The following is a 56,193-nucleotide window of genomic DNA, read 5'->3' as shown; positions in this document are numbered from 1 at the left end:
CCAAACTAGCTATTAAATCAGGGCTTCCCACTGTTCCCTTGTTTCCTTTGAGATCAGATAGTATGTTAGACCAGCTCATGAAAACACATTGCAGATTCATTATAAAGGATACAACTCAAGAACAGTTTAACAGAAGAGATGTGAATCTCATTGTTCAAGATTTTCCATGGAGTCCAATCTCATGGAGCACAAACTCCCTGAGATTGGTGGGTCAGGCAGTTCTAATTAATTGGTTCTCCTGGTGATCGACTGTACTCAGAAACCATCACCCTAAGTAATCTCATCAATATTTACCCAAGAGTAGTCAAAGGAACCTATCATGAATGGCAAAAGACATACCTAGCAGTCAAGAAGATCCCAGATTTAGGAGTTCCCTAACAAAAATTAGATCAAAAACCAAATGCACTCTTTGCATTATACCACACATATAAAAATCTTGATAAGAGAAGCTGCTAGGAGTTAATAACCACACAATTCACCTATAAATCTAAGACCGGGGACTCCATCTTTGGGATGAGTATCTTGGAGGACCTAGTGCAGATGACCCAGAAAACGAAGTCACCGCAGCTAAGTCTCTGGAATTTCCCCTCCAGGTAGAGAGTGAAATGCTTTCATGTTTTTGTTTTAAACATTTATTTGAGAAAAAGAGACCAATTCATCATGAGCTAAAGGGGTGGGACTGGAGGTGTTAAATATGTAAATCTTGCACTGGACCAGCAGCTCCCCAAAACCAGAAATATTTTTTTAATATTGACATTTTAAAGGTTTGGCTGTTTTTATTTCATGTAGAACAGTGAGGTGAAATTTCATTGTGTTGCTGCATATCTCTTGCGGCTGGTGTGGGAAAGTAGCACTTCGGCAATTTTAGAGTTGTACTTTACTTGTTATAATGAAGACTGGAACACCATTTGTTTTTCTTTTTAGCTGTTATGTCTGGATAGGCTGGCTTTTTATTTCTTTTTTATTTATTTACTACTGGATAGAGACAGAGAGAAATTGAGAGGGGAGGGGAAGATAGCAAGGGAGAGAGACAGACAGACACCTGCAGCCCTCATTCACCACTTGTGAAGTTTCCCTCCTGCTGGTGGGGACCAGGGGCTTGAACCTGGGTCCTTGTGCATTGTGATGTGAGCACTTAACCCGGTGTGCCACCACCTGGCCCTGCCCAATAGGTTGGATTTTTCTATCTCAAATAAAACAAATCAAACTGCAAATGGTCCTTTTTTTTTTTTTAAGGCAGCAAAAAGCAGTGTGCAGTGGGCAGCATTAAATTCGGTACTGTATTGTAGGGTGTTCTTTGTAAAATCTCTCATTTAAAAAAATTAAGTTTTCAGGCAGATATTTTGTCCTTTTATACGTATATACATGTAAATATATATATGTATATATATATATACATATACATTACAGAATTACATGTCGGCAGGGGTTTGAATCCACACTATTCCCACCACCAGAGTTCTGAATCTTCACTCTCCCACTGCAATCCACCACAGTTCCCCTAAAGTTGTAGACATGGGCCAGCCACCTCCTCTACAACTATCTATCCACATTTATACATAGTTGCCCTTTTTTTTCTGATTCACTCCTCTTTTTCCTTGTAAGCCACTCATGACATCAAAGCTACCGCCATATGTCCCTCTCCTTTTCTCTCTCTGGGTGCTGATGGAGCTGGAGTGCAGAGCCCTCTTATCTTCATCCTATCACTTCTCCCCCGCTGGAAGTATGGATCAAGGTTGTTTATGGGGAGCAGAAGGTAGGAGTTCTGGCTTCTGTAGCTGCTTCTCTGCTGAGCATGGGCATTAACAGGTCAATCCATACCCCCAGCCTGTTTCTATCTTTCCCTGGTGGACCAGAGCTCTGGAGATGTGAGGCTCCAGGACACATTGGTGAGGTCCAGAGAAGTCGGGATGAAGTCATGATAACATCTGTAACTTGGTGTCTGGAAGGTGGCATGACCTAAATTGAGACAAGATGGTTAATGAACCAGAATCAAAAAGTAGGATCAGAACAGATGAGATTAGGGATTTTAGGGTAGAAGAAAAGGAGAACCATTTTAGGCATGTTCCTGGGGGCATACAACTATAGTAGTTTTGCTTGAATTTGGTAGCTAGCCTGAGGTTAGCTATATAAGAATATTGTCTGAGAGGATTGTGTTAGAGAAGAGAAAAGGTTTAGAAAGTTGGATTAGGGCAGGGAGCAGCTCCCATTCTTACTAAAAAAAAAAAATTCTGTGGCTAAAATTAACTATTTACCTCCATCCACTTGCTCCAGTTTTTAAACCTTTCTGAATAAACTGTCTCAACTACCAACTGAAGTAGTAGCTTCACATCAGATTTTTTTTGTCTAGATTGCCTGCTTCAATGCCTGGTGTTCCATGTACTGGTTCAATGCTCTGACTTGTCTCTCCTCTCTGCCTCATGTGAAACTCTAATGTTATAAATAAACAAGACACACACACACACACACACAGAACCAGAGCATCACATGCAATGCCCATGATCAAACTCATGACCTCATGTTTGAGTCCAATGTCTTTCTACTACTGTGCCACTATAAATTATCCTGATACTTGACTGGGTAGCATCTTGCCTTCTGACAAGGATGGTGGGATAACAGATTGTTCTGGCAAATACTATATTTAACTTTTACTCTAAAACAGGTTTTGTAAGCTTGAAAGCAAATCCTTAATGAAGTTGAAAGCCTAGCTGTTCAGAAATCATTTTTTAAATTTTATTTTTAGTATGCAGTTGAAGGGACAAGGTGGGAAGGAGTATTTTAATGAGTTTCATCCAGAATCATTACTAATTTCCCAACTACTCTTTCATAATATCATGCACTTGACTTATAAGGGTAAATGTACTATGCTCATTTTTCTCTCAGTGCTGTCTACTTCTTAGCTCCCCACCTGCTCTATCTGGGGTGACACCACACTTGTCTTTACAAGTGCCTCTGGAGAAACAGCACCACCTTCTGGACAAGAGTTGCTGTGCATCTATCTTGGCAACAGGCCACAGGCTAACAGGCATAACAGGTTATGCGCTCTCAACCTTTCCTGGTGCAACTCAAAACTTGACATCTTAGATTTAGCAACTAAAGCTAGCCTTCTAGGTCAAATGGGAAACTCAGCTACCCTAGAATGGCTAGGATTGGAAATCCCCTTTGTTTGAGGCATCTTGTCTATGAAATTAAGTTGGGCCTTGACCCAATATGGGAAATCACTGCCAGGGCTATCTAACAGAAATAACATGTTAGAAGGCCATAGCTTTAGAAGTCCTTTGTCCTGGGAGTCAGGCGGTAGTGTAGGTTAAGTGTATGTGGCACAAAGCACAAGGACTGTGTAAGGATCCTGGTTCGAGCCCCCAGCTCCCCACATGCAGGGGAGTCCTTTCACAGGCGGTGAAGCAGGTCTGCAGGTGTCTTTTTTTTGTCTCCAGGGTTATTGCCGGGGCTCGGTGCCTGCACCACTAATCCACTGCTCCTGGAGGCCATTTTTTTCCCATTACCCTGGTTGTTTTTACTATTGTTGTAGTTACTATTATCGTTGTTGTTAGATAGAGAAATGGAAAGAGGAGGGGAAGACAGAGAGGAAGAGATAAAGACAGATACCTGCAGACCTGCTTCACCACCTGTGAAGAGACTCCCCTGCAGGTGGGGGGCCAGTGGCTCGAACCGGGATCCTTCCGCTGGTGCCCACGCTTTGCGCCACGTGTGCTTAATCCACTGCACTACCGCCCGACGCCCTGCAAGTGTCTTTCTTTTTATATTTTATTTATTAATGAGGATAGGAGGGGAGAACCAGACATCACTCCGGTACATGTGCTGCCAGGGATTGAACTCAGGACCTCATGCTTGAGAGTCCAACACTTTATCCACTGCACCACTTCCCGGATCACTGCAGGTGTCTTTCTCTCCATTTCTCTCTGACCTATCCAACAATGATGACATCAATAACAACAATAAGAAAACAAGGGCAACAAAAGGGAAAATAAATATTAAAAAAATTTAAGTTCTTTTGTACTGTGTTCTCTGCAAATGAGATACTAAAAAAAATTAGTACCTTTGTTCTTTTAGAAAATTTAGGCATCTAAGCGAGGGTGGGGAGGGATAGCATAATGGTTATGCAAACAGACTGTAGTAATTCCTGAGGCTCCAGGTCCCAGGTTCAGTCCTTCACACTGTAAGCCAGAGCTAAGCAGTGCTCTGGTAAGAAAAAAAAAGAAAAAAAAATTCAGGTGAGATATCCCCCCCGCCTTTTCAGGATCATGAATTTACTTTTTAACCAACCTCCATTTTCTAGACATTTTTCTTCCATGACGAGTCTAATGTAAATCTCAAGTTCTAGGAGTTGGGCGGTAGCACAGCTGGTTAAACACACTTGGCATGGCGTAAGGATCCGAATTCCAGTCCCCAGCTCCCCACCTGCAGTGGGGTCGATTCACAGGCAGTGAAGCAGGTCTACAGGTGTCTTTCTCTCCCCCTCCATCTCCCCTCCTCTCTCCATTTCTCTCTGTCCTATCCAACAATGATGACATCAATAACAACAATAAAAACAAGGGCAACAAAAGAGAAATAAAATATATATAAAAATATTTTAAAAATTAAGTGAATCTCAAGTCCCTAATCACATTAACTGGAGGCTTTTTGTTTGTTTTAGGATATCTCTTTTCTCCTTCCTTTCACATCCTCCTTTGACAAACTGTGTCTGATAATGAAATCTCTTCTTAATTATTGTATCTATTCCTGTCTTCCTTTATTCCATATACACTATCTTTCTCTTACTACCCTTTCTACTATAGTGAATGTCTCTTATCTGTACCCTTCCCCCTCCCCCAAATGTCTAAACTGAAATCTAACACACAAAGTGATGGCATGTGGAGCTGGGACCTTTGGCAAAGGCCTCTTAAAGAGGATCAGAGGCTTCAGAAAACTCCCACACTGTGTGACAAAGACTGAACAAACAGGTCCCTTACCAGATTCATGAACCTTCATCTTAGGCTCAAAACCCAGAGAAACAAAATGTTGCTATAGAGGAGATAGCCTAATGGCTATGCAAAGACTTTCATGCTTCAGATTCCAAAATCCCAGGTTCAAACCCCATCACCATAAGCCAGAGCCGAGCAGTGCTCTGGTGTCTTATTTTTACCTCTATCTCTCTCACTAAAATAAACTAAAAGTATTTTTTAAAATGTTGCTGGATGAGAAATAGCATAGTGGTTATGCATGGACTTTCACGCCCCAAGGCTTCAATGTCCCAAGTTCAGTACCCCGTGTATCACCAGCCACAGCTGAGTAGTGCTCCAGTAAAAAAATAAATTGCTGTTTCTAAGCCACCCAGTCAGAGATTTTGTAGTAACAGCCAAAATGGATGCGGACCCATCCCTAATTCAGTCTCTGCTGACTAGATACCAAGCACCCTCTTTTCCTTAAACTCCTTTGTAATCTAGACCCTGGAGAACCACTTTTCTCTCTCTTCCAATTAGTCCTATATTAGGTTTAGGAAACACCTGTTTTTGTTATCTTTTCATGAGGTTTTTCTAGAAATTACATGATGTTCATCCCTCTACTACCCTTGTGGTTTTATCATCACTTACAAATTATTCCCATTTCAAAGATTTACCCAAATTCATTTCCTTCTTCCAGACTTTACATAGTTTGCAGTCCCCAGATTTCTTAGTTACTAGCAGATAAATATTAACACAAAACGTTTACATTCCCTGTCTTTGCATATTTACAGGGTTACTTCCATCCCTTGTTCAAAGAAATTCCCAAATTGTCTCTCCAGGGTTCATTACAATCTTTCCTGATTAGTTATAATAATTGCCTCCTTTAAGCATGTTCTTATATATCTCAAATATGAGTCTCAAAATACTAAGTAACCCCACTCATATTCTAAATGTTTACTATCCAAATGAAACAATAAGCAATGATTTCCTACTAATATGTGAATTATTTTAAGGGACCAACATAAAACTGAGGGAGGAAAATGTTTTTATTAATCACAGCATAAATTGACATGACATCTTGTTAGAACTGAAGAACAAATAATGTTATAAATATGTGCATTTCTCACATCTACTTCAGAGGGAGATATTACATAAGTGTTCTAGGTCTTAAGGATTCAATTCAGTAAACTCTTGTTTCTAAAAAAGCAAATTGTAATAAACATACAGTCTTACTCTGTGCCTAGTAGTTCAAAAGGCAACTATCAATACACCAAGTGACAGGGTCAGGGCTGTGCTGCTACATCAGTGCATCTTTTCATCACCAAGACAACTGCCAACTAGACATGCCACAATGATCACTGAGTCCCTTAAGTAACAGATACTTGAATGATCAAGACTCAAATGTGTTTTCTTCCCCATTTTTTCTCTTTTGCAGCAGAAACAACTATCTTTAGATAGTTCTAATCTTTAGATTAGAAACAATTAGCCTGATACTCTGAAATGAAGTTACTATACTGTAACTTTAAAATTATCGTAGTGAAGAAATTATTATTATATGAAACAAAATTTTGAAATATGCCCAATTTTTCAGGTAACAAGGCTCCTGAATGATCTTTAGATTTTGGTGTAACATTTGATAAACATAACATTTAAACTATAAGGTATTATTTTTTTCTATCAACTACTTTTTTTATCTTAATAAGCACATTGTGGTTTCCAATAATTTCTACATATAAAGCATCTTTAAATAAGTTTCTCTTTGACTGAACTGAGAGGTATTTTTTGTTTGTTTGTTTTTTTTTACCAGAACACTGCTCAGCTCTGGTTTATGGTGGTGCAGGGGATTGAACCTGGGACTTTGGAGCCTCAGGCATGGGAGTCTGTTTGCATAACCATTATGCTATCTAACCCCTGCCTGAACATACACATATATACACTCGTATGCATACATGTGTATGTCATTTTTAAGTAAGTTACTTTTACCATTAGAATGACAGTAGACTATAGGGAGAACTCTGAGGACCCACTGGCCTTGCTTAGAAACCTCTAAGCTGAGGAAGGCAGGCATAGTTCGCTGAAGGATGTGATGAGGCTGTAGTATGTCTTCTCATCGTCTGTTAACCCTGCATTGCCTGGTCTCACCACCACAGCCACGTGCATGTCTGCTTCCTCAGCAGCACTGGCCTCTGGGAAAAACAAAATAAAGATCAGGAATGTCAAAATCTGATGCCTATAATTTGCCCAAAGTAACTTGGAGGGTGCAGGAGTGCAATAATCAGGTCTGGCCCACTGAAGCCAGAAAACCGGTCCTGGGGGTTGACTATACTATTCTCTTTCCATAATGCATAATGAAAAAAATTTTCATAGTAAAGGAAATTTAAACTTAAAATGCCTAACTATACATGACTGACTCATCAGCTATTAGGACTTACAAACTCAGAAGAATAGTTTCAGGTTCTGTCTACAACACTCCTATGTCCACCCCTCATCAGTCTTACAGGGAACTGTGTCATTTGCCAAAGGGCTTTAATACTGAAACTCTGTGGATATAGGATAAGTGAAATCCTAATGTCTAACTGGACCGAAATATTTGAACTCACCAAGACACTCACAAGAACACAGACACATCATACTTGACTGGGCTGTCCATCTTTTTTTGGGAGGTAAGGGGTGGGGGAGCGGAAGAGGGCTGGCTGGTAAATTCCTACCCTGCAGATTCAAGCTGATAGTACAAGTGCTTCCAGAACAAGTGCCATCTATATTAGCACATCAGGCAAGCTTCTTTACTGCCCTGTGTTCAGGTCTGTCACAACACTATGACTTGATATTCAAGACAAATGAGTAGAAGTGAGAAGAGGAAACCAGGTGAGTTATGTATTTCAGGGGAGATCACCAATGTGCTTTGGATGGCACTGCTGCCACCTTCTTTCCATTTTATAGATAATTTGACACTCTGGTCCGCTTCAGAACAAATTTGCCAACTACTATCCTAAAGCATTTTTATTCCAGGTGTCTTCTGTGGGCCAGCAGTGTGAGAATCACCTGGATGATTAAGCTAGCTGACGTCACCAAAAGAAAGCTCATCTTCTATAAAGAGCAAAACAAAGTAAAAAGAGGGGGAACAAAGTCTTTAAATTATCAGTCTTCAAACTGCTGGTATAATCCTAATCTACACAGACAACAAAGCATATCTCTGAACCCACCACTGTAAGCTCCATAAATCAAAGAAAGAAGCACAGTGTAGCTTTTATTTATTGTTTTCAGTGTGTGTGTGTGTGTGTGTGTGTGTGTGTGTGTGTGTGTGTGTGTGTGTGTGTGTGTAGAGAGAGAGAGAAGCTGGGGCCTCATACATGTGTGATCTTACCACTCCAGCCACTCCTTTATTCAGATAGAGCACTTGAAAGAAAGACACCAGAGCAATGGAGCTTCATCTAGTACCACAGCACCTCAGTCCTAGAGATTCACACAATATGACTTATCAATTCCTCACCACGAGTAACATCTGTCAAAAACAAGATGTTGTTGGTTGAACATCCAATGCTGTTGGCAATCTTTCGGTAACTCTCACTCTCCACTTTGTGTCCAATCTTGGTGTCAAAGTGACCATCAACAAGCTAAAGAGAAAAAAAAGTTACATATACACTTGACCTTGGGATCCTTGGTCTCTTACTGCTCACACCTGAAATGCATGGTAATCACACTAACTTAACCCACTCAATAAACATCTACTGAAAATCTACCTAGTTGAGAACCTTATCAGTGCTACAAAAATTAAGATTTTTAAAGCAATAAATACTAGAAGAAAACTACCAGTTCAATACATATGAGACCACTGTATAATTGATTTGGTTTTCTTTCATAGCATTGATTTTACATCAATGTTATTTTAATAAGTGTCCTACTTCCTACTTTTAAAACCTATTCCCATTCAAATTATTAGACTGGGTTTCACTCTTGAAGGATCTAAACACCTCAATAAACTGATTTCTCTGTCTTGCCTCATTAAAGAGCTATTCTTTGTTGTATGGATTTTCATTTTCTTTATTAATCTTTTTTCCCTTTTGTTGCCCTTGTTTATTGTTAGTTATTATTATTGTTAATATTATTGTTGTTGGATAGGACAGAGAAATAGAGAGAGGAGGGGAAGACAGAGAGTAGGAGAGAAAGATAGACACCTGCAGATCTGCTTCACCACCTGTGAAGCGACTCCCCTGCAGGTGGGAAGCTGACGCTGGTCCTTGCACTTTGCGCCATGTGCGCTTAACCCACTGTGCTACCGCCCAGTGCCTGAATTTTCAATTTCTAATTAAAATATTTTGAAATTCTGTCCACCCTAGTTTGGGCCAAATGTGTAGCTTACTAATTTAACTGAAAGCAATTAGAAAAAGTTCACTTAAATTTAGGGTCAGTTACTATGTGATCTTTTGAATAGTTTAAGAACTCACCACAGAAACTAAAAACAACTCTGATAACCACTTCAAAGACAAATTAAGGTAGTACTATAATTTTTACTCTTTAAAAAAATATATTAATGAGAGAGAGGGAGAATCAGGTATCAAGGGGCCAGGTGGTGGCGCACCTGGTTGAGCATACATGTTACAATGCTCAAGGATCCGGGTTGGCAAACGCTAGAAGAAGGGCCCAGGTTCAAGTCCCCAGTCCCCACCTGCAAAGGGAAAGCTTTGCAAGTGGTGAAGCAGGGCTGCAGGTGTCTCTCTCCTATCACCTCTTTCCCTCTCAATTTCAGGCGGTCTCTATCCAATAAATAATAAATAAAGATAAAAACAACAACAAACCAGACATAATTCTAGCACATGCACTGCTAGGGATTGAACTCAGGGTCCACGGCACCACCTCCCAGGCCATGATATTTAATCTCTGAAAAGTTTAAGATTAAGTTTGCATATTTCCTTTTTCTCTCAATTCTGCCTCAGTTGTCACAGATACTCAGGTACTCATTACTAACACAGCAGGTAGCCCTTATCTATTGTTTATTACCATACTGTCTATTTGATCAGAAAGAAGGAAGTATACATTTGTATTCAGAGAACAATTAGCAATAAATAATTAAAGAGTTTTCCTGTTTACTATTTGATTTAGAACTAAGATAAAAACTAGAAGTTACTAAACTAAGAATATGAAATCTATAAAACCAAAGTATTCACCACGTAAGACAATAGTTCAGTGTTTTTATTTTTTAAGTCAGCTTGAACTTGTTAAATATGAAATCTGGATGGTATTAAAGTATATCATCTTCCAATGAACAACCTATATACCAGGGGGTGTAGAGATAGGGGGAGAAAGTAGCTAGTAGGAATTTTCACATGTACAAAAAAACCTAGCAGGCAACCTTAATTTATCAGTATTTAATAGCAGGCTTTATTCTCTCACATAAAGCTATTTCTGCTGAGTTGAAATCTGTATCTCTCTAAAGTACTACAAACAAATGAATCCACATTATATTTTGCTGCATACAAGCAAATATAAAATGGGTTGGATTTTTTTGGAGGGGTGGGGGAGAATATAGGTTTTGCTTATTATTATTTAAACAGAGCACAACTCACCTCTGGCTTAGAGTAGTGCCAGAGATTGAACCTAGGACCCTGAAGCCTCAGGAATGCAAGTATTTTTTACAATAACCACTATATCTCCTCAGTCTGGTGATTTTACATCCTATCTGCTATTATAAACTACCAAGAGAAGCATGCCATTTTTTCCCTTTGGGGCGACTGGAAAAACAGCTGATTTAGTATAAACTAACTCATGTCTTATTAACGTAGATGTTTAAAAACAGCTGATTCTACTTTCTGATGCTAAAGTCATAAGAATCATTAGGCTGAATGTCTAATAAAAATGAAAATTCTGGACCTCACCTCCACCCCAAAACTGTTAATTCAAGCCTTCTAGGAAGCAGGGCCCAGAGGGTTGTAGCTATAAACAACTGTCCCTGTGATTCTTGTGCAAAAGCAGTTTAAATCTTTTGCAGCAAAGATTGGTTAACACACATGGTCTAGGAGGTGGTGCAGTGGATAAAGTATTGGGTTCTCAAACATGTGGCTGAGTTTGATCCCTGGCAGGACATGTACCAGGGTGATGTCTGGTGTCCTCTCTTTCTCTCCCTATCCCTTTCATTAATAAATAAATTATATATAAAAAAAATATATATATATAATGTACCAGGGTGATGTCTGGTGTCCCCTCTCTCCCTATCCCTTTCATTAATAAATAAATTATATATACATTATATATATATATTAAAAGACTGGTACCATAAAAACATTTCGGCCTTCAAGACTGGTACCATAGAAACATTTCAGTCTTTCCTAGAATGTATTCCTCTGCTATTCTGCTTCTGTTTACGGTCTGCTTAGCACATACAAATGCAATTATCAGGAATAAGGGCTAGTTCACCCAGCAGAGCTCACATGTGCAAGCATCTATAGTCCAAGCCCCTGGTTCTAACCCGCAGGGAACAAACTATGAGTAGTGGAAGAGTGCTACAGTGTCTTTCTCTCTCCCTCCCTCCATCAGAAAGAAAAAAAAGGGGGGGGGGGTCTGGCCACCAAGAATGTTAGAACTATGCAAACACTGGTAGTTTTAAATAAACAATAAAATGTGACTACTTGCATGAACAATGACTGAGCTTATAACTGCAGCAAATTCTATTCTTAGTATTTCATACTTTGATAGTATTGAAACAAAGTTATCGAGGAACCTACCTCAAGAATATCTCCTTCTGTAGAATGCCCAAATAATAACTTCTGGGCCTCCACACTCCCTGAAGAATAGATATATACCTTTATTCCAGCCTCTCTCCATTTCCTGACTGCTGGAACTACATCTTCAAAGAACCTAAAAGAAAAGATCAGTAAGTTAAAATACAGGAACACATTATTTAACCAGAGGAAAACCAGTCAGAGTAGTGGCTACATGTGAATTTTTTGTTTTGTTTTGTTTTGAATGAGATGTAGAAAGGAAGATAAGAGACTAGAGCACTGCTCAGTATGGTGGTGCTGGAAATTGAACCTGGGACCTCAGAGCCTCAGGCATGAAAAGTCTTTTGCATAACAATTATGCTATAACCCCAACCCAAATTTTTTTAATCTGTGCTCAGTGGTCACCATGAGACCATGAATGCCTGTAGTTTTAATGAGCATGCCATCAAAAATCACAGCAGATAAGAAGCAACACTTAAGCTGTGTAAGAATCATCACACTAGTCACAATAAAAAGTGATTACAGGATGGGGGAGACAGCATAATGGTTATGCAAAGATTTTCATGCTTGAGGCTCCAAAGCCTCAGGTTCAGTCCTCTGGGGGAATGGGGGGTGGTGAGGGGAAGATTACAAAGAGATTTAATCCCCAGGATTTTCATAAAAGCAAGGAATAACAGTATCACAATGCTGTAGTCTGGGTGGTGGTGCAGTGGATAAAGTGCGGTTATAAGGTTGATCCATGGCAGCACATGTACCAGTGATGTATGGTTCTTCCTCTCCTTTCTATCTCTAATAAGTAAAATCCTGAGAAAAACAACAGTAGCATGCTATTACATAATTTTTGAAATAACTCATGACAACAAGAGTATATTATATCCAGTGAGCTTTAAGAAAGGAAGATGTGAGGGCTAGGTGGGGGGGGGCTCACTGAGTTGAGTTACAGTACACAAGGACCCAGGTTCAAGCCCCTGGTCCCCTCCTGCAGGGGGAAAATCTCACAAGTGGTGAAGCAGGTCTGTAGGTACTCTCTTTCTCTTTCCATTTTAGTTTCTCTCTGTCTCTATCCAATAAACGGATAAATAAAATAAAATATTTAGAAAGATCTGCAATCCCCCACAGAAGGGAAGAAAACTAAAAGAAAAAAGTTAAGGGGTTCAGGTCTATTAATCTTTGCTTAGCTAGCAAACAGAACTTTCATTTCCTAAGAAGTAAAAACACCTAATTTAATACACGGGAATAAATTATATAACAAATCAGTTAGTTAAGAGGCAGTATTCTAGGGCAGTGGAGACAGCCCTAGAATAGTGGTTTATGCCTGAGGCTCTAAAGTCCCAGGTTCAACTACCAGAAGCTAGAGCTGTTCAGTGCTCAAGTATAAGTTAACTAATTAATTAAGTAAATCTAGTGACAAGATAGAGGAGTGGGAAGGCAAGCAATATTCCATAGCACATTAGCTAGTCAGCAGTGTCTGGTATGTAATTGCTGACACTCAGCTTTATTTACCAAGTCTACCATATTGTGTCTTCCATGTTCAGTCTATAAATGGTATTACAGGATATGAGTAAAAAGAAAAGCACAAGGAGCCTGGGACCTGGAGCCATTCATCTCTGGAAAATTAACTGAAAAAAAATACCTTAAGTCTTTTCTTGAATAAAACAGCTTATTACTTTCAAGTCATTAAGACATAATACTTTCTTTTTTTAAAATATTTTTTAAGTATTTATTTATTTTCCCTTTTGTTGCCCTTGTTTTTCATTGTTGTTGTAATCATTATTGTTGTCGTCGTTGCTAGATAGGACAGAGAGAAATGGAGAGAGGAGGGGAAGACAGAGAGGGGGAGAGACAAACGGACACCTGCAGACCTGCTTTGCTGCCTGTGAAGTGACTCCCCTACAGTGGGGAGCTGGGGGCTAGACCCAGGATCCTTACAATGGTCCTTGAGCTTCGAGCCATGTGTGCTTAACCCGCTGCGCTACCACCCGACTCCCAAGACATGATACTTTCATGTTGAATTTGTCCAGCCTGTTACTCTAAAAAGTGGAAGTAATAATTCCAAACCCCCAATTTTATATTTTAGGGACCAGGATCGATAACAGAAAGGGCAGGCTAACTGGTTCCGTGCTTTTGAATGTTTCACAAAGTGAGCTGATGGGCTTGGCATCCTATCTGAATTCTCCGTAAGGTGGAAGCTGATCTTATAAAGCACACAAATTGAAGAATGGCATCTTATTGGATAGAAGGACCAAAGCAGCTGGGTCTTGGGATTTACATTAGGCAAGTTCTGAAGTTTAGTAGCTAAAAAATTTCTTTTTTTTTTTAATCTTTATTTATTTATTGGATAGAGACAGCCAGAAATCAAGAGGGAAGGAAATGATAGGGAGAGAGACAGACAGACACCTGCAACACTGCTTCACCGCTTGCAAAGCATTGCCCTTACAGGTGGGGACTGGAAGCTCAAACCTGGGTCCTTCTGCACTGTAATGTACGCTCAACCAGGTATGCTACCACCCGGCCCTGCTAAAAAAAATTCTTAGCAGTACAGGATTTCTTTTTTTGTTTGTTAATTGATTTTCTCCAATCATTTTATTTGGCAGTTAGTATTATAGTACAGTTGCTGACACAACTTCTCAAATTCCTCATCTCCCTGTGACAGGTGCTGTACAGTATTTCTAAATCTCCATGAGCGTAAATGCTCTCAAGAGTGTTACACTCAAGACTCAACAAAAGTTTATGAAGTTGCTCAAAAGAGCACAGTGCTGACAGTCTGAGTAACTCCATCAAGTTGCATAATTTCATAGCATTATGCCTCGCTAACAGAAAACAGGTTATCTTACAGTCTGGAAAGCAACCCAAGTATGCTGAGGATTAGATATGATTTAGCTCAAGGAAGTTGCCATTTTCTAGGAAGCTGTTTTAAACTGGAATTCAAAGTCTTTCATCCCACAAAGGCAGGCATGCAGGGCTGAGAAAGTTAGCTGGGTGAAAAATTTCGAGAAAACTAACAAGCAAAAACTCTGGCTTGTAACAACATGAAGAATCTTGGCTATATCTATATGGTGAATCACAAAGCTAGCTAACACACTAGAGGGATCTACGCACTCTGCTTTTATGCACCCAGCTGTGAACGCTGCCCTCCACATGTGGCCCTGCAGCTGTTTCAGAGCTGTGGTCTTCCGGTCCAGGGACATCTGCCAGTGGACATTATCCACCACAGCCTGGATGGTCTGCTGCAGGTCTTCGGCACTATTCCCACGAGCCACTGGGATGGGGACAGCGCCGTCCAGGTGAGAGTCCTCTTCAGCCTGCAAATAAAAAATAATAGAAAGCTCATGTCTTAACTGTTTGCGGAAGATCACATCAAATGAGACCTGAAAACTAAGCACACCAACTTCCTTTTTTTTTTTTTATTGGAAGTCTTTAAAAAAAATTTATTTATTATTGGATAGAGACAGAAATTGAGAGGGTAAGGGGAGATATTGAGGGAAGAGACAGAGAGACACCCTGCAGCCCTGCTTCACCACTCATGAAGCTTCCCCCCTGCAGGTGGGGACCAGAGGGCTTGAACCTGGGTCCTTGCACACTATAATGTAAGCACTTAACCAGATGCACCACCACCTGGCCCCCACACCAGCTTTCTTTAGCACCTAGTACTGTTATGAATAAAAAGTACCCTATACTTTGATATGATACCTAAAAGAAACTAAATCTTATTTTTAGTAAATTTACCTCTTTTCAAATATTGCTAGCTGAGATATAAGCAAAGAGGCATGTTGCATGTGAAAAGTGATAGTAGATATGAAATAAAGGTGAAGTAAGGTTCAGTTTTTTTAACTCACTTATTAGGACCAAACCAGGACTTTATAATTAAATATGATCATTTTAAAAGGACAATACAGGGAAAATTCGCAATGGACTGTAGTCTATTGCAGAAGATTTGGGGACTCAGAAAGGGGAAAGAAGCATCACTAAGGGGAAGTTGGGGACATAAGTCCATAGGTGGAAGGAGCTGAAGATGATGGTTTGGTGGAAGGCAAAATGTACTGATACCTATCTTAGGGAAATGTGCAAATATACTCTTATAACAACAGTTCTGCAAATCAACACTTCCTAAATAAAGTGATGCTGGAATTTTGGGGGAGAGGAGATACATACATACATATATATATATGTATATATGTATGTATGTATGTGTGATCCTTTTCTATGCATTATAATTGAGAAAAGAAAATCTCAATGTAATTAGTGTAAGAAATTCAACAAAAACAAAATAGCAAAGTAGTGTTTGATTCACATTATTTCTATCTTCTCCCAAAAACCTTAATAGCTATTTAGAAAAATAACTGATGGGGTCAGACATTGGTACACCTGGTTGACCACACATATTACCATGCACAAAGTCCCAGGTTTGAATCCCCATCTGCAGTAGGGAAGCTTCATGAGTGAGTGGTTGAAGCAGTGTTGTAAGAGGTCTGTCTCTCTTACTCTATCTCCCCTTCCCCTCTCAATTTCTGTCCTTTCAAAAAAAAAAAAAAAAAATGTAAATATATTTTTAAAAAAGAAAGAAAAGCTATTTATAATGTGTATATCCAGCCTCTAAAGCCCCAATACTTTTTATTTACTACAATGAGGGAACAAGTGAAGTAAGGGAGGGAGACAATGCAGACTAACTCTGAATGATCTAGAAAATTCAACAAACAAAAATACCCCATACCCCAAAGGATGACACTATTTCTAACCCTGGAGTTACCTTTACAGAATATTCTAAATGTCCAAAACACAAAACTAAAACTAACTTGAAAATAATGCCAGAGAGTGGTGTTGTAGACTAAGCTTTGGAGCCTCAAGCTGAGATCCTGAGTTCTATCTCTGATATAACACAAGCTACAATGAATTTCTGATGTTCTCTCTCTCTAAAAAATAACATATATATGTGTATGTATTTCTTTTAAAAAAATACTAATGTGATTCGACTTCCGGAGGCGGAGCTACAAGCAGCAGATCGCTTTCTCTCCTCTCCTCTCCTCTCCTCTCCTCTCCCGGATCAACTAGGAATACCAAAGGAGACCACCCGGACCGAAAACAAGACAGGACTATAATGACCACAGGAACCCAGTAAATCACCCGTTGAGTACAAACACGCGTGGCTGGTGATAGAGAGGAGAGAGGGGCCTAAGGAGAGATTAAGTGACTGCTAACAGTTCGACAGTTTGTCAGTGGAGACACCACCTCCAGTCTGCTCCACCAACAAGGGGACAGCTGAAGGGAGGAAAGGACTCCCCAGAGACTCACCAAGTACAACTCTGAGTCTCCATTGCTACTACCCTCAGAATCTGGAGCAGCAACAGGGAGGGACACCAGGGCACAGAGATCTAACCGGGAAACTCAGGAGAAGACCTATACCTCGGTGGCATAGCTGAAGGGCTGTGAAAGTCTCTTTGCATAACCACTGGATTATCTCTGCCACACCCTGCTTTATCTCTTGGTCAGGAGTCATTGATTAAGCCAAGAAGCCTATTGATAGTTTAAAAGCCCTCAGGCTACCATAGCCTACAGGGGAAAAAAAAAAAAAGGCTTTTACACCACTGAACTCCAACTCAGGGATTGAAAAAACTGTTAACTTATATAAAATGGTTAAAACAACAAGAAAAAATAATGGAGACTCGAACCAGGACAAGAGTCCAGCTAAAAGTCCTCCAGAGGGCGAAGCACAAAACAACGAGTTCAACATCCAAACATTAGCTAAGGAAATAATAACAGGAGTGAGTAAAGAATTTGAAAAAATTGTAATCAGAACTGCAGGAACAACAAATGAGAATATGGAAGAAAATTCTAATAATCTCATGGTTATTAGAGAGCTGAAAGCTGAAATTGCTGAGCTAAGAAGGCAACTAGCTGAACAAGCTAAAACAGTATCAGAGCAGGGTAACAAAATAGATGAACTCCAGAAAGCAGTAGAGGGCAGAGAGAATAGAATCAATGAGGCTGAAGACAGAATTAGCAAGATTGAGGATGAATTAGAGACAACTAAAGAAGAAGTAAGAGATCTCAAAAAGAGATTAAGAGATGCTGAAAACAACAACAGAGTCCTATGGGATGACTTCAAAAGAAACAATATACGCATTATTGGCTTACCAGAGGAAGAAAGAGAAGGGGAGGAAGAAAGCGTTCTCCAGGCCATAATAGCTGAAAATTTCTCTAGTCTAGACAACACCAAAGACATAAAGATTCAAGAAGCCCAGAGGGTCCCAAACAGAATTAACCCAGACCTAAAGACACCAAGACATGTCATACTTAGATTGGAAAGGAATAAGGATAAAGAAAGGATCCTGAAGGCTGCAAGAGAAAAACAAAGAGTCACCTACAAAGGAAAACCCATAAGATTAGCAGCAGACTTCTCCATACAAACACTACAGGCCAGAAGAGAATGGCAAGATATCTATCGAGTGCTCAATGAGAAAGGCTTTCAGCCAAGAATACTATATCCTGCTAGATTGTCATTCAGACTAGATGGAAGCATCAAAACCTTCTCAGACAAGCAACAGTTGAAGGAAGCAACCATCACCAAGCCTGCCTTGAAAGAAGTTCTGAAAGGTTTCCTATAAACAACCAGACCACCACAAATAGAACATATATCAAAACACTCTAAAACTCTACAAGAATGGCGTTAAAATATCTTCAATCTTTGATATCAATAAATGTGAATGGCCTGAATTCACCTATTAAAAGACACAGAGTAGGAAGATGGATCAGAAAACACAACCCAACAATATGTTGTCTACAGGAAACTCACCTAACGCAACAAGACAAACACAGACTTAAAGTGAAAGGATGGAAAACTATCATTCAAGCCAATGGCCCACAAAAAAGGGCAGGAACAGCTATTCTCATATCTGACATGATAGACTTTAAAATAGATAAGATTAAAAAAGATAGGAATGGACACTACTTAATGCTCAGAGGATCAGTCAATCAAGAGGACTTAACAATTATTAATATCTATGCACCCAATGAGAAGCCATCTAAATACATCAAACTTCTACTGAAAGAGCTACAGCAATATATTAACAGTAACACAATCATAGTAGGGGACTTCAACACCCCACTATCTCAACTTGACAGATCATCCAGGAAGAAAATCAGTAAAGACATAAGGGAGCTAAATGAAGAGATAGATAAACTAGAACTATTGGACATTTTCAGAGTCATTCATCCCAAGAAACTGGAATACACATTTTACTCAAATCCACATGGATCATTCTCAAGGATAGACCATATGTTAGGCCACAAAGACAACATCAGCCTATTCAAGAGCACTGAAATCATCCCAAGCATCTTCTCAGACCACAGTGGAATTAAACTAACACTTAACAATCAACAAAAGATTAGTAACAGTGCCAAAATGTGGAAGCTCAACAGTACACTTCTTAACAACTTCTGGGTCAAAGAGGAAATCAAAGAAGAAATCAAAATGTTTCGAGAGTTCAATGAAAATGAAGACACAAGCTATCAAAATATTTGGGACACAGCTAAAGCAGTCCTAAGAGGGAAGTTCATAGCTATACAAGCACACATTAGGAAACAAGAAAAGGCACAAATAAACAGCCTGATTGCACATCTTAAAGACCTAGAAGAAGAACAACAAAGGAACCCTAAAGCAACCAGAAGGACAGAAATTACTAAAGTTAGGGCAGAAATAAATAACATTGAGAATAGGAAAACCATACAAAAGATCAATGAAAGTAAATGTTGGTTCTTCGAAAGAGTAAACAAAATCGACAAACCTTTAGCCAGACTCACAAAACAAAAAAGGGAGAAGACCCAAATAAATTGGATAGTAAATGAAAGAGGAGATATCACAACAGACACTGCAGAAATTCAACATATCATGCGAGGCTTCTATGAACAACTATATGCCACCAAGTTAGAGAATCTGGAAGAAATGAATGATTTCCTAGATATCTACCAACTTCCAAAACTAAGTAAAGAGGAAGTGGATAATATGAACAGGCCCATCACAGCTAATGAAATTGAAACAGTTATCAAAAATCTCCCCAAAAATAAAAGTCCTGGACCAGATGGTTTTACAAATGAATTCTACAAAACTTTCAAAGAAGAACTAATACCTCTACTTTTAAAAGTCTTCCAGAAGATTGAAGACACTGGAATACTCCCTGCCAGCTTCTATGAAGCCAACATCACCCTGATACCAAAAGCAGACAGGGACACAACCAAAAAAGAAAACTACAGACCAATATCTCTGATGAACATAGATGCGAAAATATTGAACAAAATTCTAGCCAACCGGATACAGCAGTATATCAAAAAGATTGTTCATCATGACCAAGTGGGGTTTATCCCAGGCATGCAAGGTTGGTTTAATATACGTAAATCAATCAATGTGATCCACCACATCAACAAAAGCAAGACCAAAAACCACATGGTCATATCAATAGATGCAGAGAAAGCCTTTGACAAAATACAACATCCCTTTATGATCAAAACACTACAAAAAATAGGAATAGATGGAAAATTCCTGAAGATAGTGGAGTCTATATATAGCAAACCTACAGCCAACATCATACTCAATGGTGAAAAACTGGAAGTATTTCCCCTCAGATCAGATACTAGACAGGGCTGCCCACTATCACCATTACTATTCAACATAGTGTTGGAAGTTCTTGCCATAGCAATCAGGCAGGAGCAAGGAATTAAAGGAATACAGATTGGAAGAGAAGAAGTCAAACTCTCCTTATTTGCAGATGACATGATAGTATACATGGAAAAACCTAAGGAATCTAGCAAGAAGCTTTTGGAAATCATCAGGCAATACAGTAATGTGTCAGACTATAAAATTAACATTCAAAAGTCAGTGGCATTCCTCTATGCAAACACTAAGTTAGAAGAAATTGAAATCCAGAAATCAGTTCCTTTTTCTATAGCAACAAAAACAATAAAATATCTAGGAATAAACCTAACCAAAGAAGTGAAAGACTTGTATACTGAAAATTATGAGTCACTACTCAAAGAAATTGAAAAAGACACAAAGAAGTGGAAAGATACTCCATGCTCATGGGTTGGAAGAATTAACATCATCAAAATGAATATATTACCCAGAGCCATCTACAAATTTAATGCTATCCCCATCAAGATCCCAAGAACATTTTTTAGGAGAATAGAACAAATGCTACAAATGTTTATCTGGAACCAGAAAAGACCTAGAATTGCCAAAACAATCTTGAGAAAAAAGAACAGAACCGGAGGCATCACACTGCCAGATCTCAAACTATATTATAGGGCCATTGTCATCAAAACTGCTTGGTACTGGAACATGAACAGGCACACTGACCAGTGGAATAGAATTGAGAGCCCAGAAATGAGGCCCCACACCTATGGACATCTAATCTTTGACAAAGGGGCCCAGACTATTACATGGGGAAAGCAGAGTCTCTTCAACAAATGGTGTTGGAAACAATGGGTTGAAGCATGCAGAAGAATGAAGCTGAATCACTGTATTTCACCAAATACAAAAGTAAATTCCAAGTGGATCAAGGACTTGGATGTTAGACCAGAAACTATCAGATACTTAGAGGAAAATATTGGCAGAACTTTTTTCCGCATAAATTTTAAAGACATTTTCAATGAAACGAATCCAATTACAAGGAAGACTAAGGCAAGTATAAACCTATGGGACTACATCAAATTAAAAAGCTTTTTCACAGCAAAAGAAACCACTACCCAAATCAAGAGACCCCTCACAGAATGGGAGAAGATCTTTACATGCCATACATCAGATAAGAGTTTAATAACCAACATATATAAAGAGCTTACCAGACTCAACAACAAGACAACAAATAACCCCATCCAAAAATGGGGGGAGGACATGGACAGAATATTCACCACAGAAGAGATCCAAAAGGCCGAGAAACACATGAAAAAATGCTCCAAGTCTCTGATTGTCAGAGAAATGCAAATCAAGACAACAATGAGATATCACTTCACTCCTGTGAGAATGTCACACATCAGAAAAGGTAACAGCAGCAAATGCTGGAGAGGGTATGGGGTCAAAGGAACCCTCCTGCACTGCTGGTGGGAATGTCAATTGGTCCAACCTCTGTGGAGAACAGTCTGGAGAACTCTCAGAAGGCTAGAAATGGACCTACCCTATGACCCTGCAATTCCCCTCCTGGGGATATATCCTAAGGAACCCAACACATCCATCCAAAAAGATCTGTGTACACATATGTTCTTGGCAGCACAATTTGTAATAGCCAAAACCTGGAATCAACCCAGGTGTCCAACAACAGATGAGTGGCTGAGCAAGTTGTGGTATATATACACAATGGAATACTACTCAGCTGTAAAAAATGGTGACTTCACCGTTTTCAGCCGATCTTGGATGGACCTTGAAAAAATCATGTTGAGTGAAATAAGTCAGAAACAGAAGGATGAATATGGGATGATCTCACTCTCAGGCCGAAGTTGAAAAACAAGATTAGAAAAGAAAACACAAGTCGAACCTGAAATGGAATTGGAGTATTACACCAAAGTAAAAGACTCTGGGGTGGGTGGGTGGGGAGAATACAGGTCCATGAAAAATGATGAATGAAATAGTGGGGGTTGTATTGCTAAATGGGAATCTGGGGAATGTTATGCATGTAAAAAAAAAAAAAAAGAAGTAGAAACGCAAAGCAGAAATTGACTGAGTTTGGAGTATGGCACCAAAGTAAGAAAGCAGAAGTATACTAGAGTTTGCAGTGAGTACCTCCCTAATACTTCCTCTCCACTTTTCCAAGCTTTGGGTCCATGATTGCTCAACAATTTGTTTGGCTTTGTATGTTAACTCTCTTTTCAGTCACCAGGTTCCAGGTGTCATCAGGATGCCGGCCAGACTTCCCTGGATTGAAGACACCACCAATGTGTCCTGGAGCTCAGCTTCCCCAGAGACCCATCCTACTAGGGAAAGAGAGAGGCAGACTGGGAGTATGGACCGACCAGTCAACGCCCCATGTTCAGCGAGGAAGCAATTACAGAAGCCAGACCTTCTACCTTCTGCAACCCTCAATGACCCTAGGTCCATGCTCTCAGAGGGATAGAGAATGGGAAAGCTATCGGGGGGTGGGATATGGAGATTGGGCGGTGGGAATTGTGTGGAGTTGTACCCCTCCTACCCTATGGTTTTGTTAATTAATCCTTTCTTAAAAAAAAAAAAAAGAAAGAAAGAAAGAAAGAAAGAAAGAAAGAAAAACTTGTAAAATGTGGAAGTTAGCAATTTCTTAGCTTCTAAGTAACCACTGACTAAACAGAGAATTAAAGTAGAAATTTAAAAAAAAAAAAAAATACTAATGTAATGCCAGAGAGCTATGCACACATGTGAGATCTCTGCCACTGAAGCAATTCTAAGAAGAAACACAAAAATAGGTCACTTGGACAGTGCAATGCTTTGCCATGTGTAAGACAAGGTTTGAGCCAGGTCCCAACCACGATGGAGAAAACTTCAATAGTGTGCTTTCCTTCCCTCCCACCCCACCCTCATTCTATTTGAAATAATCGGTCCAGAGTGGTAAAACTCTAGTGACAACAACAAAAAGTAATGGATAAGAGGGGAGAAGGGAAAAGGGGGAATAGTGTGGGTGAGATAGGAGGAAAAGAGAGGGGAAGGGAGGGTAGGGTAAGGAGCAAAACAGAAGTTCCAGAGTACACAACATGAAAGGAGAAAGCATAATGAAAATGGGAAGGGAGCGTGCAGAGCAGCACAAAGCACACGAGACCAGGTGATTATGAAGGCTGAGCCTCAGGTAAGCCAAGGTGAGAGGACTAGACTGGAGAGGGGAGTACAGGTGAGAGGACTGTGAAGAAGTGATCAGGGCTTTATGCCAGAAGCAGCAGAGAGTGCAAATGGAGGTGACAAGACACTGTCAGGTGGAAACATGAGTGAAAAATATGACATGATATGAAACCTTTTGTATTCTACCCAGAAAGGATTAGTTTAATAAGTGCATATTCCTATACAACTGAAATAGCTCCAGAAGGAGACAGCTCTAGAGACAATAACATGCAGCCATTTAATTATGTGCTGTGAATTCCTAAGCAGGCAAGTCACAGCAACTTCTCTGCCCCAAGAATCCGGAGCACTTGTTCTACAATATGCTCAGAGCCTATTCTGAGATTTAGGCATCTTCAGTTCTCATTTGGGAATGTGAAATGTCCCAACCTGTTTCCTCAGAAGATTGACATCCTGCTGGCACTCCTCTTCCTCCCAATGTGTCTGCAGATACTCTTCAACATTTTCCTTGATGTAAGGAAATAAAATATCCTAGAGAAAAGAATGAAAGAAAAAAGCCAAGAATGAGCTTCAGTTATTTGCCTGAGATAAAGTTGCTCACCTGTGTCACCAAAGCATAATATGTAACTGAAAATAAAAATAAAATAAAATAAAATAAAATAAACGACTGTGGGTGGATCTGTGAGTGAGCTAGAGAAGGAGACACCAAGCAACAAATGACCAGATCAAGAAGAGCCAGCACACTTTGGTCCTGGGTCAGATCTGCTCTACCTCCTGCATTTGTGAATGAAGTTATTGGAAAGACTCATAGTAGCTTCAAACAAGACCATATGGGACATAAACCCTGATTATTAACCATTTGACGCCTTACAGAAAAGCTACTGACTCACGATCTAGAATGCTAGAGTACATCTTACACATATCCCACAGGACATGGCACGTGGATAAAATCTCGTGTCTGCTAAATAATGTGCATATATGAAAAATGTTTAATATAAAGCAAACCTGAATTTCAAGACTTTTTCTTGGTAATGATACCACCTATAGAATATCCAAAAAGAAAGAGATGTGTAATACAACTGAGAAATACCCAAGCATCAAAAAAATCCATTTTATATCAAGAGTTCTGTTTACTTGCAAAGGTATCAAATATGGCACATTCAACAATTTTTTTGTTTTGACTGACCACTCCCGGTGACTTTTCCAGACAGACAGACTAAAATGGGGGTGAGGAAAACACCACAGTATTTAAGTTCCCAGTGTGGTGGGGGCCAAGCTCAAGTCTAGGTCATGCGCGTAACAATGCAGACGCATTATCCATGTAAGTCATTTTGCTGGCCTCATATTCAACAACTTTTTTTAAAGCATCTTTAGATACCAAGACATGCTTGGCTCTGAGTGGTGTATGGAGAAGGGAGCTGAAAGGATAAGCCACAGCCCCTTTTTTGAATAAGTTTAAGAATCTGACAGTGTGAGAGGCATGGCAGGTGGGACAAGAAAAGCATGCAAATGTAACAGGCTTAATGGCTCTAAATTTTAGGAATAGTCAATTTGAAAAACAGCACATGAATATATGCTCTGAGTGTATACCCCAAGTATACAATTCAGAAAAGGCCTTTCTTTCATTTTCAGGGAAACCATTATCAAGTTGAATTCAACAAATCTACTTAGTGCTTTGGAAGTTATCTTAGCAGCAGGATATGAGGTCCTGAGTTAGAATCCCTGCACAACATAAAATAGCAGAGTGATGTTTTGGTGTGTCTCTGTCTTTCTAAAATAAAATTAAAATTAGTAGCCAGGGAAATAGCTTAGCTGGTAGAGCAAAGGACTTGCAGGCCTTAGGCTCCCAGTTTAATCGAGTCATATATACCTGATTGGTCTGACTTCTCCCTCATTCTCTCTTTCATATGAAATTCTATTTTGTATTAAAAAAAAGAAAATGGGGGAGGTAGCATAATGATTATGTAGAAAGATTTTCATGCCTGAGGCACCAAAGATCTCAGGTTTAATTCTCAGTGCTAGCAGAAGCTGGAGTTTAGCAGAGCTCAGTTTAAAATAAAATTTAAACATGTTTATTAAAATAATACACTTATTCCACTCAGGAAGTAGAGCTGCTCTACAGAGCAAGGAAGTCAGAGGTGTAAGGCTGAAAGTGTTCAGATGTTTCCCTACTGATCCAAGGTGTGCAAAAGACCCTGAAAAGAAGCATCCCATTTCCTCACTAAATGTGGCAGGGGTCCAGTTTGTAAGATCCCAGGATGTGTTGTCTAGACATCTGTGCCAAACATCACCTTTCTCTTCTGAGGAGCACTAACCAAAATCAGCCTACCGCTCCACTTTATGGGGTGTAAGGAATCTCTGAAAACCACTGACCTATGCTTTCTCCCTCTCTCCTCTTTCTTACAAATGTGGGACTATTACATTTTTATAAGTACTATTATAAGAGAGTAAAAAAAGCTAGAGAGACAGCTAATGTTCAAGCACAGGACTTGCACACATGGGAATCCAAGGCTCAATCCCAGGCACTGCTACATGCCAGAACTGAGTGGTGCTTTAGTTTCTCATGTTCACACATTTTCTCTCTCTCATAAAAATAAAGTCATTTAAATTTGTTTAAGGTGAACAAAAAGCAAGGAAATTGGCAAAAAAGTATTTTATTTCTCAGCAGTCCTGAGGGATAACACAAGCAGAATAGATAAACAAAATATGAGCAAAATTATGGTTTTATTAGTATGCAGTGTTTGACTGAAAATACTGTTCAATCTTTCAGATGACCCATCTTAAATTTACTTTAAAAAGTACTGCCAAATGGAAACACACTAACAAAAAAGTTACTATGACTTTTATAAATGACAGGGTTGAAGTGTTTACTACTCTTCAAAATATAATATTCAAATTTCACCTGCCCTGGTACAAATAAAGAAGTCATTTAGTGTTTGTGGCTTTTCAGTAAGGAGCAGATCATTCAGCAGATTCTGAAGCAAGCAAAGGCTGTGACCAGGTAAATTTTGCAAATACTTGACAGAAAGGTCTTGTTTAATCTCACAATAGCCCATTCATGATCTAAAAGGAGGAAAATAAAGAGCCTAGATTGACAGGTTCCCTTTATTCTGATAACTTATATTTTTCTTTAAACACTTAGGTTTTCCCATCATGTCCACACTTATTATTTCATTCCCCCACTAGCATCTGCCCTCTACTCATGCACCACTTGTCTTCAACTGATAACCTACTTGGGAATAAAGCTGGGGATAGCACCCACATACCCATGCCTACCTAGGCACATGCTAGAGAAATTTTAACACATGGCACAAAGAAATAAAGAAAACGTTTATTCTAGCATTGAGTATAACAGCAAAACAACTGGAAGCCTAAACCATTATTTGCTAGAAAATAAATTGGCATACTGATACTCTAAAGCATTATATAGCAGTTTAAGTGAATTTACTAGGGGGACCAGATGGTGGTGCACTTGGTTAAGCACACACATTAAAGTGCACAAGGATGAAGGTTCAAGCCTCTAGTGCCTGTAGGGGGAAGCTTCACAAGTGGTGAAGCAAGGCTGCAGGTGTCTGTCTTTTTTTCGCTCTCCCTTCAACTTCTCTGTCTCTGTTCAAATAATAATAAAAAAGATGAATTTAAGGAGTCAGGCAGTAGCACAGTGAGTTAAGTGCACGTGGCGTGAAGCGCAAAGACCAGCGTAAGGATCTTGGTTCGAGCCCCTGGCTCCCCACCTGCAGGGGGGTTGCTTCACAGGCGGTAAAGCAGGTCTGCAGGTGTTCATCTTTCTTTCCCCCTCTGTCTTCCCCTCCTCTCTCCATTTCTCTCTGTCCTATCCAACAACATCAATGACAACAAGGGCAAAACAACAAGGGCAACCAAAGGGAATACATAAATAAATGTTAAATTTTTTTTAAAAGATGAATTTACTAGGGCCATAAAGTATAGTACGGTGGTTTACATAACAGACTGAAACACCGGAGGTCGCAGGTTCAGTCCTTAGCACTAATATAAGCCTAAGCTGAGCAATGTTCTAGTTTAAAAATAAAGAGAATAAAAGAAATAAAATTTAAATGAGGCAGTTTTCAACTTTCAGGAAAAGCTTAATCTCTAATCGTCCAATTTGTCCTTTTTCTGAGTACATAAAACTCTCCTCTGTATTGTGTAAATACACAAAGCAACAACTTTACTACAATGTTGTGTAACACCTAGTAAGTTATATGTACTTATATGTGGATATAAATTACAACTTAGTATAACACCTGGAATATCTCTATTACCTGAGGTTCGTGTGTCGCATCTGCAGATTATTCTAATTTAGAAAGTGATACTGTATAGCACTAAGGTATAATGTTTTTTTTTTTGTTTGTTTGTTTGTTTTTCCTCCTCCAGGGTTATTGCTGGGCTCGGTGCCTGCACCATGAATCCACCGCTCCTGGAGGCCATTTTTGCCCTTGTTGTAGCTTCGTTGTGGTTATTATTATTGCCCTTGTTGATGCAATTCGTTGTTGGATAGGACAGAGAGAAATGGAGAGAGGAAGGGAAGACAGAGAAGGGGAGAGAAAGATAGACACCTGCAGACAAGCTTCACCGCCTGTGAAGCGACTCCCCTGCAGGTGGGGAGCCGGGGGCTCGAACCGGGATCCTTACGCCGGTCCCTGCGCTTTGCGCCACATGCACTTAACCCACTGCGCCACCGCCCGACCCCCTCAACATATGTTTTAAGCTCCTATTGAGTAAGATATACGTGGTGCAGTGGACTCTCAAGCATGAGGTCCCAAATTCAATCCCTATCACTGCATATGCCAGAGGGATGTTCTAGTTCTCTGCCCCCACCCACACCTCTCAATAGATAAGGTGTTTGTTTTAAGTCAGTAATTAAATTGGAGCCTGATATGAGGCTATATAAGGATACTCTAAAATAGACTTTTTTTTTGGGGGGGGAAGTGTATAAATAGAAGGCTTCATCCTGGTACAATACCGCTGCGCTGCCTGCCTCCCCAGCCCAGCTTTTCCTCTAGGCTTTTATATAGGAAGAGAGAGAGGGCTAGACGACAAAACACCAGTCCATCTTCATCGAATCCTGACCCCACATCCCCCAGCCCTGTGATGCTCCCATGTAGTCCTGGGGATTGAACCCAGGGTCTCACAAATGATACAGCACATTCTCTATCTTCCAGTCCTAAAACAGGTTTCTTAAAGCTCATACTTGGGGCTGGCAAAACTCCTCAAATGCAAGTGACCCAGATTACAAAGTGCCCCCCACAGGAGGAAGTTTTGAAAATGTGGTGTCTACTCCACCACGAGATGTAGATTTAGATATAGATATAGACATCTTAAAAAAAAAAATCAGCCTGGATTAGTGAAGCCCCAGTAATGGGTGGGCGGGGGGGAATCCTGGACCAACCATCTGATCTGAAAATTCTCAGATTTTAAAATCCCAGAAATAATTGTAATAATGTTTTAACTTTATTTATGATCTATTTATAATTTTAAAACTCTGTAGTGCAAAAACAAACAAAAAAACCTGTTACAATACACCCAGGACTGTATAGCTATGCTGACAGATACGTTCGTAGTCTAGCAGGCGTCTAGGGCTCTTATAGTTTGGCAGTGCCTGCAGCAAAGGCTACTGAACTAAAGGACAGCATTTGTCTTTCAGGGCCCTATGACTAGACCACTCACAGAATGCTGCAGGGAATACTATTTATATTTTCATTACTCTATACAGCCATGGTTGCTTTCTGAAAGAGCTCCATTAGGGGGCACAGAACTTCTAAAGATCTAATTAAAGAAGTTGCTTCATAAATGATAAGAAGTCCAAATGTAGATTGCTTTATAGTCAAGTGGTTGCTTTAATGAAAAGGTCAAAGAATCAATAAAAATAAAGTGGTTGCTATAATACTTACTCAAGTCTCCTTTGAAAATGGGTAATAAAAATAAACAGTAGTAGAGTGCAGCTATTTGAAGTAGCTATTCTAAACGTCTTCCAAAGGAACCATATAGTATAACTGATTTATAGTGTTTGAGATCTTAAATTTTTTCAGTCAGAAAATTAACCATGGGGGCTAGGCAATGGCATACCTGGTTGAACACACATGCTACAATACACAAGTACCAGGGTTCAAAGTCTTGGTCCCTGCCCATAGAGAAAGCTTCATGAGTAGTGAAGCAGGGCTGTGGGGGAGGGGGAGTGGTGTGTATGTATGTGTCCCTTCCCTGTCTATTTCTCTATTGAAGTAGTGTGTAAAAATAATGGCAGGCGCAGGGTGGTGGCGCACCTGGTTGAGTGCATACATTACAGTGCACCAAGGACCCAGGTTCAAGCCTCCAGCCCCCACCTGTAGGGGGAAAGCTTTTCAAGTGGTAAAGCAGTGTTGCAGGCATCTCTCTTCTCCCCCTCCCTCCCCTCTCAATTTCTGGCTGTCTCTAGCCAATAAAGATAATAATAATTAAAAAAAACGATTGCAAATATTTGTACCAGATTTTTAGGACATCTCTAAATTCACACCCCATCTTCTTTCTGGTGTTTGTATGTACTACCTCTGCCCATCTCCTAGTCCTCGAATACCCAACTGTGAAGCATTAGCCAACCTTTCTTTGTGTGCTGTTTTACTCTACAGAAGAAACTCTGCTCAGATTAAGGGCCCAGAAATTAGAGTGTGAGCTAATTCTGGGTTGGCACCAATAAACTGTTTTCTTGCACTCCAGGTGTCATGGCTCTTGTTCACTGATTCTCTGTTTACAGTCAGTAACCAATAAATAAAATATTTGCGGGGCTAGGTGGTGGTGTACCCAGTGAAGTGCAAGGACCCAGGTCGAGTTTCTGCTCCCTACCCGCAGGGAAGATGCTTCATGAGCAGTGAAGCAGGTCTGCAGGTGTCTCTTTCTCTCTCCCCTCTCCTCTCAATTTCTCTCTGCCCTGTCAAATAAACAGGGGGTTGGAAAGAGGAAAAAATGGCTGCCAGGAGTGGTGGTTCTGTACTGCTGGCACTGGGTTATCCCAGTGATAACCCTAGTGGCAAAAAGGAAGGAAGGAAGGGAGGGAGGGAGGGAGGGAGGGAGGGAGGGAGGGAGGGAGGAAGGAAGGAAGGAAGGAAGGAAGGAAGGAAGGAAGGAAGGAAGGAAGGAAGGAAGGAAAAAAGTGCTCCTGAAGCTTTGAGCTATTCCAACCTTCTGGGAGATACTACCCCAACAACCTCCACTGTGCTGTAGTGTGCTCTGGATAGTCTCATAGACCCAGATTCACTAGAAACTAAGAAGTGTTTTTCTTAAGTGAGGCTAGAAGCTTCCTTTGCAGGAATAAAAAAGCAAGACATACTTTGTCCTTTTAGGGTCAGTCCATGCAATATCCAGAAGTTGGAAAATTTCTTTTTTTGTTGTCATTGTTTTTAATAAGTGAGAGAGTTTATCAGTTCTGCCATTTCTAAACACAAAGAGGCTATCTTATAAAGCAGTCAAAATAGACAACAGCCACATATGTGTAAGGCACTCCCTTTCAAAACAACAACCCTACTTTTTCATAGAGTAATTCATATTTTGCCCTCTCTTGGTAGTAATTCAACTCAGGTTAGACTCAGTGTACTCATTTATAATACGCAGGCAGCTTGAGGATTAAATTAGGTAATTTACATCACAGTGAACTGAATCTTCAGCACCTACAACAGTTTGGAGACTGTCCCTGTTAGTGTATGGTCACCTACCACTGAAAACATATCCAGTCAGTGGGCATGAGCTAGTCAGTGTGGAATGCAGTAGACCTGTCACCCCACTGTACCTGGAACTTCACCTCCACTAGTGGGAGTCTAACACAAGAGGCTCAAAAACCACCTACTTCATCTACTGTTATTACTGTTTGCTTCTATTATTTCTGTTCTTTTATTAGAAGAGCAGCCTTAAGTGTTGAGATATAATTGACATGACATTTTTGTTTCAAGTGTCCAATATATTTATTATTTGAATATATTGCAAAATGATCACCTAAGTAAGCTTAGTTTTAACATCACCACACACTTAACTGTTTTTTCTTTTAGAAGTTAAGTGGCTGTGATTGTTTAAGAATTTATTTATTTATTAATGAGAAAGATAGGAGGAGACAGTTAGAACCAGACATCACTCTGGTACATGTGCTGCTGGGGACTGAACTTGGGACCTCATGTTTGAGAATCCAATGCTTTATCCACTGCAACACCTCCCGGACCACACACTTAACTTTTTTTTAGGGGCGTATATATGGCAGAAGTTAATAACATGATAGTTATGCAGAGACTCTCATGCCTGAGGCTCCATAGTCCCAGGTTCAGTCCCCCCACACCATCATAAACTAGAGCTGAGCAGTGCTCTGGTAAAAAAACAAAAAAGTTGAAAACATAGTAGAGTGTAGTCTCGTTGCACACGACATCTCCAGGACCTATTTGCTCTGTTTTTATACAAAAAAAAAAAAAAAAAGGCTTCTGGAAGCAGTAGGCTCACCGTGCAGGCACTGAGCCCCAATGATAATGCCTATCGTCAGTAAATGAATGATGAACTAACTGGCCTGCTGAACTTACAATAGCTTGGACCTATATAAGGCTCGGCCTAGCCATCAGAAAGCTCTTACAGTGTACCAAGTGCACAGAGTGATCTGACTAGAACTCCTAGCCAAATCCCACCAAGGTCCCATTGCAGGGGTCAGCACTATTTTCCAAACCACATGTCTCACTTTCTATAAAGGGTGTTGACTCCACACTTAAGAACTTAAGAAGAGGAATCTGTGAGGTCACATAATAATGAATCACTGGAAAGAAAACCAAGAAATGAATGCCTCGTGTACATACCTAGAAGACAAAGAGGCCCTGTCTTGAGATGCCTTTCTTTGAAAAGAAACCCATGTTTCTGAAATAGAGTCCCCTGGGAAGGGTGCAGAGGTTCCAGAAGGGCCTCTGAGGACACAGCTACTAGCTCTCCAGCTCTTTGGAGAGGTGACAGAAGAGAGTGCAATCAGACTAGGTAGGCTGGCCTCCACATACTCCCTTCTGACTCTTACTGCCACCAAGCCAATTCCAAAATGTTGAGTTAGTAAATGTGAAAATCAAAAGCCATATTAAAAACACACTTACATCCTCACCTACAGGAGTGGGGTTCCCTTCACAGGCGGTGAAGCAGGTCTGCAGGTGTCTGTCTTTTCTCCCCCCCTCCCTGTCTCTCTCGATTTCTCTCTGTCCTATCCAGCAACAACAGCAATGACAACAACAATAATGACAACAACAAGGACAACAAAATGGGAAAAATGGCCTCCAGGAGCAGTGGATTCGTAGTGTAGGCACGTAGTGCAGACACCAGCAATAACCCAGGAGACAAAAAAAAAAAAAAAATGTGTGGCCCAGGAGGTGGCGCAGTGATAAAGCGTTGGACTCTCAAGCATGAGGTCCTGAGTTTGATCCCTAGCAGCACATGTGCCAGAGTGATGTCTGGTTCTTTCTCCTCCTATCTTCCTCATCAATCAATAAATAAAATCTTTAAAAAAACACCACCACCACATTGTATGAATATTTTTCTTTAATGGAGAGGCATGGTATAAACTGTAAGGATGGAGTATTTTGAGAAACATTAGTCAGTTTGGGAGGTGGTGCAGTGGATAAGGCATTAAACTCTCAAGCATGAGGTCCTAACTTCAGTCCCCAGCAGCACATGTACCAGAATGATGATCTGGTTCTCTTTCTCTCCTCCTGTCTCGCTCATTAAGAAATGAGAGGAAGAAAAGGGGGTGGGGAGGAAGACAGACAAGTAAGGACTTATCCAAAAGGAACACATGTTTATCCTTAAAAAGTTGATCCCAGCCATGTAAGGTAGGGGTCCATATGTAAAAACTCATGCCTCCTCTTTTTTAGGGAAGGGAAGGGAAAAACGGAAAGCCCAACCTAACTTTCTAGTAAGTGTTTACATAAACCCTGGTGACTTAGAGCATATGGGGGATTTCATCCTCTATAGTAGACTCCCCTAACGTTTACAATTTGTATTTAGTGTGAATTAACCTTTGAGGGAAAATTGGGAGGGAATTTTGCTATACAGTCACACTAACAGATATTAGTATCCACAGAATACTGTATTGATATTTGACATGCTAACTTAGCTAACTTAACTGTTCAATGAAATTGATATCTTCTGTGATTTTGAATTTTCACTATTAGTTTATTTCTCCCTCTCAAATTTAGGTCTTAAGAAATATTAGGTCAATGAATTTTTTAAAAGATTGTATTTATTTATTTATGAGAAATGATAAGAAAGAGAAAGAACCAGACATCACTCTGGTACTATGCTGCCGGGGATTGAACTCAAGACCTCACGCTTGAGAGACCACTGCCTTATCCACTGCACCACCTCCCGGGGCACGCCAATGAAACTTTTAATGCCTATCTGGAAACACTTTAGCTAAATTACATACTTATCAAATAAAAACAAGAACTTGAGGCTTTGAGGGAATTTGAAATAGCCAGGATAGCACAGACTGGGAGAAACCTAATCTTTGCCCCTGCCAGGCCTTTTCTGGAACACATCACACCACCAGCTCCAAGCATTTGCTGAATGTGTCACGGAAAGCACCATGTGGACTCTGGGCTCTGCCTCGAGAAGCTCTCAGCACTGCTTAGGACACACATAAAGCACAAGGCAACAGCTCCCAAAGAGATAAACACTTGATCCCACAGAGGATGGGGAGAGAGGACTCAAGATTCCTGTTAAAATAAAAGTCTTCTGAGAACAGAAGTAGGTAGGACTTGCCTGTGACTTCCTACAGTCCAACCCAGTAAACATTAAGCTGAGTTACGCGCAGGGCCAGTCTACACTTGGGAATGGAAAAAGCATTACATAAATGCAAAAGCATAACTCCAATGGGCATGCTCAACTGTAAAATATACAAAAGGATGTGAGGGCTTAGAGAGACAGCTCAGCAGGTAGAAAGCATGTCTGGCCATGCTCATGTCCCAGAGTACTGACACTACTTGGGATACCCTATGGTACTAGATGAAGCTCTGCTGTTGTGTTGTCTCTCCCCACTCCCTACTCCCTGTAACTTTATCTGAATAAAAAAGTGGCCTGGGGCCGGGTGGTGGAGCACCTGGTTGGATGCACATGGTAAAATGCTCAAGGACCAAGGTTCAAGCACCCAGTCCCCATCTGCAGGGGGAAAACTGCACAAATGGTGAAGCAGTGACACAGTTATCTGTCTCTCTTCCTTGTTATCTTCCCTGTCCCTCTCAATTTCTGTCTCTGTCCATTGAATTAATTAACTAATTTACATAGTAGCCTAAAGGGGACTGGACAGGACAGTGGCACACAGGGTAGAACACACACATTACCATGTGCAAGGACCAGGGTTCAAGCCCCTATGTCTCCACCTCAAGGGTGAAGCTTCACAATCGATGAAGCAGTGCTGCAGGATCTCTCTCTCCCTCCCTCTCAATTTCTTTATCAAAAAGGAGAAAAAGAAGAGGAGAGGAAGCAGTAAGGATAACCCTGAAGATGGGAGAAAGTGGACTGAAGTAGTAAAACCATGTATATGTAAAGTTCTGGTCATCCCAAAAAGGAATACAGTGGCAGAACATTGGAAAATATGATTTACTGAAGTGCTGGAACTGAAAATTTATCTCTTAGCCTATGAGGAACCACAAAGGATCTAGATGCTACAGAAACAACTATGTATGTATGTATGTATCAAAGTGTCTCCTTATAGGTTCCAGGAAATAGATCACTTGAATAGTGTGGCACTTTGCAATGTGCACAACCCAAGTTCGAGCCCAGCCTTCACCATACTGAAGTCTCTCTCTCTCTCTCTCTCTCTGCCTCTGTCTCTATATTAAAAAGAAATGAAATAGACACACATTTAAAAATTAAGTAAAATAATAAGATTTCAGATTGCTGGCAAAGCTTTTCATATGATAGGTAATCACAGAGATGTGAGAGGAAGGAAGGACTGGTTAAGCTAAAAAAAAAGAGCAGGTAATTGCCATGGTACTGAAGATTCGAGCAGGACAAGAGACCAGATATTAAGGTCAGATGTGCTTTCTAGCCAACTTATGATAGTCACACAGTCAGTGATTCTCCAAAGTCTGCTCCCCATAGTTTAAGATGAATTGATAAAAATCCCCTCACACACAGCCCTGGTTGTCTCTTTCTTTGAAAAAAAGGCCACCCTAAGCCCTGGGGAACGTTTGTGGGTATCTTGCTTGCCCATCAAACATCAATTATCAAGCTATTTTTAATATATATATTAAAAAGTAGAAGCTTCCAATGAAGGGGAGGGACATGGGACTCTGGTAGTGTGGGAACTGTACCAGTTATATTACAAATTTGTTAATCATTAATAAATCTTTAATGAAAATAAATAAATAAAAGTAAACTACAGGGGCTGGGTGGTAGCACATTTGGTTCAGGCCCCTGGTATCCACCTGTAGAGGAAGCTTCAGGAGCAACGGGGCAGTGTTGTAGGTGTCTCTCCTCTCTTGTCTCGCCCTCTATCAAAATCAAAATAAGAAATTTTAATTACAGCCATGGTGATATCACAAGTACATTAGCAAGCCAGAGACATAGCAAAAAATGTTCTGAGGTTCCACGGTTACAGGTCCAATCCTAGGCACCACCATAGGCCAAAGTTGAATAGTACTTTGGTAAAAAATAAATAAAAATAAAAAATTTAACAATAATAGTAACTGAGGACCACACACTTTGGAATTGCCATTCTGGTTCCTCTCCCTAAGCAATCTATGGCGAGTCTAGTAAATGACATAGTTTCTGCTAACACTGTGGTTTGCAGGAATTGCACAGAACAGAACTATTGCAACTGCTGTTACACATCCTGCTCAACAAGCAAGAACATGAAAAACACCAAATTAAAGAATGTTTCCAGGAGTAAGAGATCATTTTCCTCAAACACAGAAATAACAATTGAAGACTACTGACATCATAACCATGTAGTAGGGTAATGTTTTATTATATAGGCTTATTAACTAAAAACATACAGTACGTAAAGCCAGAGAATGAGTATTACACCACCCCACCAGACATCAAATGGAGGCTCCATGGGGACATAGCCTAGGGCCAGGCAGGACTCAACAGGAATGAAAAAAGAAAAAAACAAAAAAACACAGCACTGATTTATACATTATTTGGAGCTTATCTAAATTCTAATTTATAACTTATGAGTACAACAAAAGTAATACTATAGTACAATAATATGGTCACACAATTTTTTATTGCCACTGTTGTTATTGCTGGGGCTTGGAGCCTTAAAGATGAATCCATTACTCCCAGTGGCCCTTCCGTTAGTCAGTCCTTTCTCCCTTTTTCCTTAATTTTATTTGATAGGACAGGGTGAAATTGAGATGAGACAAAAGGTAGAGGGAAGGCAAAAGACACCTGCAGACACCTGTCTTATCACTTGTGAAGCTTCCACACTCCAAGTGGGGACCAGAGCTTGAACCCAGGTCCTTGTGCATGGTAACATGGTATACACCACTTGGCCCATAAATCATATTGGTAAGTGCCTGCTCCAATTCTACTACTGGTACACATGACTAAAAAGTGTTGGGTTAGCACCACTGTACAGGATCAGAGTCAGAGCTGAAAAGAAAACTGGAACATGTCCTGTAGTGAGGGACAGAGCTGGGTGCTCAGAGGACTCAGATGCATAGGAACATCTCAGGAAAACTGGTTTCTAACGCTGCTCTGGGCCCCATCAATCATCCTCAGAAAGGATATCCCTCCAGGTATCAATGAACTCATCAGAGAAGTCAATTAGCTGGTCTCAGCCTTCACTAGATAATCCGAGCCAGAAAGATACAGTGTTTTAGAAACTTAACTATTTCAGGACTCAGGGAAAATGAGGCATGATAGCTAGCAAGCAGGGTCACTGTTGTTGCCAGCAGTCTACTGAGCACACCCTGACACAGAACTTGCTGCCATGGTAGAGCAGCCAGCAAGCTGTCCAGAACATCCTTCTCACACTGGCAAGAGTCTAAGGAATCTCCTAAGATAAACTACATCAAGTATATACTCAATTATAAGTGTTCAACAAGACAGAGGAAAAGGAAAGGGGAAAAAAACAACTACAAACATGGTCAGTGGAGTGTTGCGTTCCTAGGGACAGGCTTCATTCTCAGGTCTCTTAAGTGTGGGAACTCAGGCGGTAGTACAGCGAATTAAGTGCACGTGGCGCAAAGCTCAAGGACTGGCATAAGGCTCCCAGTTCAACACCATCAGGGGAGTCGCTTCACAAGTGGTGAAGCAGGTCTGCAGGTGTCTGTCTTTCTCTCCCCCTCTGTCTTCCCCTCCCTTCTTCATTTCTCTTTGTCCTATCCAACAATGACGACATCAATAACAACAATAAAACAAGGGCAACAAAATAAATAAATATTTAAAAAAATCACTTTCCAAAGAGGGCCGACTTCCTAAGAGTGTTATAATGGCATATATATATATATTTTTTTTCACAGTATTCACTGACTGTTGAAGCAGCCCCCCAGAAAAAAAGTACTTAACTATGGTTATCATGGCCCAAGGGTTCCCACTCCTAAAGTTATCATCAAAGGCAGGAAAAATGGAAATTTGTTACCATGTAGTGTTACATACTTCATATTGACTTCAATTTGACTTATGTGCTCATATATTAAATAGTTGTACTATTTAATGAAAACAGCAGCCAAGCAAATAAGACCAACAAGGACTGTGGCTCCCATTTCAGAGGTTCAGTGCATTAAGAACTTTTGAGTTGTGGTCCAGGAGATGGGATAGTGGAGAAAGGGTTGGACTCACAAGTGTGCAGTCTGGATTCCCAGCACTGTCCCAGTGGTGCTCTGGTTCCCCATTCTCTCCCCACTTCTCTTTCATGAAGAAGGAGAAAGAGGAGGAGGAGGAGGAAGAAGAAGAAGAAGAAAAAGCCTTTGAGTTAGAAAAGCTGGATTCAGATGCCAAGCAAAATTGTTCAGTTTTTCAGTAAAATGCATATACATCACAGTTTTTGAGGATGGGCCAAGTATAGGAGTCACATGTATAGTGTTCATCAATCTGTTGTAGGGTGACAAATTCACACACATAGTGACAACAATAAAGCCCAAAGCAGATTATGTCCTAATTCACGGCTCCATGATCAGAAGTTTAAGAAGGATATGTCTTAGCATAAGTCTCTTTAAATAATGTGTTCAAAAATGTAGTCCTTGAAATATTTTTGGCTAAATTTTATTGCTAAAACAAATTTGTATTTCTTGCTGGCAAAGCATACATGTGTGTATAAAAGACCTTGAAAAGTGCAATAAACATAATTGGACCTGTATAGCCTAACATTTCTCAAAAGCTTACTTAGTAATGAATTCTGAGTTATTTTAAAATTTTTTTATTATTTTTATTTACTTGATAGAGACAGATAGCCAGATATCGAGAGGGAAGGAGAGATAGACACACACCTGCAGACCTGCTTCATCACTCATGAAGCTTCTCCCCTTCAGGTGGGAACTGGGGACTTGAACCTTGGTCTTTAGGCATAGTAACATGTGCTCTCAACCAGGTGTGCCACAGTCCAGCCTAGCCCCTAATAATGAATTTTGCATAATTCCAATCATCAGCCACACAGGCCTTCTGAATATACTTTTAGAAACAATGGTTTCAATAAATTAATGTGTACCTAAATAAATTACATCATAGTAATGTCAACATTAAAACAATAGATTGGAGCTGGCCAGTTGTGCACCCAATAGAGTGCACATGTTACTATGCACGGAACCTTGCTTCAAGCCCCTGGCCCCTACCTGCAGGGGAGTAGCTTCACGAGTGGTGAAGTAGTGCTGCATGTATCTCTCTATCTCCCCCTTCCCTCTCAACTTCTCAGTCTCTATCGAAAAGAAAAAAAGGGAGGAGAAATGGTTGTGGCGAGCTGTGCATTTGCCATGCAGGCACCGAGCCCCCAGTGATAAAGCTGGTAGCAATAAATGGTAACTAGTTTTAAAAATCAGCGCTGGCAGCCGGGAGGTGGCGCAGTGACTCGAGCCTTAGCCTTACAACCTAAGGTCTTGAGTTTATAATCTCCACCGTCTGTGTCAGCGTGAAGCTCTGGCTCTGTCTTTCCTCTCCAGTATTAATAAGAAAGGAAAGGAACAAATCAGCGCTGAGCCCCAGAGAGCCGCGTCCAATAATGCGGTGTGCAGCTCGGCCACACTGCCACAACCATGATCACCCAAGATACCAGGGCTACCTGAATGTCATCTTGCCACGCGAGCCTTTCCAGTTTGGGAGGACTTGAAGCGTCAAGGATAACTAAATCGCCGGCCGGCCCGAACGGTCAGCAAGCACCAAGAGGGCCCTCACCCGCCCGGCGGCGGGGTGCACACCTGCCCGGCAGGGGGCGCGCTCAGCACCCGATGGTGCCCAGGCCACCTGCTCTTCCTGTCTCTTTCCCCACCCCACCTACCTCAGCCCCAGCCCTTTCTGCACCTGAGCAAGGGCAGGCTGCGGGAAGGGGGAATAGGGTGCCGCCGGGAGGGAGCAACCCGAAAGCCACCGCACCCTTCCCACTTCCTCCCGTCCACTGATGGGCTCGGTCGCACAGCCTCGTGTCTCCAGCACAAGCTCCGGAATACTTTTCACCAGACATATTTCAAATCGCGTTTAAGCATTAGGTCACTTCCCCGCTCCCTTCCGCCCCTCACCTTCACGAAAGCAATCGGGGTTGTGGTACCTTCGATATCTAACAGGATGACAGTGACTTCGGCGGGCACTGAAAGCACGACCATCTTCCCCCACCGGATGCGCCCGCGGGGCTCAGTCTGCAGCTAGGGAAGGCGGAGGAAGCGCGCCCCGCGATCACAGCCCCGCAGGCACCCGGGCCCGGCGCCGGCTCACAGCTCACAGCTCTCAGACCGCAGCGCGACGGGGAGAGGCCGCTGTGCGCGCCTGGAGAAGCAGGAGGCCGCCGCACCCGACCCCGAAGCTCGCAGACTGGGGGGTGGGGGGACCCGGAGGCCGCGACCACATGGGCAGGGCGAGGGGGCGGTGCTCGCCAGGCTCCGAGGGGGCGGGGGCGGCCGAGGCGCGGGCTCCGATTGGCTGCGGGCGGGTCTCGAACCCGCGGCTTGCAAAGGAGCCTGGCGTGGGTGGGAACAAAGGAGGGAACGCAGTAACTGGGAGTGCGGGCGAGCGCTCTCCGCAGACTGGCTGAGCGAGCCGGAGCGGTGCAGGCGGAGCCCTGCAAGGGGTGCTTCGGGGACGGGAAAGCCTCCGCTCCACGGCACCCGGCGCCTCCCGCCCAGCGGCCAAGCTGCCAGCCTGCGGGCCGACCCGCTCCCGGCCCTACCAGCCTGCTCGCGGACAAAGCACGCTGGCGCGCCCTGCTTCTGGCCTGGCAGCTGCCGCTCTGGGAGGCAGGGGGACCGAGGGCGGCCCCGCGGACTTAAAAAAGGCGGGGCTGATGGCTCATCGCGGAGAGGGCACCGGCCGGAAGCCAGAGACAAAGGAGGGGCTGGGGGCGCGTGCCCGCGCTGCTCGCGACAGGTGGTCCCCAGGAATTTGCTCCACACACACCCCACACCCCCTGCATTGCTCTTCAGATGCTTCTTGCATACGCGGCCCCCCGCCTTGGCGGGACGGCCTAGATGGAGGTCCCGCCCCGGCTTTCCCATGTGCCGCCGCCATTGTTGCCTTCCGCTCCCGCGCCGTTCGCCTCCCGCAGCCTCTCCCATTGGCGGCCGCGGCTCGCCCCGCTCCTCCCTTCGCTGGTGGTTAGCGCTGCCCGGCAGGGGGCGCGCCGGTCCCACTGCCACGTCACGGCCCAGCAGCCCTTCCGATTGGCGGGCGGGGCGGCTATAAAGCGAGGGCGCAGGCGGCGCCCGGATCTCTTCCGCCGCCATTTTAAATCTCGCTCCGTACGGTGCGCCGCCGCCGCCGCCGCCGCCGCCGCCGCCGCCGCCGCCGCGACTCGGATCGCGCGCCAGCACCCCTCGGCCTACAGCTCCGCCGCCATGGAGGACATGAACAACGAGTACAGCAACGTCGAAGAGTTCGCGGAGGGCTCCAAGATCAACGCGAGCAAAAACCAGCAGGATGACGGGTACCGCATGCCTCTGCCCCCGCTCCCTCCCCAGCGTGCCGCACGCGCCCCAGGTCCCTGCGGGACCACGCGCTCCGGCCCCCATCCCGGCTCCGCGTCGGCCCCCCGCGTGCCATGCGGGCGCGGTCCGCGGGGAAGGAGAAGGAAGGCGGCGGGCGGAGAGGGTGGCTCGGGGAGGCCCGGGACGGGGGAAGGGCGGCGGCGCCCGAGTGCGCAGGCGCGGGGACGGGGGAGGGGCCGCACGCTGCAGCTGCCGCCGCCTCTTCATTGTGTCTGGACCGGGCTGGGTACGGCCGTCCCGGGCATTTGGGGGAGCTCTGGTTCTGGGAACCTGTAGGCACCCAGCGCCCCCATCCCAGCGAGGTGTTTTGGCGAGCTCGTTAGGTGCTGCATTGACCGCAGAGGAAGCGGGCGCCCCTAATTTGGAAGGAGATTGGCTTAGTAAATCGCATCTTATAACTTGCAAACCACTGCGGGCAGGTTTTGTTGGTCCCTTGGCTGAGTGCAGAGGAAGCTGCCCACCGTTTTTCAATAAGTGTACTCGATGGCATTTTGGAGGAATTTTGTGGTCTGTTCCTAATTAGCAGTGTGGGTTAAGTTGTGCTTAGTGCGCAGGGGCAGAACCCTAAATCCAGAACTGAAGTAATCCGTCTGTGCAGCAGCGAATATTAAAGGAAAACACTTTTGTTTCTAGTAAAATGTTTATTGGAGGCTTGAGCTGGGATACAAGCAAGAAAGATCTGACTGAATATTTGTCTCGATTTGGGGAAGTTGTAGACTGCACAATTAAGACAGATCCAGTCACTGGACGATCCAGAGGATTTGGATTTGTGCTTTTCAAAGACGCTGCTAGTGTTGATAAGGTAGGAATGTCTTTTGCGCTGCTCTCTGTTAGGTTGCTCTGGGGTTGCTTGTATATTGCTGTCCAATTAAATAAATCTGTCTTCTAGGTTTTGGAACTGAAAGAACACAAGCTGGATGGCAAATTGATAGACCCCAAAAGGGCCAAAGCTTTAAAGGGGAAAGAACCCCCCAAAAAGGTGTTTGTAGGTGGATTGAGCCCAGATACTTCAGAAGAACAAATTAAAGAATATTTTGGAGCCTTTGGTGAGGTGCGCTGCGTTAATGTTATGTTCACATAATGTCCATCCCTGGTCTGTTACGGAACAAGTTTCCATGTCAGTTGAGGGGGTTAAATACTGTGGTCCCTTCCAGTGACTATCTTTGTGCTCTCCTTGCCGCAGTGGAGACCAGTATCTAATTCTTTTATTTGGGCCGAAACATGGATGCTTTGTGCTGAGTATTTGGTCTTGTAACTAGTGGTACCTATTGGTTGCAGATTTACTTCGAGGGTTTGATTTGGTGATAAATCAGGACTGCATACAGAAGTCATCTGATTAGAATGACAAGTTTATATTGGGGATTTTTTTTTTTAAAGCCTGCAGCAATCTGGGGAAAAAAAGCTTTTTACCACTACCAGATGATCCTGAGTGCACATCTTCATTTCAGATCGAAAACATTGAACTTCCTATGGATACAAAAACAAATGAAAGAAGAGGATTTTGTTTCATCACATACACAGATGAAGAGCCAGTGAAGAAATTGTTAGAAAGCAGATACCATCAGATTGGTTCTGGGAAGGTAAATGTTTATGAGAAATTTAACAAGTAGTATAGTTTTCTCCGATCTGATTCAAGAGGGATAAAGCTACTTAACACTAGACCTTCTATAATGATTAGATATTTTTCCATTTGTTTATAGTGTGAAATCAAAGTTGCACAACCCAAAGAAGTATACAGGCAACAACAGCAACAACAAAAAGGAGGAAGGGGTGCTGCAGCTGGTGGACGAGGTGGCACCAGGGGTCGAGGCCGAGGTAAGACTCCTTGGAAAATGACTGGTAGTTTAAGCAGTGAACTGCTGGGTGTGTATATATATATATGCCTGTAAGAAAACAAATCCAGACTTACAACATAAGGGAAATGCTCAGCTTGGGTGGCTTTTTGTTTTTACAAAATTTATTGATAGCTCTTCAGAGAATGGCCACTCTTGAGTGTCATCATTGGTGAGATGATACCACTAAATGTTAGGATTATGTGATACACCATGGCATAGATTTTCTTGGGCAGGATTTTTTTAAAGGTCAGTCTGCCTGACTTTACCTTTGTTCTGGTTTTCCATTGGATGTAGGAAGCTTGATACTAGCACAATTGGACATTCTGCCCCCCCCTTTTAATTTGTTTTTCAGACAGATATAGATGTCCATTCTGCCTTTTAAGATTGCAGAGTGACAGGAATACATCATTTTATGTTAGGTGTGGGGGGTCAGAAGTTGTTTCCTAACAATCATTGTGCATTGTTTCAGGTCAGGGCCAAAACTGGAACCAAGGATTTAATAACTATTATGATCAAGGATATGGAAATTACAATAGTGCCTATGGTGGTGATCAAAACTATAGTGGCTATGGCGGATATGATTATACTGGGTATAACTATGGGAACTATGGATATGGACAGGGATATGCAGACTACAGTGGTAAGAATATTTAACTTAATTTCATAAACCAATGGTGTTGAAATACAGCCCCACTCGAGATATTCTGTGTATATAAGTTTGCCATTTATTGAGGTGTTAGAGGTTACATTTTTTTAGGCTTAGGATCATAGGGTGGTTGTACTAATATAAAAACTTTGCTGGTTGTAAATGTTCTCAAATGTGTAATATGACTGGTATGAATGCCTGTTATAAAAACAAATGCAGTTATTAGCATGTAAAGTTTTGCACGTTTCTTAAATGTTTCTGGTAAAAACCTTTCTAGACAACCATTTACTGTGATGTCTTTTCAAAATAGGCCAGCAGAGCACTTACGGCAAGGCATCTCGAGGGGGTGGCAACCACCAAAACAATTACCAGCCATACTAAAGGAGGATGTTGGAAATGACAGGTGTGTATAAGAGCACAAGAAATCAGAAGACATGTCTACTATAATTTAAAGATCAATAGACAAATGAAAAATAAGTAAAAACAAAATATCATGTAGTCTGTTTTTACTGAATTGCTAATGGTTTTTAACTTATGAGTGTTTTGCCCAAAGTGTCTATAGATCTTTAACTTTTTAAAGTTTTATCTCACTTTCTTTAGTATTACAGAAAAACTTAAAAGTTTTTCTGTTTGCTTTGTGTGCCAGGTGGTCTAGAGGAATAATTAAACTTTTTTAGAGCTATTAACAGGTAAAGTACTGAAATGGGTACAACTTAAGGAAAACAAGAATGTTGTCTTCTAACTCTGACATTATACCTTGTTTGTACCCGCCAGCGGGAACTTCATTGCAGGCCGTGTGTCACCCTGACCACGTCTATCTCTGGGGGTCGCACGTTGCGGGCAGAGCGCAAGGCATACACCAGAAAACGCTGTCCTGTGGTATGGTCTCTTCCAACTTCATGTACCAGCGTAAAGATTAAAGTGGAAAACTTCAGACTTTGGCTTCTTTTTTAGTCTTTTTGAAGATTAAGTGTCTAAACTTAACTTAAATGGTTTTTTACAGGAGTTAAAGTACATAAATGCCTTTTTACAGCTTAATCGTTTTGGTCTTCTGTTTAGTGTTGTATTTCAATTGTGGAGCCTCATTTTAAGTGTTCATTCTTTTAAGATTTAATGCTTGCTTTTTCTTTTTATAGCTAATAGTGAAATCTACAAAACAAGAACTTTTAAATCTGGGATGTAAATTAAAGATCATATGCACAAAACTATTCGTGCAACATAAATGAACCTATTGGAAAATTTGGTGATTTTAATAGCATTTTATTGGCTTACTAGAGATACTTCTAGTAGACCTTAATCTGGCACAGTTCAACCTGTTAAGCAGGGTGATTGCATTTCTGATTTCTTTAAGTAAATCTAAATTTAGTGTCTTTGGGAACTCTTGGGTAAATTCATTGATTTTTTTTTTTTTTTAACCCAAATAGCATTTTGCTAGTGAATATGCATGTGATCTTTAATGACAGAAAGAATAAAGTGAGGACTTAAAACAATTCATGAAAGTGGACCTTTGAAAGCTTGTCAGAGTTGGCACAAATCTAATTGTGAATTTGTTTTTGTTTATAGGAGGAGATGTGAAAGTAACCCATCTCACAGGACAACTTTGAAGATCCAGTCATCTGTTGATCTAAGATGATTATTTTGTAAAAGACTTTCTAGTGTACAAGACACAACTGTGTCCGACTGTATATAGCTGCCAATTCAGTTTATTATTTTTCCTTTGTCTTTTGCTATCTGTGTTATGACTCGTGAATTTGTGTTGATACAAATTTTTATTTGTATGATTTCATGTTAAACTTCAAATAAATGCTTCCTTAAGTGATTTTTTTTTTCCTGCGTCAGGTACTAAATAGCTCTGTAAAGTATAATTTTAAAGAAGCAATAATTAGGGCACAGTTTATTTGGTAGGAAGTTTTGATCCATAGAAACTGGTCCTTCATGAAAAGCCAGATATGAGTCACCCTGTTTCCCACCCCCCATTTTGTCTTGTCAAATGTATTCTATGCTCTGAGGTTTCATTTCCCTGTTAATCTGGGGTTTCTGTCATGACAGTCTCCATGATAAAGCCAGTTCATAGTGTTGATAGGCAGAAGCACTCCTGTAGACCACCAGCCTTCTATATTGTATTTAAAGGGGAAGTTTGGATTTGTTGGAGTTTCATTTAACTGCACAGTCAGGTTTTTTACGGATGGAAGGAACCTTGTTTCTGTCTGTGGAGAATGTTGAATTTGTTTAGTAAAAACTTTCGCTAACCATGCCACTGCTCTCTTCTTGATGAAAATAATCCAGATGTTCACTAGAAGGAACTGTTTGGGTTAGGAGTACGAGTTACAACACAAGGATTTGGGCAGATGAGTGTAAGGCAGGATTTTGAATAAAAGGTGAATTAAAGGTTTAAAGTGGCAGAATAAATTAGGGTTATTATTTTATCACAGCAAGCAACAATTTTCTACTAAGGCAGTTCTAGAAAACTAGGTGTTTTGACATGTATAAGTTCTTGGGAAAATTAGTTGTAGAGATTTCATTTTAGTGCATGAGCATTAGTTATCTATGTTTTGAAATAGGAAAAGGTATGACTACAGTCTCAGTGGCTTATCTATTGAATATGACTTGTTGCAACAGATATAAATACTGGTGATTGTTTCTAAATTTTGGAGGACTTACTGGGCAAATTCATGCAAAGTATTTAATGTCTGCTGTAGTTAACAGGTCTGTTTTTTTTTTTCTCATTCCCCCCCCCATGGTACCATGTTAAACTGTTAGAATTGTTGGCATACATGTTCATTTGTAGAACAGCTAACTTCAAGTGAGTTTTTATACTGGTGACCCAACCCTTTTTATTTTTGTTTGGTTTCTACACCTTTGTCCCAATGTTTGTACTTGCTGGATTGTCAAATTACAAGGCTTACAAGCCTTGTTTTGCTCTGATTGCTCTTTGCCCTAGGGCAGGTACCAGTGCTGGTCATTAAGAAGGGTTCTGTTTATTCATAAACACAGCCTTTTGCAACAGAGGGGAGATTCTTAGGTTATGTCATAGGTGTAGAGTCACAGGGCAATGAATCTTGTAAATTCAAAATTATGATTAATGGCAAATTGACATTCTGTCCTTTCCCTGATCAAAAGCAAATAAAGACTTTTAAACAATATCAAAACTCTCAATCAAGTCTTGATATATATATATGACTAAAGCAATACATGACATCTAAAGAATGATGTCTGAGTTCTTTCAAAAAGAATGGAAAGGGGCTGAGAATACACATAACCTGGTGTAAATGAGTGTCAAAGTTTCATCCTAAATGGTGAGTTAGCAAGTAGAAACCAGGTCAGTGTTGGCAATTTCACTGACTATTCATATCAGATATATTTCTGATGTACTAACAGATACACAGCTTTGTTTTATTCTCTATATTTTCAAAATGATAGGGCTGTGCTGATGTTACAAATTTGAACACAGACATCTGGGGTGGGAAAATCCACAGATTCCATAGGATATAAGGTGGGGTCACTGGTTAGAAAGATGATTAGAGGATACTGCAGGCATATAAATTTTAATGAATTCTAATGCTAAGCAGAATCCAGAAATGTCATTCTATGAAAATCAAAAGAGGGCCTACGTTGAGTACATGTTAACCATGGGCAAGGACACAAGTTCAAGCCCCCAGTCTGCACGTAGGGGAAAAAGCTTCATAATCATTGAAGTAGTTCTGTTAGGTGTCCCTTTCCATTCCCTCTTGATTTGACTCCCAATAAATAAAATGAAAGAAAGTATTTAAAAAGCAACCTAATAGAATTACTAGCTCAACCTTCCAAATAGGTGAGGCGTTTTGCAGGGGGGAAAACAGCCGGATAAATCTTAACATTCCTGTTTGTTTTTTTTTTTTTTTTTTTTTAAGAGAATTGGGCTGGGGCACTAGAGAAAAAACCCAAAGCATTTCTCCACTGCTTGTAAAGCTTATTCCTGCATGGTGATGTGTGTGATCTACTGGGTACACCACCACCCAGCCCTGAGAGAAACTGTGTGGGTATTAATTGGGTTAGACAGAAATTGAGAGGGGAAAGGGAGACAGCTGCAGGACTGCTTCACTGTTCATGAAACTTGCCCCCCTGCAGGTAGTTGAACTAGGCTTGAACTTTACATGGTAACATGGAGAAATCTCTTTGCAAATACAATTTTACTGCTCTTCCCTCATCCAGCATACCTCCCCATTTCTTCCCCAAAGTGAGGACACTTGTTGAGATAGCACAGTACTGGAGCTTGCTTGGATTATATTACCTCCCCTGTGGTGCCAAGGTTCTAGCCTGGACTATGTGCAGAGTAAGGCGCTTACCAAGTGGGCTGTCTCTTCAGCCTCCGCCTTCCAGCACTTTTTTTTTTCACATACTCTTACCTTCTCTCCTGCACCACTGTTAAGTGATTTCTCCTTTTATATTGTGTGTACTTAACTATTTATAGCTGTATGCCTTTTTCTTTCTGATTTCCTCAAATCTCATATTCTCACCTTTTCATTTTCCTTCTAATGGCAAAATTTTTGTTTTAGTTCAATACTATTCCACTGTGTGAATGGACCACATTTTTCTTATCAGTTACTTGCTTCCATATTCTAGCTAATGTAAACAGCACTTCGGGTGTTGGGGAGAACAGCCTTGTACGCCTAAAACCCAGGAAATTACAGGTTCAGTCCCGTGCACCATCATATGATATAGACTTGAACAGTTTTCTTATAAAAATAACTAGGGAGCCGGGGGGTTAAGCGCACGTGGCACAAAGTGCAAAGACCAGCAAAAGGATCCCGGTGGGAGCCCCCGGCTCCTCATCTGCAGAGGAGTCACTTTACACAGGTGGTGAAGCCTGTCTGCAGGTGTCTATCTTTCTCTCCCCCTGTCTTGCCCTCCTCCATTTCTTTCTGTCCTATCCAACGACGACATCAATGACAACAATAAACAAGGGCAACAAAAGGGAATAAATATTAAAAAAAATAAATAGATTAAAACAAAAACCGTGTCCTAGGAGGTGGCAGATAAATGCTTGGATTCTCATAAGTCCCAAGTTTAATCCATCAGGCATTACAGTGTGATGCTTTGGTTCTCTTACTTTCTCACAAATATTGATGGATAATCTTTTAAAAAAAAAAAAAGTAAACATTGGTGTTTATTAGTGAGGAAGACAGAAGGATACCAAAGCATCACCCTGGCATACTTGTTTAATGCGTAGAGCACTGCTCAGCTTTGGCTTATGATGGTGCTTAGGATTGAACCTGGGCCCTTTGGAACCTCAAGCATGAAAGGCTTTTTGCATAGCCACTATGCTGTCTCTCTAGCCCCACTCTGACACATGCCTTGCTGGGAATCAGACTCAGGACCTATGCCTATGGGTTCAACATTTAATTCATTGCACCAACTCCTGGGCCACTAGTATTAATATGTTTTAAAGGCCAAATTCTTTGATAGAAGAGCTAGAGAACTAGAGCATCACTTTGGCATATGTGGTAAGGGGGAATTTGAATTTGGGGCCTCATGCTTGTGAGCCCAGCATGTAAACCACTATGCCACCGCTAGTGTTGATTTTTAAAAATAAAGTGGGGGGTGGGAGTGGCATAATGGTTATGCAAAAGACTTCCAAGCCCATGACACCAGATCTCCCAAGTTCAATCTCCCTTAAGCTAGAGCTGAGCAGTGTTCTGGCAAAAATAATAAAAATAAAGCAAGCTCCACTCATACTTGACTATTTCAGATGACATAGAACTCAAATCTATACAAGAAGCCATATTTCTAGAATGTTTCTAAGAACACTCTGGGGGGGGGATTTTGTTTGTTTTGTTTTTGGAGAAATTGCTTATATGACTTGATTATACACGTTAAGGTTAGGATCAGATATCTCAGCATAAAAGCACTTGATGCACGTTGCAGTCCCAGGCTCTGTCTTCAGCACAGTTCTCAAGTCTACCTTATGCAAGTAAATCTTTTTCTTTATTTAAGAAAGGAGACATTAACAAAACCATAGAATAAGAGGGGGACAATTCTGCACAATTCCCATAACCCAATCTCCACGTGCCACCCCCTCCCCTGATAGCCTTCCCATTCTCTGTCTCTCTGGGAGTATGGATCCAGGGTCGTTGTGGGTTGCAGAGGGTGGAAGGTCTGGCTTCAAATCTTTTTAAATGGGTGGTGGTGTTGTGGTGGTTAGAGATTTGGTAGAGCATGCTCTTTACCAAAAACAAGCCCTGGCATGACCACAGAACATACCACAACACAGGGTCGGGGGTTCAAGGACTGCAGTGCTATGATGCCTTTACCACCTCCCTCCCCTTCTCTGCCTAAAAACAAATCAAGCGAGGGGCCCCATGGTTGGTGGTGTAACCAGTTAAGCACACACACTACCATGTGCAAGGACTCAGATTCAAGAACCGGCTTCCCACCTACAGGGGGGGAAGCTCCAGAACCAGAGCAGTGCTGCAATTGTCTCCTGCCCTATCCCTTCTCTCACAATTTCTCTACTATCAAATAAAAGAAAGAAAAGGGAAAAAAAAATAACTTAGGCAGGTAGTCGGCCACAGTGATAACCCTGATGGCAAAATAATAATAAATAAAAGGTTAATAAGTCTAGCAGCAATAGAATTGCACATATGTGAGGCACAGGCTTTCGGTTCTCCCGAGGGAGCTAAGTCCACTTTATCTGGGGACCAGCAACACCACGTAACGGGTAGGTGATGGATCAGGGAGGACAAGGCCAGTGCCCTCATCAAAGCAGCCGTTGTGAAAGCAGAGCCTGGCTCAGCTTGTTGCCAAGGCCTTGACCAAGGGCAGAAGGGGTGCTGGGGGCCTCCCAGCAGCAGGTGTTCGCCTTCCTGTGGTCCCACCCCGTCTGCTGTTGCAGCCCCAGCTGAGGAGGAGATTGAAGCAAAGAAAACGGGCCTAGGAGTCTTGATGATGACGTGGACTGGGTCTCTTGCAAGACGTTCAATAAAAATGATGAACGCTTAAAGAAAAAACAGAAATCCTGGGTGCCGGATGGTGGCGCACCGAGTTAAGCGCACACAGTAGGAAGCGCAGGGATCTGCACTAGGATCTTGGTTCTAGGCCCCAGCTCCCGCCCTAGGGAGGCGGGGGGGGGGGGGGGGGGGGGGGGATCAAAGCGGTGGAGCAGGTCTGCAGGTGTCTCTCTTTCCCTCTCTATCTTGGCCTTCTCTCAATTTCTCTCTGTCCTATCCAAGAACAATAACAACAAAAAAGTTGGCTGCCAGGAGCAGTGGATTCATAGTGCAGACACCAAGCCCCATCAATAACCCTGGCGGTGGGAGTCCGGCTGTAGCACAGCGGGTTAAGCTCAGGTGGCGCAAAGCGAAAGGACTGGCCTAAGGATCCGGGTTGGATCCCCCACCTCCTCACCTGCAGGGGAGTTGCTCCACAAGTGGTGAAGCAGGTCTGCAGGTGTCTATCTTTCTCTCCTCCTCTCTGTCTTCCCCTCCTCTCTCCATTTCTCTCTGTCCTATCCAACAACAACATCAATGATGACTACAGCAATAAAATAGCAAGGGCAACTAAAGGGAATAAATAAATAAATAAATATTTTTAAAAAATAAATAACCCTGGCGGCAAAAAAAAAAAAAAAAAAAATCTGGGTTTCATGCATGAGGAGACAATGGCCTAAATTATCTTTGACTAAGAGCTCTTTGACCAGTGTTTTAGCCCGTTGGAAATAAATATATCAAACAAACAAACAAAAAGGCTGAGATGGGCAAAGAAGATGAAAAATAGAATCTACAATGCTCACTGTACAAGAGCCACACATGTGGCCTGGTGTGTGTGAGGCCAGGAGGCGAACTCAGGACCTTTACCTACCGTGCCATCTCCCCACTTGCCAACTTCATAACTTTTGTTTTTGATACCCATGTTTTGTCTTAGAAATGCCTTCTTAAAAAAAAAGAAAGAAAAAGAAGGGAGAGGGGGCGGAGGAAGGAGGCTGGGAGGGGGGCAGGGGGATGGCGCATGGTCTGGTGCACCAGATTAAGCTCACATAGAGCAAAGCGCAGGGACCTGGGTAAGGATCCTGACTAGAGCTCCCCGCACACAAGCGGTGAAGCAAGTCTGTGTATGTATGTCTTTCTGTCTCCCTCTCTGTCTTCCATTCCACTCTCAATTTCTCTCTCTTATCAAAAAAAAAAAAAAAAAAAAGTCAAAGGAGCAGTAGATTCGTAGTACAGGCACTGAGCCCCAGCGATGACCCAGAGGAAATAAATAAATAAACACTAAAAAGAGTTTTCTGACTTGGGGGAAACAATGTAATGATTAGGTAAAAAAAAAAAAAACTTTCATGTTTGGTGCCCAGTTCAGTCTCCAACACCACCATAACTGGAGCTGAGCAGTGCTCTAGCCTCTCCCCCCTCAATATTTTTTCTCTTTATTTGTTGCATTAAAATAAACAAATACTTTTAGAAATTTAAAGAAATACTTTCTTGGGAGTCGGGCGGTAGCGCAGCGGGTTAAGTGCATGTGGCACAAAGCGCAAGGACCAGAGTTAAGAATCCTGGTTCTAGCCCCAGCTCCCTGCCTGCAGGGGAGTGAATCGCTTCACAAGAGGTGAAGCAGGTCTGCAGGTGTCTATATTTCTCTCCCCATCTCTGTATTCCCCTCCTCTCTCTATTTCTCTCTGTCCTATCCAACAACAATGACAACAATAATAACTACAACAACAATAAAAACAGCAAGGGCAACAAAAGGGAAAATAAAATAAAATTTTTTAAAAATAAAAAAAAAATTTCTTCTGGGAGGGTGCTCACTAAGTAGAATGCTGTACTTAGAAATATAAGATTCCTAGTTCAGTTCCTGACTTCTCATATGCTACAGTGATACTCTGGTTCTCCCTCTCCCCCTATCTTGTGCTAATAAACAAAATTAAAAAGGAAGAGGTGTAGACCAAGTGGTGGCACACCTCTTTGAACTCACACATTCATAAAGATCTGAGTTCAAGCCCCGGGTTCAGCCTGTATGGGGGAAGCTTCACAAGTGGTGAAGCAGTGCTGCAGGTCTCTTTTCCTCTTTCTCCTTCTCTATCTCTCCTTCGCCTCTCAATTTCTCTCTGTCCTATCAAAAATAAATGCATCTTAAAAAATTAAAATGTGATTGTCCAGGAGATGGCTCAGTAGATAAAGCACACGACGCTTCAAGCATGAGGTCCTGAGTTTGATCCCGGCAGCATGTGCACCAGAGTGATATCTGGTTCTTTCTATGTTCTTCATGAGTAAATAAATAGCAAAATATTTTTTTAATTAAAATGTAAACAATAAATAAGCAAAAGAAGGAGAAGAAGAATGAAGAGGAGAAAAAAAAACCTTCTGGGGGCCAGGTGGTGGTGCGCCTGGCTAAGCACATGTGTTATCATGCACATGGTTCAAGCCCTTGCTCCCCACCTGCAGGATATTATCATGAGTGGTGAAGCGGGTCTGCAGGTGTATCTCTCTCTCTCTCTCTCTCTACTCCCCTCTCAGTTTCTCTGGGTCCTATTCAAATAAAAAATAGAATTAAACAAAACAGGGAGGAAAAAAAAGAAAGAAAGAAAATTTGGCTGCCAGGATTCATAGTGCCAACACTGATAACCCTGGTGGCAGAACAAGTACGAAAGAAAGAAAGAAAGAAAGAAAGAAAGAAAGAAAGAACATTCTTCCTCTGCCCTGGACCGTGAAATAGATGGATAGATGGGAGCAACAAAAATGGGAAACAATTTTCACTGTTGCACAGGGATTCTCTACACAGACCCACCTAACTGAGGCCCATGGGAAAAAGACACATTTTTATTCAAAGATACAAACAGGTTGAAAGCATAGGGGCTACTATAGCAACAAAAACAATAAAATATCTAGGAGTAAATCTAACCAAGGAAGTGAAGGACTTGTATACTGAAAATTATGAGTCACTACTCAAAGAAATTGAAAAAGACACAAAGAAGTGGAAAGATATTCCATGTTCATGGGTTGGAAGAATTAACATCATCAAAATGAATATATTACCCAGAGCCATCTACAAATTTAATGCTATCCCCATCAAGATCCCAAGCACATTTTTTAGGAAAATAGAAAAAATGCTACAGATGTTTATCTGGAACCAGAAAAGACCTAGAATTGCCAAAACAATCTTGAGAAGAAAGAACAGAACCGGAGGCATCACACTCCCAGATCTCAAACTGTATTATAGGGCCATTGTCATCAAAACAGCTTGGTACTGGAACATGAATAGACACACTGACCAGTGGAATAGAATTGAGAGTCCAGAAATGAGCCCCCACACCTATGGACATCTAATCTTTGACAAAGGGGCCCAGACTATTACATGGGGAAAGCAGAGTCTCTTCAACAAATGGTGTTGGAAACAATGGGTTGAAACATGCAGAAGAATGAAACTGAACCACTGTATTTCACCAAATACAAAAGTAAATTCCAAGTGGATCAAGGACTTGGATGTTAGACCAGAAACTATCAGATACTTAGAGGAAAATATTGGCAGAACTTTTTTCCGCATAAATTTTAAAGACATTTTCAATTAAACGAATCCAATTACAAAGAAGACTAAAGCAAGTATAAACCTATGGGACTACATCAAATTAAAAAGCTTCTTCACAGCAAAAGAAACCACTACCCAAACCAAGAGACCCCTCACAGAATGGGAGAAGATCTTTACATGCCATACATCAGACAAGAGTTTAATAACCAACATATATAAAGAGCTTGCCAGACTCAACAACAAGATAACAAATAACCCCATCCAAAAATGGGGGGAGGACTTGGACAGAATATTCACCACAGAAGAGATACAAAAGGCCGAGAAACACATGAAAAAATGCTCCAAGTCTCTGATTGTCAGAGAAATGCAAATCAAGATAACAATGAGATATCACTTCACTCCTGTGAGAATGTCATACATCAGAAAAGGTAACAGCAGCAAATGCTGGAGAGGGTGTGGGGTCAAAGGAACCCTCCTGCACTACTGGTGGGAATGTCAATTGGTCCAACCTCTGTGGAGAACAGTCTGGATTACTCTCTGAAGGCTAGAAATGGACCTACCCTATGACCCTGCAATTCCTCTCCTGGGGATATATCCTAAGGAACCCAACACATCCATCCAAAAAGATCTGTGTACACATATGTTCTTGGCAGCACAATTTGTAATAGCCAAAACCTGGAAGCAACCCAGGTGTCCAACAACAGATGAGTGGCTAAGCAAGTTGTGGTATATATACACAATGGAATACTACTCAGCTGTAAAAAATGGTGACTTCACCGTTTTCAGCCGATTTTGGATGGACCTTGAAAAATCATGTTGAGTGAAATAAGTCAGAAACAGAAGGATGAATATGGGATGATCTCACTCTCAGGCAGAAGTTGAAAAACAAGATCAGAAACGAAAACACAAGTAGAACCTGAAATGGAATTGGCGTATTGCACCCAAGTAAAAGACTCTGGGGTGGGTGGGTGGGGAGAATACAGGTCCATGAAGGATGATAAATGACATAGTGGGGGTTGTATTGTTAAATGGGAAACTGGGGAATGTTATGCATGTACAAACTATTGTATTTACTGTTGAATGTAAAACATTAATTCCCCAATAAAGAATTAAAAAAAAAAAGCATAGGGGCTAGAGAGATAGGCTATGTGAAAGTGCTTTCATGCCTAAAGCTTCAAGGTCCCAGGTTCAACCCCCAGCACCACCATGAGCCAAAGCTGAGCAGTGCTCTGTTAAAGTAAAAGAATAAAAAGTTTATGTGGCCCAGGAGGTGGCGCAGTGGCTTGGCTAGGGCACTAGACTCTCAAGCATGAGGACCTGGGTTCAAGCCCCTGGCAGCACATGTGCCAGAGTGATTTCTGGTTCTTTCTCTCTCTCTACTATCTTTCTCATTAATAAATAAATAAAATCTTTTTTAAAAAGAATAAAATGTTTATGTAAAAAATAGTAATAAAGAAGTAAAAAATGGATAAAGTATGTCTTGCCAACAGCAAACAAAAGTGAGCTGGATGGACTACACTGATAGAAAACAAAACAGATTTTATAAGACAGAGAAATTTTTAAAAATATTTATTTATTTCTTCCCTTTTGTTGCCCTTGTTTTATTGTTGTAGTTATTATTGTTGTTGTTATTGATGTCATCGTTG

The 56,193-nt window shown here is 41.5% G+C and overlaps 2 protein-coding genes across 6 annotated transcripts; one reads left to right on the top strand and one right to left on the bottom strand.

Annotated features, from left to right (window-relative positions):
- Positions 1-5,974: 5,974 nt before the first annotated feature.
- Positions 5,975-40,344, bottom strand: ENOPH1 (enolase-phosphatase 1). Of its 2 annotated transcripts, XM_007518491.3 has the most exons (6): positions 40,118-40,344; positions 23,874-23,975; positions 14,762-14,964; positions 11,666-11,798; positions 8,437-8,560; positions 5,975-7,132 (listed from the first exon to the last, which is right to left on the bottom strand). In XM_007518491.3, exons 1-6 carry the CDS (start codon positions 40,199-40,201, stop codon positions 6,993-6,995), a joined length of 786 nt encoding a protein of 261 aa, XP_007518553.1. In that variant the 5' UTR covers positions 40,202-40,344; the 3' UTR covers positions 5,975-6,992. The 2 variants fall into 2 exon arrangements, with proteins under 2 accessions (XP_007518553.1, XP_060043916.1); XM_060187933.1 differs by lacking the exon at positions 23,874-23,975.
- Positions 40,345-40,937: 593 nt separating this feature from the next.
- Positions 40,938-45,875, top strand: HNRNPDL (heterogeneous nuclear ribonucleoprotein D like). Of its 4 annotated transcripts, XR_009549012.1 has the most exons (9): positions 40,939-41,514; positions 42,209-42,377; positions 42,465-42,626; positions 43,024-43,155; positions 43,276-43,390; positions 43,880-44,050; positions 44,367-44,459; positions 44,831-44,935; positions 45,620-45,875. XR_009549012.1 is itself a non-coding variant. In XM_007518492.2 (8 exons), exons 1-7 carry the CDS (start codon positions 41,060-41,062, stop codon positions 44,435-44,437), a joined length of 1,275 nt encoding a protein of 424 aa, XP_007518554.2. In that variant the 5' UTR covers positions 40,939-41,059; the 3' UTR covers positions 44,438-44,459; positions 45,620-45,875. The 4 variants fall into 4 exon arrangements, 2 of the variants coding, with proteins under 2 accessions (XP_007518554.2, XP_007518555.2); XR_009549013.1 differs by lacking the exon at positions 43,880-44,050 and having other exon boundaries at positions 40,938-41,514; XM_007518492.2 differs by lacking the exon at positions 44,831-44,935.
- The last annotated feature ends 10,318 nt before the right edge of the window (positions 45,876-56,193 follow it).

The sequence above is a fragment of the Erinaceus europaeus genome, chromosome 3 (genome assembly GCF_950295315.1).
Source record: "Erinaceus europaeus chromosome 3, mEriEur2.1, whole genome shotgun sequence".
Taxonomy (NCBI): Eukaryota; Metazoa; Chordata; class Mammalia; order Eulipotyphla; family Erinaceidae; genus Erinaceus; species Erinaceus europaeus.
The sequence above is the reverse complement of the archived record's forward strand: the minus strand, read 5'-3'. Positions and strand labels throughout refer to the sequence as shown.

Excerpts from the sequence above, each read along its gene's own strand:
- ENOPH1 (XM_007518491.3), bottom strand. The coding sequence starts at position 40,201 with ATGGTCGTGCTTTCAGTGCCCGCCGAAGTCACTGTCATCCTGTTAGAT. Across the intron at positions 11,799-14,761 it reads GCTGGGTGCATAAAAGCAGA|GTTCTTTGAAGATGTAGTTC; the intron begins GTGCGTAGATCC and ends CTTTTCTTTTAG. Across the intron at positions 7,133-8,436 it reads TTTGACAGATGTTACTCGTG|AGGCCAGTGCTGCTGAGGAA; the intron begins GTGAGGAATTGA and ends TGTTTTTCCCAG.
- HNRNPDL (XM_007518492.2), top strand. The coding sequence starts at position 41,060 with ATGGAGGTCCCGCCCCGGCTTTCCCATGTGCCGCCGCCATTGTTGCCT. Across the intron at positions 41,515-42,208 it reads AAAAACCAGCAGGATGACGG|TAAAATGTTTATTGGAGGCT; the intron begins GTACCGCATGCC and ends TTTTGTTTCTAG. Across the intron at positions 42,627-43,023 it reads ATTTTGGAGCCTTTGGTGAG|ATCGAAAACATTGAACTTCC; the intron begins GTGCGCTGCGTT and ends TCTTCATTTCAG.